Source organism: Phoca vitulina, unplaced genomic scaffold (assembly GCF_004348235.1).
Source record: "Phoca vitulina isolate PV1807 unplaced genomic scaffold, GSC_HSeal_1.0 scaffold35, whole genome shotgun sequence".
Lineage (NCBI taxonomy): Eukaryota > Metazoa > Chordata > Mammalia > Carnivora > Phocidae > Phoca > Phoca vitulina.
Window position 1 is genome coordinate 156,167 of NW_022589738.1, and position 71,780 is coordinate 227,946.

General features: G+C 39.6%; 1 protein-coding gene and 2 non-coding genes across 3 annotated transcripts; 2 read left to right on the top strand and 1 right to left on the bottom strand.

The window, feature by feature from the left end:
* Positions 1–15,157: 15,157 nt before the first annotated feature.
* TRNAK-CUU lies at positions 15,158–15,230 on the top strand. The gene has a single exon. It is a non-coding gene; the product is annotated as a tRNA-Lys (tRNA).
* A 31,649-nt stretch (positions 15,231–46,879) lies between these two features.
* LOC116646171 (melanoma-associated antigen B18-like) lies at positions 46,880–47,896 on the top strand. Its single transcript, XM_032426795.1, has one exon. The coding sequence runs from the start codon at positions 46,880–46,882 to the stop codon at positions 47,894–47,896; it is 1,017 nt and encodes a 338-aa protein (XP_032282686.1).
* Positions 47,897–53,419: 5,523 nt separating this feature from the next.
* LOC116646210 lies at positions 53,420–53,556 on the bottom strand. Its single transcript, XR_004302102.1, has one exon. It is a non-coding gene; the product is annotated as a U8 small nucleolar RNA (small nucleolar RNA).
* Positions 53,557–71,780: the final 18,224 nt, after the last annotated feature.

Genomic DNA, 71,780 nt, shown 5'->3' on the forward strand with positions numbered 1-71,780 from the left:
GAGTTGATGGCTATAAACTTTGAAAGAAAGGACAAAAACAGGTAACTGAGCTTTTTATAAAAAGAAGGAGTAATTCTCTAGTTTCTACTGTTTCCTTTTGAAGTTCTAGAAATCAAGAACCCTATTCAGAGAATATAGGTAAGAATGTTTTAGTTCAAATCTACTGGGCTCTGAACACTTAATTTCAAAGTTAGATATATGCAATATAAACCATTAAAAAGTCTACATTTCATACTACCTGGGGAAAAAAGTGACAGAATGGCCAGCTATGAAGTTGGTTTAGTTTGCCTTTAGCATGACACCTTCTTTCTGAGCTTAACCCCCACTTCAATCTTTTGCTCTTCTCTCCCTCACAATCCTTGCCCCACCCAGTGCTTTCAAGCTTTATCCAGTTGTTCTCATGAAGGAAGGAATGGTATGATAAATGGATTCATACTAAGAGAGAAATTGGCATCACCACGTTTACTGAGTAAGAATCTGCATTTTCATAGGGTCCCCATGTGTTCTGTATACATTGTAATAAGATAACCAGGAGATTCATATGCACGTTCAACTTTGAGAACACTGGCAGGAATGTGGCTATTTTCCAGTGTGATCCCCGGGGGAGCAACATCAGCATCAGCATGGAATCTCTTCGAAATGTAAATTTTCAGGCCCCAATCCGGACCTTCCACATCAGGAGCTCTGGCATTGGGGCCCAGCCATCAGCATTTTAAGAAGCCCTCCAGGGGATTCTGCTGCTTAAAGAAAAAATGTGAAGACCACTGTTGCAGAGCATCTACATATAAGGAATTGCTCATTTCAGAATTGTAGAGCTCAATGCAACATGAAACGTGGAAAGGGCGAGTAGTTTTATCTCATAGAACCTCCTGGCCTTCCTTCAATTTACCTAATCTTGAAATTTGAGACTTTTGCAAAAATGCCCTAGGTATGCTTTTCAGGTTAGCCTATTAACTTGTCTCATACTTTCTGAGAGTGAATCCCTTGATACCACTTGGTTTAATTCAAGAATTCTCCATTCCTTGAGCCATACCAGCCTGTGAAATTTCATACTAGCAGGACATCGGGCTGTACCCATCTTAATTAGCTGCCGATGACATGGAGATCACGGACTTACTGGAATTACTTCAGCAACTTAAAAACCTCTGCAAAATTGAACTCTCTATCTTTTCTTTTTCTCCCTTAGCTCATTGCCCAGATGCCCCTTGTTTAAATTTCTTAGCATTGCTTTTTAATCTAAACTGGTGTCTGTGCGTTTCTGTGTTTGTAAGTCGATTAACTAATGTTTCAGATCAGAGGCCGTTGCTAGTAAATATTACTGCAAGGAGCCATTCTTCACTGGTTTTAATGTGCTTTTCAACTGAAGGAGTGGTGATTAATGCTGCTTAAACTCCAAAGTAAACAAGAAGTATATGAAAGTATGAATGATTGCCCTTAATAGTGATCACACTGTAGAATAGGGCACTTTCCTACAGTGAAAGTAGTTACAATACTTTTATTATTTTAAGATAGCCTCTAGTGTTCTTCCAAGACTAGACAATGGATTAGTGGAATGGCTAGGCAAAAATATTCTGTACTATTCAAATAACTTGTCTGCTGTTATTTAAAGCCTTTTTCCTGATGTTAAGCAAAGCAAAATTGCTCTCTGCGGAAAGCCTTTTCCAGTGGTATGGCTCTTAGTTCATTTCACCATTATGGCATTGAATGAGTTGCTTTTACTTTCAATAATGCTTACTTTGTTACAAACTATGAAATACTTGTTCTACCTTACATGGAGGTGTAAAGAAGTTAGTCTTCACGCCCAAGATAATTGAAGTGATCCCTCCTTTGGCATATTCATGAAAGTGTTAAGCAGATTCAGTGTCACTAGCCCACAACAAGCGTCTATTAGTTATGACATACTTGATGTCTTTAACAGGGGAGCACATTAGTGTAAGTGCTACAGACTTAGAGCTTTATATGTGCCCTGGAGATGTGTTGAGACTTTCCTGTAAATTGTTCAAACTAAGTGAGAATCATAGATAACAAAACCATCTCTCAGGGAACTTCTCTGTGTCACATTAAAAATTCTTTTTGGCGCTTTCTCAGAGTCCAACAAAAATACATTCGTACTGAGGTTGGAATTAATAGATAGAAAGAGATAAGCGCTATTAATTAATATCCTTTCACAACATTCAAGTGAAGAGAATCATTAAGCCAGCCAAGATTTTACCTTTTAAGAAACTTGTGCAGAGTGGGAATATTGACGGGGTGGAGGAGTTTACTGGAAATGAAAGGAGGGGCGCCATTCCCTTCTAACGGAGCTGGGAAATGAAATCAGTCTACCTGTCAGGCACGTGGTAATGATTGTCATCAACTGAGAAACATTCACTTTGTATAGAAATGAAGTATACACATAACTCTAATGAATGATTAGCTTAGTCACTATTTTAAAAGTTTGATTTTTTGGTATCAAATTGGCAAATATAAATTTTAACTTCATACATACATGCTTCTGCCTCCATCATCTGTCAATCAAACTGTGCTGGATTCCAGTCTTATTTCATTGACAGAGTGAAGTCTTGTGTTTTAAAAAGTAGTAAAGATAATGAGATTGGCACTTATGCTTTCCTTTTATATATTCTAACTTTTTACTTAAGTGTGGTTTACATACGGTAAAGGCGCGAGTGATAAGTGTATATAATTTAATTTTTACTACCTGAATGCGATCATGGAATGAGCACTTAGATCAAAAAACAGTACCTTGCTACCCTAGAAGCCTCTTTTTGCCCCCTTGGGGTTTCTGCTCACCTCCTGCTCAAGAGTAATCACTACTTGTCTTCTAATAGCTAATAGTTTTACTTTTATAGAAGATTAATAGAAGATCAAAGCAGATAATCAACTAACCTTTCCTTGAACACCTTACTCCTTTCCACCAGTGGCAATATCTTTGTTTTGGAGTCTGGCATGGCTACTAAAAGGTATCTCACGTAAATATCTAGATTTCTTCTATTCTAGTGGTTCTCAAAGTGTGATCCAGGGACCCTGGGGACATACCTGAGAAACTTTCGGGGGGGGGGGCAGCCTCAAGGTCAAAACTATTATCATAATAGGGATGCCTGGGTGGCTCAGTCAGATGGGCGTCTGCCTTTGGCTTGGGTCATGATCCCAGGGTCCTGGGATCGAGTCCTGCATCGGGCTCCCTGCTCTGTGGGGAGCCTGCTTCTCCCTCTGCCTCTCTCTCTCTCTGTCTCTCATGAATAAATAAATAAAATCTTAAAAAAAAAAAACTATTATCATAATAATACTAAAACACTGTTCACCTTTTTCACTCACTCTATCATAAATGTATACTAGAGTTTTCCAGAGGCCTCAAGATGTGATGTCACAGCAGACTGAGTGCAGAAACAAATAGAGGAGAATCCATTTACATTCTATTAAGCCAGGTATTAAAGAGATTTACAACAATGTAAAATGGTGCCACTCTTTCCCCTTTTTTTTTTGTTTTGGAAAATCATGTTTTCTGTAGTATGTTATTTAGCAGTGAGTTTATTGTTACTTCAAAATGAATTAATTAATAAGTAAATACGTGTTTTAAACATTAGTGTTAATTTCTATTACCTAAATATCAATAGATATATCCAACATTTACAAAGGTTCTTGGGAGTCCTCAATAATTTATGAGTTTAAGAGTCCTGAGACCAACATGACTGAGAACCACTGTCCTAGTTATCCCAAAGTTTACTTCCATTCCTCTGAACTGGCTTCCATTCAGATCCTAAATAACTTAATTTTCAAGTTCACTTATCATTTTCAGTCTTTGTTTACTTGAACTTCAGAAATTTGGGGGATTACCTTCTCTTCTGTTTTTTTTTTTTTCCTTTATACCTCCCATATCCTTTATTTCCATAAAATCACTCTTATATTTTATCCCTTCTCAGGTTTACATATAGGCTCAACTTTAATTTCTTACCTGTGGTAGTCAAACTTTTACGAACTACATCATGATCCATTATCAGGTGCGAAATTTGATTTCACTTTACATAAAAGCTAATAAATTATTAAGCTAGCCTTGCGACTCTTTTATGGATGCTCACAGAAGACGTAAGACTCCTGAATCAAAGACAAAGGACTTTATTATTCATAGCACAACAGGCCCTATGAGCATCAGGGTGTTTGTTTTGGTTCCCTTTTTCCCCAGAGTCCCATGGGGCCCGGAATGTTCCACATGTAGTGGGTTTGCATTGCAGCTGAAGAATACTGGGCTTGGTATATCTTCCTTTTTATAGCAAGCAGTATATAAGCCTACCCATTTCTCAGGATTGCTCCTGCTAACCCAACCCTAACAAATGGCTTGAGTAAAGAGCCATTGTGGCCTTGCATTCTTGGCACACCCAGCAAGAACATGCAGAAACACTCAGGTTCATGGGTTGTTTCTCTCAATACCCATTTGAGAAACTTATTAATCTGGGAACACTATTTACAAAATGGCAGACAATCCCCCTCACACATACAAATGTTAAAAACTTCAAGGGGTTTCAACATCCTTCAAAGTACATTCATGGACTTCTGCCTTAAATACTCATGTTTGTCAGGGTACTGCTATGACCATCTTCTTATCTCAATTTACATACACTCTGTGTGTGATCAGTTACCACCCTTATAAGGGCTTAGACCTTTGTTACCTGCTTTAGATACTTTTACCCAATTTCATGGTAGATGTCTTTACTTGATTATCAAATGGGCACTTCAAATTCAACACAAACAGGGGCGCCTGGGTGGCTCAGTTGGTTAAGCATCTGACTCTTGATTTTGGCTCAGGTCATGATCTCAGGGTCGTGAAATCCAGCCCCAAGTCGGGCTCCACGATCAGCTCGGAGTCTGCTTGAGATTCTCTCTCTCTCCCTCTCCCTCTGCCCCTCCCTTTCACATGCGCTCTCTAAAATAAATAAATAATTCTTTCTTAAAAATTTAATTTTATTTATTTATTTGACAGAGAGAGAGACAGCGAAAGAGGGAGCACAAGCAGGGGGAGTGGGAGAGGGAGAAGCAGGGAGCCCGATGTGGGGCTCGATCCCAGGACCCTGGGATCATGACCTGAGCTGAAAGCAGACATTTAATGACTAAGCCACCCAGGCGCCCCAATAAATAATCCTTAAAAGAAAATTCAACACAAACAACATTAATCAAGTCATTATTTCCCCCTCCTAAAGCGGGGGGGTGGGGGTGGGGAGGAGAGGGAGGAGCATTTTTCTGCATTGTTTAAAATCTTGATAAAAATCACCTGTCATTCCATCACCCCAAAGCTGAAATATAATGCCATTTTTTTCTTTTCTCTCTGTTCTCCAATGTGTCTGGTATTTTTCTCTAAGATATTATTTGGATCTGTTCTCTCCTCTCATTCTCTCCTCTATAGCCTATGTTCAAGAGCTCAGCATCCCCTGCTATCATCTATAGAAACAGTCCTGGAATAATTCTGTATTCTCTATGTATTATTCTCTGTATGTTTAGTTTCATTCCCATCCCCTACATCCTCCCCACCAATCCCAAATGACAGGGAGGGAAAGGGGATAGATTTTGGTATCAGACCACTCTGACTCTGGGTGTACTATGTGGGGCAATGTATTGTTTCTAATACCACTCCTTATTTGTAACATCAGGGCAATGCCTTCTCCATTTTGAAGTAAATTGTTAGGATTACATAGTATGATATATGTATATTACAAGTACAATTTAGGGTTGATTCTTAGGAATACTACTCCTTTTCTGGTCTTTCTCTAAAAACAATTCCAAGGCTTTCAGTCCCCGTAAAAATAAATTTGTACTCTTACCATCAAATACAACCCATTTCTTGACCTGCCAGGCACCCAGTTTCATTTTCCCACAGCTTTTGACAGTTTTTCCACATTGATATATATCTTAAGTGAAATACCGATCCTTACTGCAGGAGTATAGTATTAAAATTTGCTTCTACTAGAAAAAAATTGCTTCTAGTACTGCATTGTAAAACATACAGGAAACACATCTTTTAATACTAAATTAATAATAACAAATACATACGGACTTAGTATTTTTACTGAAATGACCAGTAAGTAATTGATAATTGAAGTTCTGCCTCGAACATCACACAGGCCACAAAGAAATATGTGTAGAGATTGTTAACCTTAACCAAATAAAAACTGCCTGTTATTTTACCAGCAAAAGATGGGTTTGTTCAGGAATAAAAGAGAATTTCAATGTGGAACCGACAAGCTGTGGCAAAACCATAGGCAAGTCTGGGGAACAAGGGAGAGGTACAGTTTTTAAAGAGAAAGGGCGTAAGTTGGGAGGACTGTTATGAACTAAATGTCCATTGGAGTAAACTGGGAGTTTGAAGTATGGTGGCTTTTCATTAACTGAGGTTTTGGGGGGTTGGGTAAGCGTCTCTGCCTTGGGCTGGAATACTAAAGTAGTATCCAAGTACAAGGTCAGTCTCTTTCTTTTGGGTCTGCAATTGACGATGAGTGGTAGGGTGTGAGAATCCCCCCCTGTTAAAGCCTCCTGACTCCATTTTAGTGAGGTTTCTTACTACCAATTTTCACAAGATTGTAGGCAAGAAAAAATAATTTTCCCTCTACCCTTCTAGATGCTTAGTTGAGACGACCCCTGCCCCCAGTAATAAAAAAGACAGATGAACATGAAAAAAAACAAACAGAAGTTTAATAACATGTATACTTCTTCCTGTATATGTGAGGGACACCTCCTGTAGACATGTGGGACACCCAGGAAAAACTGAGTAACTCTTTAAAATGGCCCAAGCCATCACCTTAAATATCATCTTCAGCTAAAGACAAAACATGTTTGATGGCGGTGGGGAGGGGACAGCCAGTTTTCAGGAAAGGTACAGTATACAAGGGTAAGGTTGTTACAGAGATTTAAGTCCATGCTTTATCAACTGATAAGAGTTTCTAGATATTTAGTCATTCTCCTCTTTCTGGTACAGGGAGTAAGATATCTGTACAAATGGAGATTTCTCTTATAAATGTAAATATCTCTTAAAGAAGGGTAACTCCTACTTGGTTTTCAGAGCTTCTCCTATGTCTGCTGTTTTTTAAAAATCATCAGCCTTTATGCCAAAGAGGCATATTTTGGGGTGGCATATTCTACTCCCCTTCATGATCTTTCATTTATATAAGAAATATAGTGATGGGGTCCAAATTAGAAGAAAAGAGTAAAAAACCCAAAAAACAAAAAACAAAACACCCAATTTTCAAACTAACAACCGATTACGTCCTTGCTGTAGAAGATTACAGGAGAAGAGAAAGTTGGAACCTGAAATAGTTCCTGCATTAGTGAAGAGTACTGGAGTAGATGACCCCAGCTTCTCTTTGGCCCATTACTGCTCTATACAGGACTGCCTGTATTCTCTATGAGTATTTATTATTTTAACCATCCTTTAATAAAAGCTTTCAGCTTTACACAATGCAATTATCCAATTATTTCTCATATGGCAAAGGATTGTTTTAAGGAAGCAAATAGAAGAGTACTGTTTTGTTTTAAAAGAATAATTTTTATATGATACATAGAGACAAATACCTACATATATGTAAGAGTAACCTGTTTCAAAATATACTTTGGGTTTGTGATCATCAAAAGTTAATATCCACTTAGTGTGTTAACAGTTTTTATGCATTTTATTGTCACAACCGGAAGCAAAAATAGCATTTCTTCTGTCCAGTAAGGTCCATAGTCAACAAACATTTACTAATGTGTATCTCAGGGGATCTTTTGAAAGAATAATGTTAAGGCTGACTAATGATTGTGTTGGGTTGTTGTCTTTACTTTTTCATGGTGCTCCATCTGACACAGTTCTGTAAGAGGATTATTAGAATCCTGCTTCAGTAAAGATATTAAGGTAACGAAAGGGGAACTTCTAGGCCCTTGAGATTTCCTTTAAATCTTAGAGGACCAGCTCTAATTCCTAATTCTGATGAATAATTTTCTCTCTGCCTTTAGTGCCCTTTAAGGCACTGCTTCTGTGGACCCAGAGTACTTTCTCCTCCTACTTTTCTATTCCGTGCACATAATTGAGCCAAGTGATTCTTAGGTCATATCATTTTGGGAGCCATAAAATAAGGCATTACAGAACCTGCCCAAAGGACTAATGAACTTAAATGCAGCTAGAAATAAACGCAAAATCATGTGTAGTTAATGGACAGTATATTCACAGTGGTAAATTTATTTCTTTGATTGGTTTTACAAATAGCTGTATCTCTATCAGCAGTAAGAGTGAGTACGATATCAATTACCAGTGACAATTTATCAGATCTTGATAATTTAGTTCTAGGTTGTTTGATAGGGGATGACTGGGAGCTTCCCCCTTCATCACTAGTTATTACGCTGTTACTGTAATATTGATTCGGAGAGAGATTATGTATTACCAGTATATCAACCTTCAAACTGGTAGAGTTAATGAAGCTTTTATTTTTTTTAAACCTTTTTTTAAAAGATTTTATTTATTTATTTGAGAGAGAGAGAGAGACAGAGAGAGCATAATCTGAGGGAGAGGCAGAAGCAGACTCCCCACTGAGCAGGGAGCCTGATGCGGGGCTCGATCCCAGGGCCCTGGGATCATGACCTGAGCCGAAGGCAGACGCTTAAGCGACTGAGCCACCCAGTGCCCATTAGTGAAGCTTTTAATGAGTGTTTCAAGTCAGAGGCATCAGAAATGCTGCACATGGTTGTGCATTTTGCTCTGCATACAGTCACCTGGCTATGGGGGTGAGTTGGGGTACAAATTCAGCCCATGCTTGCCTAGCTAAGCCCTGCACCCTTGAGTGGAATTGAGGCTTACAGAAGATGGGGTACTTTTTTCCTAACAAAAAAAGTACTGTTTGTACCCAAGCCATAGGGAACTGCCCAGAGGGAGGCTTTAAAAATTTCTAAAAGGGTGCAGAGTAGAGTGGAGGTGGCTCTAAGAGTAGCTTCTCCTCACAATCATACTCGCATGTGAATTGTTATGCCTTTAATATAAAATCAAGGTTTCATAAAATCTGCTTTTTTTGCATTTTAAGTCTTAATGTAGTAAAAAGGATGCTGGGTATCAGAAACCAGTTTTCATTAATGCCGTTATCAGAATTACATTGAATTTTCTAACATTCCAAATGAATAGGTGACTAATTTTATTCACAGAACACACATTTTTATGATTAAAAATGACATTACAGGGGTGCCTGGGTGGCTCAGTTGGTTAAGCATCCGACTCTTGATTTTGGCTCAGGTCATGATCTCAGGGTCATGAGATCGAGCCCCATGTCCAGCTCCTTGCTCAGCATGGAGTCTGCTTGTCCTTATGCCTCTCTCTCTGCTCCTCCCCCCACTCATGCATTCTTTCTCTTTCTCTCTCTCTAATAAATAAAATCCTTAACAAAAAAGTGACATTACACGTGCATACATCAGAGCTCTTAATTTTGTTATTCTGAGAGCGTAAATGTGTGTGTTTAAGAGAGAGAGAGACAGAGAACTATTACCCATGTATCACTGGAAAATAATTGTGCCCATGGGCAAATTTTTGCTTGGGCTTTGTGATTATTTTTCTCTCAGTATGCACTCCCTCTCTCACTCTCTTGCTCTTTCCATTTCTTAGTATGTTTATCCTTGGATATTGATAATAATAATAGAAATTTAAAATGTAGCTACCCTGATAATCAGGGTTAATGGAAGGGAACAACGTTTCAGATGATCTGATATGACAGTAGATTTGCCTAAATTTTTAAATATATAATTCTATTGAAATTAGATGGAATTTATGGCATATATGGGAGTTTACATACATATAATGAAACCACCTTCCTTTATATCCTATACAAAAATAAAATCCATATCAATTAATATAGTAACTGTCTTAAAATATCTATAAAGTTATTAAAATAGCATATACCTTAAGAAATATCATCTTAAGTGAAACATTAGAACCCATAAAGTAAAATTAATCTTAGTAAATTTTATTATATAAAGATTACCATGGTCAAAGTGTTTTTAAAAAGCACTCTAAAGTTAATATTCAAGTATAAGACTGAGAGAAAATATTGAAGTGCATATGACATATAAAGAGTTAACTTCTAGAATATAGGACAAATCACACAAATCAACAAGAAACACAGATCCTAATAGAAAAATGTGCAAAGGATATGACCTGACAGTTGACAGAAGGAAAAATGCAGATGGCCAATAAACTCTTAAATCTTTTTTTATTTATTCATTCATTTATTTATTTATTTTTAAGTAAGCTCTGTGCCCAACCTGGGGCTTAAACTCATGACCCTGAGATAAAGAGTCATGTGCTCTACTGACTGAGCCAGACAGGCACCCCCAGATGGCCAATAAACTTTTAAAAGAATGCATTATTGTAGTGGTAATCAGAGATATTTGAGTTTTAAAAACTAAGGGGCATCATTTTTTATCTATCTCCTAGGCAAGACTAAAAACAGTTGTTAACAATCCACTATGAGAGAGGACATAGGAAAATGAATATTCTAATTCATATTAGTGTATTATTTGGTAGAAAAATTTGATTGTGCCAGTCATAATTTAAAATGTAACTATCTTTTTATCCCTTAATTCCATTTCTAAGTCTCTGATCCAGAAGAAATAATGAATATTCCCAGAAATATTCAAGTACAAGAATATTTGTCACCTTTTTCTAACATAGCAAATATCATATGCTATAATCTGTCCAAAGTGTGTAGCCCATGCTTGCTCACCTACCTCTTGCAAGGAACTTACAAGTTGGTATGGATATTATCCCCAATTTATGTTTGAAAAACATCTTTCAAGGATAGTAAGGAGACACAATGACTAAATACAGCATGGGATCCTGAATTGGACCCTGGAACAGAAAAGGCATTAATGGAAAAACTGGCAAAAAAATGAATAAAGTCGGGGCACCTGGGTGGATCAGTCATTAAGCATCTGCCTTCGGCTCAGGTCATGGTCCCAGGATCCTGGGATCGAGCCCCACATCGGGCTCCCTGCTCGGCGGGAGGCCTGCTTCTCCCTCTCCCACTCCCCCTGCTTGTGTTCCCTCTTTCTCTGAGTCTCTCTCAGTCAAATAAATAAATAAAATCTTTAAAAAAAATGAATAAAGTCTAGAGTGAATAATATTGTACCACTGTAAATTTCTTAGTTTTAATAAATGTACCATAGTTATGTAAGATAAGATTAGAGGAAGCTGGGTGAAGGGTATATAGGAACTGTCTGTACTGTCTTTTCAACTTTTCTGTAAATCCACATTCTTTTTTTTAATTTCTTTTTTTTTTTTTAAGATTATTTGAGAGAGAGAGAGAGAGTGCACACACAAGTGGGGGGGGCAGAGGGAGAGAGAGAATCTCAAGCAGACTCTCTGCTGAGCAGGACCCTGAGTTCATGACTTGAGCAGAAATCAAGAGTTAGACATTCAATCAGCTGAGCCAGCCAGGCGCCCCTACATTCATTTGTTTAATAACAAGTTTTTAAAGATATTCTCAATATCCCACAGTTAGCAAGTGGCAGAGCTTGTTGGGACAGAGGGAGAGAAAAGCCATGAAGAGTAAAGACACTTTACTATAGGCAGGCAAATGGACCCATATAGAGACAGAATTTGAGAATACCAATTCTGTTATTTGCATTTGACCAACCTATCTGACTGCAGTCTGCAAACACTACATGATAATTTTCTCCTTCAGGTAAAAGAAGCTGTGAAGGCAATAAAACCAAATGAGGCAATACTTATACTCAGGTAAATCAGTAGGCTAGACAGACATGTAAACAACTATGACATAAAGAAATGTTCCTTGAAGTTCATAGACACTACTGTGGAGATGTTACCAGGAACATCATAACAAGGGTTTATGAGATTCTGAGTTTTGAACATGTGTCTTGACTAGAAAATCAAAATTCAAAACAGTAATGCTAGAATTTAACATTTTAAAGTGTTCTCTCTCTGTATAGATGTACCCCTATTTCCCTGCCTATCTTTGTCTCTGTCTATAAAGAACTCTTCTGATAATTTTTCCAAAGTCAAGAATTCACTTTGTTTACTAGGTGTTGGAAATAATCTTCTTAAAGTTTCTTCTATGGAGCACATACTTCAGTCTACTTGTAATATGCAGTGCCAGAGTCTGTGGCTTTAACAACTGCTATCTTTATGTAATAATTCAAAATTCAACACTGAAATCCCCATCAACACGAAATTGATTAAATAGACTTTATTACACGTAGAATATGAAATATTATATGCCAGTTAAAATGGGAATATCGCTAAGGTATTTTGTGAGTGGGGAAAAAATGGCACTTGGAGAATGGTGTATATTGTGAGCCAATGAGCCTGTGATAAGCAGAATTTCTAATATACTTGCAAAGCTATTCTCTAATCTGCAGATCCTGTGAAGATGATGAAATTGTACTTCTGCAGTTGTGTTGTGTTATATGGCACAGTTACGCTTGAGTAAGATAAAGAGATGATCTAGATGCATCTGCTAATCACTTGAGAACTTTGGCTGGCTGATGGCAGATGTGAAAGATATCTGAATCATGAGAAGGACTTAAAGTACCACTGCTGATTTGCAGTTGAAGTGACTATATGAGATGGAATGCAGGCAGCCTTGAAGAGCTGAGAATGGTCCACAGTCTACAGCCAGCAGGTAAACAGGGATCTCAGTCCTACAATCACAAGGAACTAAATTCTGCTAATGACAGAAATGAGCTTGGAAGAAGACTCTAAGCTCCAGGTGAGAACGCAGCCAGCCAAAACCTTGACTTTGGACTTGGGAAGCCCTAAGTAGAGAATCTATGCATGCAGAAATGTGAGCTAATACATGGGTATTGTTTTAAGCCACTAAGTTTGTAGTAATTTATTATGGCAGCAATATAAAACTAATACAGAGCCAATCCAGGTATAATGCACACAAAGCTGCTTTTTTACACATAAGGCTGATACAGGTGGTTACTCTGAACTGGAGAAGTATTGAGGAGGAGGAGAGGAGGGTTTTTTTTTTCTTTATTTATTTGTATATTATTTTGTTGTACAATGGGGATGAATTCTTTTTTTTTTTTTTTTTTTAAGATTTTACTTATTTGATAGAGCACACACAAGTAGGCAGAGTGGCAGGCAGAGGGAGAGGGAGAAGCAGGCTCCCCTATGAGCAGAGAACTCGACATGGGGCTCGATCCCAGGACCCTGGGATCATGACCTGAGTCGAAGGCAAGATGCTTAACTGACTGAGCCACCCAGGCACCCCAGGGGATGAATTCTTATATCAGCTTAATATTTAACAAAGCAATTTTAAAGTATAAAGCTATTTATGAAGATCTGATTATAAAGAAGCTTGGAATCTTCCCATTCCGATTTTCCATATATTTGATGAATGCTTATATTGGGCCAGGTGGGGTTAGGCACTGGGTATAGAGTAGTCAGTGAGAGATATCTCCAGCCTGGTGGAGGTCAGAGTCTGGGGGAGGAGATAAGATAAAGCCAAGTCTGTGAAGTTCTTTTTGTTAAAGGGTGATGCGCAAGGTGCGAGGCATATGGCAAGGTCCCTTCAGAGACAGAACAAGAGAAGTTGACCAGAGCAGGATTCAAGAAGTGCATCAAAAGGAGCGTTACAGAGTTTGAATTTTATTCTGAGCCCAAATGGGAAGCTTTTGAAACATTAAAATAGGCAGTGGCATAATGTTACTCCTAGTATAGAGATACTCCTGTGGTCACCTCATGGAGAATACACTGCAGGAGGGAATGGGAGATGGGTATTTGCTTCCTAAGAAAGTCCTATGTTGCCCATGTATTTATACGCTCTCCTCTGTGTATTAATTATATTTTACATTTTATTTTTATTTTATTTTATTTTTTTAAAGATTTTATTTATTTATTTGAGAGAGAGAGAGAATGAGAGACAGAGAGCATGAGAAGGAGGAGGGTCAGAGGGAGAAGCAGACTCCCTGCCAAGCAGGGAGCCCGATGCGGGACTCGATCCCGGGACTCCAGGATCATGACCTGAGCCGAAGGCAGTCGCTTAACCAACTAAGCCACCCAGGCGCCCATATTTTACATTTTAAAAAATACAATGAAATATTCCAAAATAAGATAGCAGAAGTAGGGCTGAGGAGACAAATGTCAAGGATATTTTGGAGGCAGTATCAACAGTCCTTACTGAACTTGATGTGGGAGTGAGAAAGCAGGAGTGAGCCAGCAAGAAAACCACCAAAGTTTCTGTGCCATGCATTAATGAGAGGAGACCAGAGGAAAGGCAGTTTCGCAGGGAGAACGTGATGATACCATTCTGGGCTTGCGTGGGTGTGAGGCATTCCGAGATATCCAAAGGCACGTGCTGGGTAGACAGCTCAGTTCTGGAGTTCAGGGCAGTGATTTGGATTTTGTATCTTTCCTCCATTGCTTTATTGAGGTGTAATTGGTATATAAAAACCGCACCTAATTAAAACATACAATTTTGTGAGTCTGGACATGTGTATACATTCGTGTTACCTTCACCACAGTCAAGGTAATATCTTGTATCTAAAATATCTACTATCTTTATATCTTATGAAGGTTTTTAACACCACAGAGCAGAAAATATGACTAATAGTGGCTTGTAAAACACGGGTTTATTTTTCTTATATAAAAATAATTTGAAGCAGGCAGTTTTAGGCGTTTTTTTTTTTTTGCTCAAAAATGCCATAAAAATCTTGCCACTTTTTAGATTTCTGTTCTTCTATAACCTAGAGTGTTCTGGGTTTTTGTTTGATTGTTTTTGTTTTTGTTTAATGTCTCCTCTTAACGGTATTTTGCTGCCCCAGATCCAGGCATCATGTCTGAGTTCAAAGGATGAGAAGAGAAGGGATGAACCCAACGAGTTCTCCTCTCCTTTGATCAGAAAGTTCCCTGGCAGACAGCCCTCATAGTTTGTTGTCTGAAAGTGGGAGATGGCAAGAAATAAAGGAAATTGATAGTAGTACCCGTGTTAGTGAAACAATACAATCAGGCCCCCAAATGTAGATGGTAATTCAGTCTATGGCACTAGGTCCAGGGCAAGTGTGTAGAGTTAAAAAAAAATATTTGCAAAAGAGACATTTGATAAAGGACTGTTATCCAAAACGTCCAAAGAACTTGCAAAACTCAGGAAAAAGAAAACATACAACACGATTAATAAATGGACCATAGACGGGTGCCTGGCTGGCTCAGTCGGTAGAGCGTGCGACTCTTAATCTCAGGGTCTTGAGTTCAAATCCCATGTTGGGCGTGGAGCCTACATAAAAATAAAAAAAAAAATAGGCCATAGATTTGAACAGACACCTCACCAAAGAAGATATACAGATGGCAAATAAGCATATGAAAAGATGCTTTACATCATGAATGCCAATTAAAATAATGAGATACCACCACACACCTATTAGAATGGCCAGAGTCCTGAACACTAACAGCACCAAATGCTGGTGAAGATTTGGAGCAAGAGGAACTCGCATGGCTGGTGGGAATGCAAAATGGTACAGCCACTTTGGAAGACACTCTGGCAATTTCTTACGAAACTAAACATATTCTTTCCATACAGTCGAGCACTTGCACTCCTTGGTATTACCCTAAGGAGTTGAAAACTTATGTCCACAGAAAAACTTGCCAATGCATATTTATAGCAGCTTTATTCATAATTGCCAAAACTTGGAAACGCTCATAATGTCCTTCAGCAGGTGAATGGATAAACTGTGGTACATCCTGACAATGGAATATTATTCTGTGCTAAAAAGAAACGAGCTATCAAGCCATGAAAAGATATGGAAGAGGCTTAAATGCATATTACTAAGTGAAAGAAGCTAATCTAAAAAGGCTACATACTGTATGATTTCAACTGTATAACAGTCTGGCAAAAGCAAAACTCTGGAGACAGGAAAAAGATCAGTGGTTGCCAGAGGTGGGGGCAGAAAGGATGAATGGGCAGAGCCCAGTAAATTTTTAGGGCATTGAAAATACTCTATACAATACTATTTATGATAGATACATGCCATTATACATTTGACTAAACCCATAGAATGTATAACACTAAGAGTTCCTTAATGTGAGATCCTGGCTTTGGGTGATTATGATGTGTCAACGTCAGTACATCATTTGTAACAAATGTACCACCCTGGTGAAGATGTTGATAACAGAAGATGCTATGTATGTGTGGGGCCAGAGGGTATATGAGAAATATCTGTATCTTCCTCTCACTTTTGATATGAACCTAATACTTTTACTATATCAAGTCTTTTGAAAGATTCAAATCATAATAACTTATTTGGGAAAAATGAAGTCACTAAAAGGGAATTCATTAGTTCATTCATGGGGATAACAATGCGCACATTTGTTCCAGGCACTGTACTAATCATTGAAGAGCCAGCCTGCATTATAATGCAAGGTGACAGGAACCCAAACAAATGCCTAGATGTGTCCTGCAGTGCTCATAACAGACATGACCAACTAATTCCAGACTTCTTTCCCACTCATGTCAAGCATGACTTCAGAATCATTATGAACACAACCCAACAGGTAACCACTGGCCATTGATCAGAATTTGGCATGCAGGATATAAACTTTTTATCATCCCTTATCTAGTACATTGTATATATGCTAGAATTGAACCTTAATATAAGTGTGAAGAATAATAACAGAATTTTCTTAAAATAAGTCAGAGCTCTACTTTAAATTTAGAAATATGTTTTAATTGAAGCACAGTAATCACGTGTTACTGTATTCTCGTACTCCTTAGTCTCCTGATTTATAGGTTTATGCTAAATGTGTACATATTTTTCTTTCCTTTACATCCATCTCATATATTTACGAAAATGCAGACTGCAAAGTTATCAACATGATTAATGCAGAGTTTAAAAATTTCCCAGAATATATGCTCTCTCTTTTATATATTCGAATAGATAAAAATCTAGGAATATATTAAGCTTTGAAAATTACTGGAAAATATTTCTCAAATGCGACTGTCTTTACTATCTATGAAATATACTGATGGCTGGCACATTTGGTTCTGCATCTAGTAACTAATGTGTGAGTTAGTTTTTTTGCACTGGTCTGAGGGATTTAATCCCCAACCTTCCACTAAACCTAGCAAGCCAAAAAGAACAAGTTTTGTCATGCTACACAGTTGATTTTGCATAGGAATGGTCTTAAAATAAGGACATCTGGTAAACATTTTAAAAGATGATAATGAAATGTGACCATCTACAAATAATAGCTACCATTTTTGAGCACAGAATCTATGAGAAGCAACTTATATTCATTATCACACGTAATTGTCACAATAAATTATCTTGTTTAATTATCACAGTTGTCACAAAGCAGTCTTGAAAGGTGTCAGTGTACCTGTTTAAGGATGAAAAACAACTGAAGTTCAGATTCAAGGTCAACACAATTAGTATGTTGTAGAGCTAGGAAGTGAATTCAAATATAGCCTCATAGAAAAGTGAGTAATCAATACACTTGATTGATTTTCAGATGTTATAGACAAATGCATAGCTGTGTGTTCCTACATGTCTCTTGAGAATCTACAGAATGTAAGCTGGGCATAATGCCTCTGCAGCACAGCCTACATTCCCTAGACCCCCTTTCCACTAACTAGGCTCAAGACACGGCAGGAAACCACTCATGTCATCTTCTTAGAGGCAAAGCTGCTGGTCCTAGATGTTCTCTTTCCTCTGTCTGTAAGCTAGAATTTGGTTGTGGCAGTGGCCAAACTCTACCATGCAGAGGAGGAAACCAGCCCAGCAGGTGGTGGAACAAGATGGAAGGAACCTGGTCCCAGCTTGTGGCAATTCCATCCTCCCAGCCTGGAAAACTCACTACTGGACACATGTCTACATGTGACAGAGAAATCATTTCCCATCCTATTTAATTCAGTGTAAACTACTGTCATGCTGTTAGAAAATTTAGCCTTAACAAACACAATTTAGTTATCTGATTTTCTTTACTGTCACTCCACCCGCACCCTCTACTTTGACCTTAACCCTGACCTCAACCCTACACCCTTTCTTTCAGCTCTTAATTTCAAAAAACCTAAGAAACAAGCTAATTAACAGATAGAATGGGAGACAAAAATCACATCATAATAGCATGGGACTACAGGACACAGGTGTGTATTCTATATGTTTATACAGTATTTGACTCTTCTTGTTCTTGCTCGTTCATGCTTTCATTCAGGTTTACTTCATTAGTATTTCTCAACAGAATTTCATTAGCACCTGCTATAGACTAAATGTCTGTGTTCTCCCCAAATTCATATGTTAAAATTCTGTCCCACAAGGTGATGGTATTAAGAGATGAGGCCTTTGAGAAGTGATCATCAGGCTGTAAGGGCAGAGCCTCATGAATGGGATTAGTGCTCATATCAAAGAGGCCCCAGAGAGAACCCTAGGCTCTTTTGCCATGTGAAGTTATAGCAAAAAGACAGCCTTCCAGGAAGTGGGCTCTCATGACACACCAAATCTGCCGGTGCCTGATCTTGGACTTCCCAGCCTCCACAGCTATGAGAAATAAATTTCTGTTATTTATAAGCCACCCAGTTTGTGGTGTTTTGTTACAGCAGCCTGAACAGACTAAGACAGTAGCTACACATTCCAGGCATGCCATATCGTGGGGGGAGAGGAAGATAAGTAGAATCCTCTGTTATTCGCAACCCAGTGGGATATCAGACGTGTAAGGAAATGAATACCATCTCACTGTATTCAGTAGTAAAGAATCCAAATCTTATGGGAGAATAAAGAAAAAGTCACTTATTTATGCTAGGGATTTCAGGAGGGTTTCCCAGACTGTGTTTGTTCAGGCTGCCCTAACAAAATACCATAGACTGGGTGGCATAAACTGCAGATATTTATTTCTCACGGTTCTGGAGGCTGGGAGTCCAAAATCAAGGTGATGGCAGCTTTGGTTCCCTAGTGAGGGCCCTTTCCCTGGCTTGCAGATGGCTGGCTTCTTGCTGTGTCCTCACTTGGCAGAGAGAGAAACAGAGAGGGGCGGCAAAAGCATGAGCAAGCTTTGGTCTCTCTTCCTCTTTTTATAAGGATGCTAACCCTATCATGGGAGCTCCACCCTCATGACCTCATCTAAACCTAAGTACCTCCCCTGGGCCCTACCTCCAAATACCATTGGTTAGCATTTCAATGTATAAATTTTGAGGTACACAAACATTCAGTCCGAACACAGATGATGTAAAAAGTGCACTGAATATTGGATGTTCACTGACTTCTAGTCTTCGAGTCCAGTTTGTTTTTAAGGCATGCAAGGTACAGGAAAACTGAAGACCTCAGTGCTTTCTCTTCATTCTGCAGATACTGTCGTATTTGGTTTACTTACTGCCTCTGACTGTGTAGAAAAACTATCCCTTCGCATTTATAAAGCTGGAAATAACTTACTCCAAATACCGTCTTTTATTGGAAAGGGCTTTGTGTTAGTTTTGTGTTTGTTTGTTTTTTTTGTTTCGAAATAATTATAGGATCCTAGGAAGTTGCAAAAATAGTACAGAGAGATCGCCTGTACCTTACGTCCAGCTGCCTCCAACAATAAAACCATGGAGAATTATAGTACAGTATCAAAACCAGGACTACAGAGATTACTCAGATGTCACCACTTTTTACAAGCACTTTGTGTGTGTGTATGTGTGTGTGTGTATGTGTGTAGTTCTGTGAATCTTACCACACATGTAGGTTCATGTAACTACAGCCACAATCAATATACCAAACTGTTCCATTGTGAGAAAGGAACGCCCACGTGCTTCCCTTCTATAGTAGCATACTTCCCAGCCCTGAACCGTGATAACAACTAATATGCTTTCCATCTCTGTAATTTTGTTATTTTAAGAATGCTGTGTAAATGGAGTACTACAATATAAAACCCCCCTCTTTTTTTTGAACGGCAAGGATACAGTACAATGCATGTGACCAATCTCAAGCAGATACTTGAGGGCTAATTGTGGAGGCTTTCCCTGGATCTTCCCTTGTAATATCTGCTCTTGCTACCTCTCCTCTGTTTATGTCTGGGAACAGAAGCCAGACTGTAGCTGGCCACCTAGTCCTGATTAAGAGGCATGTAGGACCACATTCCTAACCAGAAATATTCTGAAAGGGCTTGACAGGGCTCAGTCACCTAGTTTATATGTGAAGGGACACTTTTTCCATAGTGTATTTAGAGGGATGATGCAACGTGCTCACTAGAAGGTTGGGGCAGCAGTTGGGGTTATTTTTCCACAGAAGGCCAACAATATCCATTGACATCAGTGACCACTGTTGCATCTTTGGATGAAATAAGAGTGAGGGAAAGAAAGCCAACCAGCAACAGATACCAAGCATCAACAGCATGGTCCTTCACTGGCTGGACCATTGCAAGAGGTCAGAATAGAACACAGAGACTGGGTTGCCAGTGAGCATTGTTGTACCAGGGCACGCAGTGAGTTGGCAACAGGTGTTTGTCTTACCTTTGGTGCACAAAACAAGCCGGCTTCTTTGCTACTAATAGTCTGCATGCTCCTCAGGGCCAAGGCACAGGTGTGCTCTTGCTGTGGAAAGGAAAAAGACAAAGGGTGAGTTTTTTTGACTAACTCTAAACCCTCTTCACATCTTAGAACAGTAGCAGATGGGTTTTATTAAATGTAAAAGGTCAAATTGTACCATTACTAGAAAAAACGTAGACACATATGTATATAATTTGGGGTTGGAGAAAACTTTCAAAGCATCATAATAATATAAAAGAGTGACATTTTCAAAAAGTTTATATAAAATAATTTTGGCACAATCCTAATATATAAGTTGAAAGGCAAGTGACAAATAGAAAAACATTACATATTTTGTAGTATAACAGGTATATAGTAGAGTTGGCATATATTTTATATGTGTGTGTGTGTGTGTATATATATATATATGTATATATATATATATATACACACACACACAAAGGAAAGGGTTACTATATTTAGTATATATTTATATAATATTATATATATCTCATTTATTAATGCCTCTTGATAATTAAAGAAAAAAACTATAAATTCTCCAATAGAATAAAAATGACCTAAACAAGCATTTTTTTGAGGATAATTGACACACAATGTTCCATTAGTTTCAGGTGTACAACATAGTGACTCAACAAGTTTATATATTATGCTGTGCTCACCAAGAGTGTAGCTACCATCTGTCATCATACAACACTGTTTCAATACCATTAACTATATTCCCTGTGCTGTTCCCTGTATTCCCGTGACTTATTCAGTCCATAACTGGAAGTCTGTATCTCCCACTTCCCTTCACCCATTTTGTCCATCCCCCACCCCCCTCCCCTCTGGCAACTATCAGTCTGTTCTCTGTATTTATAGGTCTGATTCTGCTTTTTGTTTCCCTAAACAAACATTTTAGAAAACAAATATAAGTATCTATTGATTGCTACTTTGTGCTTGGTGTAGTGCTATGTAATGGGAAAAGAGCAGAATGTCAGAAATTTCACAATTTATTGGAAGCTTACAGGAAATTTATAGTTTAATAGGAATAATATTAATGGTCAATAAATACAAAAAATAAATACAGCCTTACACTTAGCCAAAGAAGTGCAATACAAACAACCATAAAATGTAATTTTCAGGTGATTAAATTGCCAATGATTAAAAAAGGAGAATAGTCAGTGTTGATTTGAATGTTGGGAAATAGGCATTCTGCAGTCTACTAACTTTTTGGATGTAACTATCAAATATATTAAAATTATTTATTATATGTATATGTGTGTGTATGTATATATATACATACACACACAAAGTTTATACAATTGCTTAAAAGTGTGAAAAATTTGAAAACGTAAATATTGCACAAAGGGGGATGGGGCAAGAACATTATGTTACACTTCTATAATGGAGTACTATGCACCATTACAAATCATGATGTAAAACTATGTTATCTATGTACAAGTTTTCAGACAAATGTGCATAGCATTTTTGTGTGTGTGTAAAACTAAATACACAAATGCCATGAAACCTGGTGTTTTTCTCTAGGTGGTGAGTTTTCATTAGAAAGAAATTACTTTTACTCCTACTCCGTATTTTCTTCTCTTTTTTTTAAACGTAGAATTAGCACTTACTACCTATAAAAACAAAGCAATGAAGAAAAAGAGGCAGATTAAAACATAGGCATTATAACACATTTAATGTCAGTACATTAGCATTTTCTTGAACTCTATTTTGTGTTTTTAAGGCTGTTCAGGAATAGTAGCTAGTTTGACCCTCAAAACAACTCTGTGAGTTAAGTGTTATTTCAGCTGAGCAAAAAGACCCTCTAGAACACACTCACAGTAGGAGCATCAAATCAAAGATTTATCACCAGTGAATTAAAAGAAAATTGTACACATTAATCAGTGTTGGAAGCACAAGATGAGCCAGACATTGTAGAGATACCCTCCCACTTTGTTCTCTTTTCCCCGGGAGATGCACTGGAGGCTTGTGTGCTCACTTCTTAAACCCAGTGGGGTAACTGTGAGCAGGTGGAAACTGCCAAAATCAGGTTCTGCACACAAAGCATACTAAACAGGCCACATGGGGAAAACTGTTTCTTCCATAATAAAAGTTGGACTAATATTATGTGGCCACATGATTTCTTCCACCTGCAGTTTGCTATATAATGCTTCCAGTGAGGCTCCTTGCAGACTGAAATATCTTCCTCCAAATTTCAGAACAATCCCTGCCATCTATAACAGGCATTGCCTGGGTGCATATGCACATACACATACAAACAAAATACATTTATTTTAATTTTTTAAGATTTTATTTATTTGACAGAGAGCACAAGTAGGCATAGCGACAGGCAAAGGGAGAGGGAGAAGCAGGCTCCCCACTGAGCAGGGAGCCTGATGTCGGGACTCGATCCCAGGACCCCGGGATCATGACCTGAGCCGAAGGCAGCCACTTAACCAACTGGGCCACCCAGGTGCCCCAAACAAAATACATTTTAAAAAGCAATGTTTTTACTTTTTAAAATTTTAATCTCCAGTGACAGCTAATAATATTATTTTATAAATGATAAAATCAAGACCATGTAAATGTGGTTGACTAGATTGACATACTGCTGGTGAGTTGCCCAGCCTGGGCTTAAAACCAAGTTTCTTGGGGCGCCTGGGTGGCTCAGTGGGTTAAGCGTCTGCCTTCGGCTCAGGTCATGATCTCAGGGTCCTGGGATCGAGCCCCGCATCGGGCTCCCTTCTCAGCGGGAAGTCTGCTTCTCCCTCTCCCACTCCCTCTGCTTGTGTTCCCTCTCGCTGTGTCTCTCTCTGTCAAATAAATAAATAAATAAATAAAATCTTTAAATAATAATAAAATAATAATAAAACAAGTTTGTTGGTTGCAAAGACCATACCCTCCCCATTAATGTCCTGCCACCTGAGGAGTCCCCAAAGTATTTTTGGCTCTGAAATTCTAAAACTTTGATTCCTTGTAAGAGGAGAGCTTTAAATTATGTAGCATGTTGCTTTCTTGGAGTGAGGAGTCAAGGCACGGTAAGAAGAAAGTGATTGGTCTGCCACGGTGTAACCACTAAAGATGCCATCAACCTTAAGAAGTTGTAGGATCAAGACCAGTGTCATTACATTATGGGAGCTATGTTTATCTGTTCACCATTGTATCTGCCTTAGCAATCGCATAAGTAAAAAACTTATTTTCCAGCTCCTTAAAACATGGTTAGCATGACTATATATATATATATATATATATATATATATATATATATATATATTCAAATGTGCTCAAATGTCTGTTGTTTTCACTTTTGACAAGTCTCATGTTGCTCCACCAATAGAAACTAACAAAATGACCTAAGTTTAGACTTCGCAAAAAGCACAGTATTCCTACTAGATAAACTTTAAGTTGCAAAGTTCTTTTTTCCATGGCAATTTTCTGTGTTATTCAGGCACTGGAACTTCTGAAAATTCCTTTTCAGTAGAGCACCATAGCAATTCTGTTGCCCCGAAATTCTTGATAAATTACTTAATATAGTACAGAGGTTTTTTTGAGGTAAAGCTTGGTTTCCGAATTCTTGCTATCCCTGTGTTTTCTACTGTGAAGCTCTGAGTGGATATAGAACACTTTGCTGGTGCTGTAGTGCTCTTCTGGGGAGCCAGGGACCTTCTGAAACTCGCAGGTTTCATCATAAAGAGGATTACAATAGATTTATTGTACATAGGAAGTGAGTTATGAAGTGTTTTCTGTTAGGCATCGTTTTAACAGAGAATCTTTCTTGAAAATTTGGTGTTGGCAGAAAAGAACACTCTCGCCTGAATGAACAAATTATTTTCTTGAGCAGAGATTTTCCCATAAACTCAGTCGTCCTTGAAGAGTTATCGATTTACTTCTTGGCTTATGAATCACTAGTAAGACTAAAGAAATCAAAAGGAAAATTAAAAACATATACTTCCAAGTGAGCAAAGAGTTGAATCTTTTTTTTTTATCCTCTTTGATGTGACCGTGGTTAGAGAAAGCTCAGGAGCAGCTAGGTAGCCGTTTTCCCAGTAGTTCTTGGCGCAATCAGACCCCCACCCAAAAAATAACCATTATCGATTAAAAGACCAAATATGGGCAATATATTATAGACACTGATGCCCGCAATATTTCTGGGATCTTCAACTTCTGTATTTAAATGTTAGTCATAATCAAATCAGGTAAGAGATATGTTTAGTCGCAAGGTCATGGTAAGTGTGCCGCCCAGAACGGTTTTCACCAACTTGAAGAACTGAAGAAGATGACACATTCTCACATCTCCTATCTAGAAAGCTTCAGTAATGGGTTTTATTTTTTTTATTTATTTATTTTTATTATGTTAATCACCATACATTACATCATTAGTTTTTGATGTAGTGTTCCATGATTCATTGTTTGCATATAACACCTAGTGCTCCATGCAGAACATGCCCTCTTTAATACCCATCACCAGGCTAACCCATCCCCCCACCCCCCTCCCCTCTAGAACCCTCAGTTTGTTTGTCAGAGTCCATAGTCTCTCATGGTTCATCTCCCCCTCCGATTTCCCCCCCTTCATTCTTCCCCTCCTGCTATCTTCTTCTTCTTCTTTTTTTTTTAACACATAATGTATTATTTGCTTCAGAGGTACAGATCTATGATTCAACAGTCTTGTACAATTCACAGTGCTCACCATAGCACATACCCTCCCCAATGTCTATCACTCAGCCACCCCATCCCTCCCAACCCACACCACTCCAGCAACCCTCAGTTTGTTTTCTGAGATTAAGAATTCCTCATATCAGTGAGGTCATATGATACATGTCTTTCTCTGAAAGAACAAGAACCATATGATCCTCTCAATAGATGCAGAAAAAGCATTTGACAAAGTACAGCATCCTTTCTTGATCAAAACTCTTCAGAGTATAGGCATAGAGGGTACATACCTCAATATCATAAAAGCCATCTATGAAAAACCCACAGCGAATATCATTCTCAATGGGGAAAAACTGAGAGCTTTCCCCCTAAGGTCAGGAACACAGCAGGGATGTCCACTATCACCACTGCTATTCAACATAGTATTAGAAGTCCTAGTCACAGCAATCAGACAACAAAAAGAAACAAAAGGCATTCAAATTGGCAAAGAAGAAGTCAAACTCTCACTGTTTGCAGATGATATGATACTTTATGTGGAAAACCCAAAAGACTCCACCCCAAAACTGCTAGAACTCATACAGGAATTCAGTAAAGTGGCAGGATATAAAATCAATGCACAGAAATCAGTGGCATTCCTATACACCAACAACAAGACAGAAGAAAGAGAAATTAAGGAGTCGATCCCATTTACAATTGCACCCAAAACCATAAGATACCTAGGAATAAATCTAACCAAACAGGCAAAGAATCTGTACTCAGAAAACTATAAAATACTCATGAAAGAAATTGAGGAAGACACAAAGAAATGGAAAAATGTTCCATGCTCATGGATTGGAAGAACAAATATTGTGAAGATGTCAATGCTACCTAGAGCAATCTACACATTCAATGCAATCCCCATCAAACTACCATCAACTTTTTTCAAAGAAATGGAACAAATAATCCTAAAATTTGTATGGAACCAGAAAAGACCTCGAATAGCCAGAGGAATGTTGAAAAAGAAAAGCAAAACTGGTGGCATCACAATGCCGGGCTTCCAGCTCTATTACAAAGCTGTCATCATCAAGACAGTATGGTACTGGCACAAAAACAGACATATAGACCAATGGAACAGAATAGAGAGCCCAGAAATGGATCCTCAACTCTATGGTCAACTAATCTTCGACAAAGCAGGAAAGAATGTCCAGTGGAAAAAAGACAGTCTCTTCAACAAATGGTGTTGGGAAAATTGGACAGCCACATGCAGAAGAATGAAACTGGACCATTTCCTTACACCACACACAAAAATAGACTCCAAATGGTTGAAAGACCTCAATGTGAGACAGGAGTCCATCAAAATCCTAAAAGAGAACACAGGCAGCAACCTCTTCGACCTCAGCTGCAGCAATTCTTCCTAGAAACATCACCAAAGGCAAGGGAAGCAAGGGCAAAAATGAACTATTGGGACCTCATCAAGATAAAAAGCTTTTGCACAGCAAAAGAAACAGTCAACAAAACCAAAAGACAACCGACAGAATGGGAGAAGATATTTGCAAATGACATATCAGATAAAGGGCTAGTATCCAAAATCTTTAAAGAACTTCTTAAACTCAACACCCAAAGAACAAATGATCCAATTAAGAAATGGGCAGAAGACATGAACAGACATTTTTCCAAAGAAGACATCCAAATGGCCAACAGACACATGAAAAAGTGTTCAACATCGCTCGGCATCAGGGAAATCCAAATCAAAACCTCAATGAGATATCACCTCACACCAGTCAGAATGGCTAAAATTAACAAGTCAGGAAACGACAGATGTTGGTGGGCATGCGGGGAAAGGGGAACCCTCCTACACTGTTGGTGGGAATGCAAGTTTGTGCAGCCACTCTGGAAAACAGTATGGAGGTTCTTCAAAAAGTTGAAAATAGAGCTACCATACGATCCAGCAATTGCACTACTGGGTATTTACCCCAAAGATACAAATGTAGGGATACGAAGGGGTACATGCACCCCGATGTTTATAGCAGCAATGTCCACAATAGCCAAACTATGGAAAGAGCCAAGATGTCCATCGACAGATGAATGGATAAAGAAGGTGTGGTATATATATACAATGGAATATTAGGCAGCCATCAAAAGGAATGAAATCTTGCCATTTGCAACGACGTGGATGGAACTGGAGGGTATTATGCTGAGCGAAATAAGTCAATCAGAGTAATGGATTTTATTTTTTAAACAGAACGGGAAACATACTGGTTGTTCTGTTTCTTGAATACCGCATGCCACTTCCAGCTTCAGGATGTTTCCGTACCTCCTTGTTCTTTGCCAGGAATGTTTTTACCCACCTCTTTCTTGTCCTCATTTCTTGACTTAAATGGTATTTAGAGAGGGAGGCTTCCTCTGATTCACTTTTGTCACACCCCCGCATTGTTCTCATAGTATTCATACTTGCCCTTATATTCTAATATTTGTATGTATTCTACTTATTTGTGTACTTGTTAAATTTTGTGGTTCCCTTTGGGATGTAAGGTCTTCTAAAGTTATTGCATCTCAAGTGTAGGCTGACTGACCATGAAGTCAGTGAAATGTAAGCTTCAGAGGTACTTATATTAGTAAATTTATATTATTTTCTTCAAGAGGGCTGCCAAATTTAATGAGTACTGGCCCCCCAAAATCTGCATTTGCCTTGACCACTGTAGCAGACACACTTTAAGAACTCAAAAATAATTTTAAAAGGATGATATTCAGGCTCCTCTGGGCCCATTATTGGATTTTAGGGTTCATTTAAAGAAGGGATCTACTGCATTGAAGCAACTTAACTTAAAAACTTTTCCTTAATTACATTATCTTGTTTCATTTTGTCTCATTCAACTAAAAATGTCCTGAATTTGGCTTTTTATTCATCTAGAAGACTTCAGTCCATTCATATCTATCACAATACTCGTAGTTTTGGGTTTTTGGTTTTTTTTTCCTCTTTTTTCTGTTACCCGGCTGTCCCTTATCAATGTTACTTTTGATTTCTGAACTACATCCTGCTTACGTCTTTTGCGTGGTTTGGAAGCTAGAAGAGCAGAGTCCCACCAAGATGGCAAAAGGACTAGGATAGGCAGGTCATCAATACCTGATCTAGGGAAAAATCTGAAATCGTTGAGTTAAAATACAGTGAGACCCTGAGCTGCAGGAAATACCATTTTTGCTCAGGTTGTTCCCTCGTCCCAAAATGACCTCACCTAGCTTCTCTGCTTGGCTGATTTTTCTGTTTTCTCACAATAGCAAAGGGTGTCCCAAGGGTTACATCTGCCCCCCTCTTCCCACTGCATGAGTTAGGTATTTCTAATACGTACTGCCCTAGCTCTCTGTAAAACACTTCCTCAGAACACTCTCCCCAACCATTCTTCCTTTTGTTTACTTACTTGTCCCCATGGAGAGATGGTCAGCAACCTGAGAGATGGAAGAGTATGTCCCATTTCTCTAGCTTCAGCACTATGCCGAATGTCTGGCAGCTTGGATGGCTCAGTATGTACTTGATGACTGCATGGCGAAGTACATGAACTAGGACTAGACTCCAGTGGAGGATGCAGTGGGCAGGGAAGGCTGCAGGGAATGTAAGGCTTGATCTGAAACCACCCAGTAAGTTGACATTGACTTAGTGGAGGGGCAGCACGGCGTGCAGAGGAAACAGTGGGAGAACAGGCACAGAGGTGGGAGTTAAGCACGTGGCAGGGGTATTTGGACCGCTGAGATTATGTTGGCCAGTAGGAGACTGTATAGCAGGGTTGATATTTCAGGTCTTAAATAGCAAATAGAACTGTTTGTTTTGGGTGCACTAGGCAAAAGGGGAGCTATTGCTGTTGGAATCCAAAGGCCAGAGGAGGTTGTAATTGTTTTCACTGAATTTGCTGAGTCTTGCTATTCTTGTTGTTTATTTATTTTTCCTGAGAATGTTAGGCTGTAATTTCTTTCTGGTCTTGTTCTGTATTACATAACTAATATGGCTCATTTGGACAGAATTGTTGGGAACATTAATTAAAATTATTATGTTATACAAGCATTTAAAGCCAGAGTAAAATTTTGGTAATTGGAAAAACTTGGAAGACATAAGCTTCAAACCATTCTTTATGCTTTAGCATCACATGAAGATACGAAGTGAGAAAACCAAGAATTGATGTGATTAATGTCCAATAATATCTATTTCAGTTTAGGGGCAACTATTATTTGCATGACAAAATGTGATGTTTTGCAGGAAAAAAAAGTCTCACTTTCAAAGAAATTTATTTTTTTCCCTTTAAGATACTAATGCAAACTTTAGTTGTCAACTAAAATATATGAGAGGAAAGGTTCTTTAAAACTCCTTTTAAATGCTTTCTAGCATTAGAGAGTGTATTTAGTGGGGGGAAGAAAAAGAAAGAGAAATCTTGTACTTAGCTGTCAGTCTTCTTAAAACCACGACTTAGAAACCTGAGGCTTCCAACTATATCTTCAGAATGAAGTTCTCAACTTGATACAACAGGAAAAGCTGATTGCATCTACTGAAAATAGTTGGATTTTTATTTAATCAAGTGTGCCTGCCTTCATCACAGAATTTCCCATTAAGTGAAATTAATATTAAAAACATTTTTCAAGAGGCACCTGGGTGGCTCAATCGTTAAGCATCTGCCTTCGGCTCAGGTCATGATCCCAGGGTCCTGGGACTGAGCTCCGCATCGGGCTGCCTGCTTGGCGGGAAGCCTGCTTCTCCCTGTCCCACTCCCCCTGCTTGTGTTCCCTCTCTTCCTGTGTCTCTCTCTGTCAAATAAATAGATAAAATCTTTAAAAAAATTTTTTTCAAGATGATTTTATTGTACCTTTTATGTCAAAGTTTGGGGCCATATTAAAATTATCAAGTACTCATCCCCAAGTGCTCTGTGGTAGAGGCCAGTATATGATCAGAGGACTATCAAGCAAGTAAACTTAGAAATTTGAAAAAGCCATGCATAGGCCTGAATTTCAGAAGTATCCTCCATGGAAAGTTTATTTTTTATACAAAGTATCTTAAATTGTTTTCTTCTCACAAGAGCAGAAACCATGACTCAGAGAGCAGAATACCAGACATATCATGACTCTGACATCTTGGGAAGGAAACAGCAATGTTGGATTTAGCCATAAGGCAGGCAAGATATTCTTCCTTAAGTATTTCATTCCTCTAACAATTAAGGATATTCATGGCTTGTTCTGATGGGAAGGTAAAGTCACATCAAAACTTCTACAGATAGGTTTTATCCCAAAGGAGACCTAAGCAACTATACTGGAACTCCCATGGAGTCTCAGAACACGTCTTTGCCCAAACATGCGTGTATTCGAGATAGTCAGCCAGGGCTTCGTACCTGCTGAAATCGCCAGCTTTGCTAAAACGTAATAGTCCCAGGTTTCCCTGTGTTTGAGTATCTGCTGCTACGAAACAAATCACTTAGTTGCTTAAAACAACAGCAATGTATTGTTTCTTAGAATTCTCTAGGTCATGAATCGGCGCAGGGCTTGGCTGGGCATTTCGTCTGCTCCAAGTTACACTGGCGGTAGTCACACTCAGCTGCATTTGGCTGGTGGCTGAGCTAGTCTGGGAGATACAAAGCTTAACTCCTATGTCTGGTGCCTCAGTGCTCTTCCACAAGGCCTCTCTCTCCTCACGTGATGGTTCATCCTCCAGTTGTATGGCCTAAGCTTCCTTTATATTATGGAGGCCAGCTTCCTGTCCAGAGAAAGCGAAAGATGCCTCTTCCGTGTTAAGCCTGGGACTCACACTGTGTCAAATCTGCTCTATCCTGTGGTCAGAGTAAATCACACAGCTGGCTCAGATTCAAGAGGAGAGGAAATTGACTCCATCTCTTCATGATGTGCATTCAAAAAGGGAAAGAATTGATGTGGTCACCTTTGGAGATGAAGCACTGTATCTCTATGTGGGTGACTTAGAGTCCCAGACTGGCCTTTGTCCTGTTCCCAGAGTAGCTCTGGGCTCATCTTCTGGCAATGTGTACAAGCAAATATAGGGTAATGTGGGAATTTATAGTTGAATCATGGTTCTACCTCTTCTCAATTAGATAATGCAATATAATAAAAGCCCACCTGAGCAATGTCTTCTATATCTGTGAAATTGGGATAATATTACCACCTGGGTAGTTATGAGAATTAGAGACTTATATAAAGAGATTGGCATATATCAGGTGGTTAAGAATGTCTGTTGTTTTCATCATTATTATTTTTATTATTAGATGAATGTTGGGGAATGGCTTCCTAGCATACTTCTTCCTAGAATCCTTTCTATTCAGAAGGCAAATTGAAAGACTAGAAGAAAATTGTGATGCTCTTCTGAGCCATTCCTGTGAGATGCTCTAGCCTTCTCATGTCAGGAGCCTCTTAAATGAAAGGAAATCTTAGAGAATTAAGGCTAAACCACCCATTCAGAATTTTAGGCTGATCGTGAAAGAGGTGAAGATTGCTGATTTTCACCCCAACATACAAATGGAATAAGATCCTCAGAGGAAAGGTATATGACAATATACCACAGTTGCTTTGGTTACATAATTCAAATGTATAATAGTAATATAATTATATGAAGTAGACTCTCCATGTTGAAATATTATATGTGATATAAATATATAACACATAAATGTATATATTTTTGTCTAATTTCTTATATATATTTGCATATACATATGCTAAAAGAGATTCATTCTGTTAATCTTCCCAAAGACGGTAATTTATTATTTTTGTTGCATGAAGAAAGAGCATTCTACACATGTAGCACATACTTCGGTCAGGACTAGCTTCATGGGCACACGACCTGTGCAGATGAACAGGGGCCCATGCTTAGAAGTCCTCATGTTTGTCAACATCTTGAAATCCTTAGTAATTTTTGAAGAAGGGGCCCTGCATTTTCATTTTTCACTGGGCCTGCCAAATTACTTAGCTGACCCTGACTTCAATATACTGTTAATTATGAAATCATCTAATTTTGATTAAAAACTTAAAAAAAATTTTTTTAATGTTTATTTGTATGTGCATATCAGTAAGTAGATACATGTATAAAATATTCATAGATAAAATGTCCATCATTCAGCAAATAACTACTGAGGGCAGACTTTTATGTATGTGAAGAATATACTACTTTATCATTTATCACTATATTATTTGATATATTTTTATCAGAAAGACAGAAAGATCAAGAAGTTTTACAATTCCTGAGACAGATGTTCCAAAGAATGTTACCTGAAAGCTCTTTATTAACTATTCAGAGGACACCAGTTACAGGTACATCCCTTCTCCCTAAGTGTCAACCCAGAGGTGTCTCATGTGGCCACTCAGTTTCCATGTGCTCACTCAGCCAAGAGCAGTGACTTTACTGCCACAAAAATCATTTTCATTGTGCAGAATAAAGTGACTCAACTGCCGAAAGCAATGTTCATGACAAAAAACAACAGTTATTTTTTTTCTTTTTACAAATAAAATTAAGTATGATAATGGCATGTTGAGCTTGAGGAACAATGGAGCGCGCTCTCTCTTTTTTCTGTATGTGGTTTTAGAATTCCTTTGGCTATGAATTGGTCATTCCTTGATGTAGAAACAGTCTGATATAAAACATCAGACAATTTCCAGAAACTCTGATATTTTGAAACTTAAAGAGATAAAAAATAAGCAAATGTTCAAATTAAGTAAGTCAATAAAAGCTGTGAGAGGGAGAGAGGTCTCCTGGCTTCTAATGGCTTTGAAAATATGAAGTAGTAAATCAAATTTCATTTTGTCCTCACAGAAGGCATCATGAGAGCTCAGTCTCCATCACAGAACTGGGATTACCAAATGTTTGCTTCTTAGTAATGATAGCCCTGGTAAGAAAATTGCCAATCTTCAGCTTATTCAAAAATCCCAAGTCTTTATTAAGCCCAATCAACAAATGTGCAGTTTGAAATTTGATTTTTGCATCTCCCTGACAAATCTCTAATTAAAAACACAATGATTTTAAGTATCACACTAAGGCAGTGGATTACAGTTTATGCCTTCTTACTTCTATATGTTAATATGAAATTCCGGTATGTAGAGAGTCTTCCCCACGTTTTATAAATGTTAATAAAGAATTTTGGAAAAACTAAGACTATAAGCAAAATCTCTGTATATATGTGAGAGCTTTGGTGACAAAGGCCTGTGGTATACACATACACTCAAGTTTTTGCATTATTTATGAACAAAAGAAGTCTTAACTGCTGCCCTTAAAACACTTTTAGCTACCTTACTATTTTCTTAGCGTAACAAGTAGAAAATAGTTTGTGTCTTGGGGAATCCATAATAAAGCCTCAAAGGCACACTGCATTTTGGTTAAGGTATGGATGGTAGATTAGATTACTGTTGAGCAAATATTCACTCCCAACCTCCCCCGCCCCCACCTAGGTGGGAAGGGTGTACATCCATGATCCGCTGATGTTGGGTTTGGCCATGTAACTTGCCTCTGCCAAATGGATGTTAGTGGGCATGACGTAACCTGAGACTCGAAATGTGCTTGTGTGATTCTGGGCTTGGGCTCATTCTGTTCCCACTGTATCACTGTCATGAGAAGACGGTACAGGTAGCCCCTGGTGCAAAGAGGATGAGAGATACATAGAGCGGACTTGGATCCTAGCTTCAGCTTGGAGCCACGCCCAGACAAAGTCAGCCAAGATCATAAAACCTCAGCCAACCTGCAGAAACATGAGCGAGAAGTAAATTCTTGCTGTATGCGCTGAATTTGAGTTTCTTCCTTTTTACACAACACAACTGTGACAACAGCAAACTGATTCAACCCAGTATTCAAAGAACTACACAGGCATTTTTTTTTTTTTTAAGATTTTATTTATTTATTTGACAGAGAGAGACAGCCAGAGAGAGAACACAAGCAGGATAAATGGGAGAGAGAGAAGCAGGCTTCCCGCTGAGCAGGGAGCCCGATGCGGGGCTCGATCCCAGGACCCTGGGATCATGACCTGAGCCGAAGGCAGACACCTAATGACTGAGCCACCCAGGCGCCCCTACATAGGCATTTTTAAGCTCTTCCAGGGCAAACTCTGGTTCGATACGTACCCAGGCAAGGTACATTAGATTCATTGCTAGAATTGTTAAACTGAGACACCAAACAATATGAGATTAATTGAAAATAATATTCTCTACAAAAACTGTTTATGCAAAATTGCTAAGCGTTTATATTAAAATACACGTACATTTCAGTTATCTTATACTTCAACAATATGTTCATCCTGACAATTCACCAAATATCTTTTAATGTCTATTATGCATTATCAGGCACCCGTGAGGATCATTTAGATTCCTAACCAGGGGTGCACAAGGAGTGGCCCAGAGTTTAATAAGCACAGGAAATAAGATCCATCTAGCAACTTTCTGACATGTTCTCCTCATCACCTTCATCCCATGTTGTCTCAGTTGCTGTCTAACCTCTTTCCTGCTGACTTGGCTATTTTCGCAAGTTTTACTACTATTACTGTTTGGTGCATTTCTCTACCTCTTTTTTTCGACTTTCTGTTTTTACAGCATTTTAAATAAAATGTCACCAAGAAGAAAATGCTCCTAGAAAACCTACCTTCCTAGTTTAGAGCAATTTGGTTCTTGGGAATAGGAGAGAAGAATGGTAAACTACTCAAATTTTTACCACGATGCTCTGTGAAATGTATGTTCTATCGACTTAAAGCAAATCACTTAGCTGTCCCGTGCCTCAGTTTCCTTTCTCATCTATCAAATGTGGAAAAGAATAATATATACCCATGCTCCTCAGCATTGGCATGATCACATGGTGTATCTGAAAACACTAAACTAATGTAAGTCATTTGTTTCTCTTTATTTAGAGGCAGTTTTCAGCCATATCAAGTTTTCTTCTTATAAAAAAAAAACAACCTGCCTTTCACTATTGCAGTAATATATCTCTTGTACAGCATCTACCACTAAATGAAAATGCATTTCCTTTTTATAAAAGCAAAGAAACAATTTCATACGGAAAAACTTTTTTTCTAAATCTTACTTCGAGCATCACTATTATGGATGTGCTTGTTTGTGAGTTTACTGCTACACAGTGGTCCAAATGGCCCAAAATAGATCTTGTCAATGAACAGTTTGCTATTATGATTGATATGTTCACACCACAGTTGTGTTTCATAAAATATGTATGTTGTTTTGTTTTATTTGGTTTCATTCTTTCTTATTTATCCATGATGTTTTTGTTTGAAGTTGATGTGTCTGATTCAGCTATAGCTTGGTCATTGCCATATGACCTTTCTTGGTGTTTGTCTTTGGGCTCCTTATCTAGTCATCAGTCCAAGAACCAGAAAAAGGAAACAAAACCTGGTTTCATTCAAATAGTAAATGGTTTGGCTCAGTATAAGTATAAAAGGGAACTGTTGGTTAAAACCACTATTGAGGGGTGCCTGGGTGGCTCAGTTGGTCAAGTGGCTGTCTTTAGCTCTGGTCATGATCCCAGAGTCCTGGGATCGAGTCCCTCATTGGGCTCCCTGCTCAGTGGGGAGTCTGCTTCTCCCTCTCCCTCTGCTCCTAACCCCCCCAACTTGTGCTCTCTTGCTCACTCTCGCAAATAAATAAAATCTTTTAAAAAACCATTATTGAAATGTTCAAATATAATTTCTATATTATATACTTCTCTCTCTCTGTTTTATTATCTATATATCCTATACCTCATTGCTATGGATATTTCAGAGCTTTCTTACTCTTTAAATTCCTCTACAGTTTTAAAAATGTCAAATCATGAAAACAGAGTTTAAAAAAAAAAACTATCCGGGTGCTAAGATAAAACTCATATTGAAAGACCTAGATTAAAACTAAAGTTTAATAAGAAATACTTGATTTAGAAGTCGTGTTCTTTTATGAATAATTTTCTTAAAATGACAAAAAATGTACACATGTCATAATAGTTACCACAACATTAAGTGTAGGTGCAGTAGAACCTGAAATTTAATAATTCTGGAGAGAGATTCTTCAATTTTGGAAAGGCATGACTCTAAGCAGTGAAGAAGTTAATTACTTCATAGCATGTTGATTCATTCTAAGAAAATAAATTTTTAAATGTCATACTCATCCTAAGGCTCAGCTCAGTGTCTTACATTATACATAATATGGTTGCGACAGAACCCATAAACCATGTACCACTGAAAATAGGAAAGGACCTCCCTTATGCAAATACCAAATATTACACATTAATCACAATATGCTTTTCCATCAATTTCACATTTACATATAACTGCAATGCACACAGCCATTTTCTTTTGAATGAATTTTAGGTGCATTTAAAAAACGCATTGTACTTATAGACACTGACATTTTTAAAAGCTGTTGAAGTTGAAATAAAATTAGAACAAACCAGTTAATATTTGTTTTAATAGGAACACAAATGACTCCGTGCAGGAAAAGCCAATAATGAGTTGTTCTACTTTGCCATCATAATGCACATTTAATGTGTTGTCCCCCACACAGCAACACGATGCCACCATTAACAGAACATCTGCTTTCTGCTGTTTTTCAAATGTGACAGTGAGTTTTTTCTGAAGCAACTACACTATAGAACTTAATTTCACCAAATTCTCTGGATGCCTTAACTAGAGGTACTGAGTATATAAGTTTAACTCTTTACAGAATGTATTTATTTATTCATTACTTTATTATGCTTGTAGTTTAACAATATTCTGAGTGGATTAATCTATTCATTGACACTGAATGAGAACTTACTATCTCTGCTAATTAAGAGTAAAAATATTTTGGGTATTCATAGGAATTGTAAGCTCTGGTACCAAAATGTTAACAATTTTTATGTATATTCAAGAGAATTATGGGTACTTAAATTATTTTCTGTATATTCTAAGTTTTCTGTAATGGGTAAGCTTCTCTACCCATTCTTGAAATGCTGGCTTGCCTTCATATTTATCTTACTCTGTACTCTTTTTCTTGCCAATCTCATTCATGTTCATTGCTTCCATTTTCAAATACCTGCTTATGACTTCAGATGTGCATCTTAACGTCAGACCTCTCTGAACGTTCAGCTTCATATATATTTCTGCTTGCCTGATACCTTCCCTTGAGTATTTATCAAAGGTGCTTCACATGCAACCTTTTTTTAAATTGAACTCACAACCATACCCCCAAGTTACATCCATTCTGATGCCCAATGTTGGTAAACTGTACACTTGCAGATTCCCCAATCTCAGCAGGTGATGCAAGTGTGCGTGCACGCACCCACGCCACGGATATAAGCAGGCATTTGGGACACTGTTTTCTCCTACACCGTCCATATGCAAACTAGCTTGTGAGTCGCGCAGATTCTGTTCATATGTGGCTTTCTCATCTATGCAGGTTTCTCCATCTCCAGCGTCATAATCCTGCAATACTGTGCAAGTATCCAGAATTCTTTTTCCTACATTTTTGTTTTGTTTTCTTTGTTTCTCTTAATCTGTTTTCTACATTGCAGCCACAGAGATCTTTAGAAAATACATACCTGATCAGGTCATGCCCCTGCTTCAATACCTTCAGTGGTTTTATTTTGCAAACTCCTTACTGCTCTTCCCATTGATTTTCGCACTCAAACCAAAGTGGTCTTCTTCCAGTCTGTTGAGTGCACCAAACTTATTCTTCTATTGGACCCTTGCACAGGCAGGTCCCTTAGTGAACAGTCTTCAAACCCTACCTCACCTTTGTTATTCTAACTCGCATCTATCCTTTTCCTAGGTTAAAATACTAATTCTTCAGGACAGCCTTCCCAAACTTACTGAATCAAATAGTATCTTACTATTTTATCTCCCTGTCCTTTACCTTCATAACCTTGAACAGATTGTAATAAATACGTGTGTGTGTCTACTGGATTTATACCTGTCTCTCCCACTAGATGATAAGCTCCATGAAGGCAGGGTCTGCTCATAGTTTGTTCACCATTTTATCCTCAGTTCCCAGCACAGCACATGGCCAAACTCTTTACCAGTAAATAACTACTGAATGGAGGATTGTGATATTTTGTATTCAGGAAAATATTAAAGTGGGGGATAAAATGTATGAAGTCTGGTTGGTATTCAAAGTGCACAGAATCAGATCATTTTCACTTGCTATGAGAATGCATGAATCTTACTTTGAGATTCCACTTCTGACTTGGGTAAAAAAGACAACTAACTGTCCATCAGATGAAAACAACATAGTTTCTCCTAAATAAGAGTGCTAAGCTAAGAGCGTATTTCCAAAGGGTCTTCTCAACTGAATGCTCAGGGTGATTCTATCATGAGCAATGTCCTTGCAATAAATATCACATTAATTTTTTTCCTTATAATGGCTTTAATGCTAGTTTATAGCTGAGACCACTCATTTTGATTATCAAAATTTTGAATAATATGAAAGAGAAAGTATTGACCATGGCTGATTACACTACACAATACCAAAGAAGGTTGCTTATCCACTGTCAAGGAGTCTTTGCCTCTTCCGAGCAGAAAAAGAACTCTTCCGACACCCCTCTCTGTCTCTTGTTCAGTCTAGGCCGTTGCTATTTTTATAACTTTGGTCAAGTTCCTGGCTATAGTAAATAGAAACTAAATACATAAATGAAAGCTTTTTAATCTCACGAGCCTCCCTCTCTTTGCCTATGTAATCCAGTGACTAAAAGCGACACCAGAGGCTGCATACGATGAGGCACAGAGCACAGGTGTAATGTTGGGGGTCCTCAGTAAATAGGTAGTTCTGATGATTCTCATTTTACAGTATTTGTTCTGCCTCCTTCCTTTTCCCCCTCCTATCCCCATGACTCCACAGCAGACAGGTATTTTAGAGAATGGGGTGGGAAAACCTGTGCGCCCCATCCCACAACTCAGTCACACCTTAGATGTAAAAAGCGGTCTGGGGAGCTAAGCTAATGACATTTTCAAGTCACAACCACTTCTTTCTTAGGACACATCTGACTTGTCTGTAGTGGTTGAGAATTGGCTTTTCCGTCCTGTCCCTTCTTACCTGCCCCATGAGTGCACATGCATGCACTGAGATGCTTAGTTTGACCATGCCACTAAGAGTGAGCGTATAAAGAAAACAAATGAACAACAAACCCAAACCCCTCTTAACCCATCAGAGTTTAAATGTTAGAAATACCCCAGTATCCCTTCATAACTTCCAATCAGTGTTTTCTTTGCAGGTAAAAATATACTCTCTTGATATATAACTTAAATGACTGCTAATGTCTAAAATATCCAAACTTTTCTCCTTGCTTGGCAGGCATCCTTTACTTCTTTCCCTTCATTTCGAAAAGAGATTCCCAACAATCCTTCTTTTAAAGATAAAATATACAGGCCCCTAGTCTTTAGGTTGACTAAACTTGTGTCTTTGTAGGCATCTTCCCCCCCGCCTTAAATCCTTGTACTTTTCCCGTTTTCAGCCAAGGAGAATCTTATCAACTACCTGGTCAGAACTTACATGATTATTATTATGTGTATGTTGTTATTATATTTGTTTGGCAGTTTACTCCCTTCCAAGTAAATTAATGGCATTTCATTTGAAACTTATATTACCTACACGTTTTCTGTAGAATCTAAAATTCTTTTCCGTTTGTAGTAAGCACCAGTAACAAACAGTAAATACTTGCGATAGGCTAGTCCACCAACCTCTCAGAATAGAATCTGAAGCCTAGACAGGCAAAGGTATGGTCAGGTTGAGAGGCATGCTGGCGGCGAGCCGTCACAGAAGCCCAGGTGTCCATGTTCCAGTTGAGTGGTCCATGCATCACTCCTCATTTTGTTATATGACCATTGCTACACCTTTGAAAATAGTAGGATGTAAGAGTAATTTATTGCTGCTTACACTTAAAGTTACTCTGATGGAAAGAAGAATGAATGAATTGTAAACCTTGTGGATTTCCATTTAGTACCATGAAGACACACAGGAGTGCTCATTCATTACTGCATACTCCACTCTTGGCATGGTGCTTAGCCGTATATGTATTTGTTAAATAAATGACAAGCGGAAAGAGAGTAGCTGCTGAGTTGATAAAACATGAAGACATTAACGATGAAACAGCAGACCCTTTAAAGTTCACCGTGTGAATGCACCCTTTCAGTTTGGGAATTAGAAGCCTCAATTTTGCGTCTTGTGGCACATATCCCATTTAAGCAGTTGCCTGATGGATGCTAACAACTGTTGAAGCACAGTTGTTTCAAAGAAGGTAAAAAAAAACAAAAACAAAAAACACCAAAACAAACCACAGCATTAGAGACTTAAAACCTTTTGTTCTAAATTTAGTACAGTATATGCAACTTGGGAGTTCCAGCTACAGTTATGGTCAGAAATTCTGTAATCATTTATTTTTTCTAGGTGTGATAGTCGGAATTTTAATATTACCCTCAGTAGTTCACAGCCACATATAATCACCTCCTGTTGAATGTGGGAGGGACCTGTGAATATGATGGGATATCACTCCCATGATTAATTTATGTTATATAGCACAGCTGACTTTAAGGAAGGGAGATTATCTTTAGTGGACTGGACCTAATTAGGTGAGCCCTCAAAAGGGGCAAGTTTCCTTCTTCCTGGAGAAAGGGATTCAGGTACTGGGGATTCTACATAAGGGAGATTCTCCACTGATGGCTCTGAAATTGGAGAGGGCTAAATGGCAAGGAATACAGTCAATTTCTAGGAGCCAAGAATGGCCCCTGCCTGACAGCTAGCAAAGAAATGGAGACCCCAGGCCTACAGTGACAGGTTAACTCGATTCTGCCAACAACCTGAATCTTGCAGGGAGATCCTTCCTAAGAGCCTCCTGATAAGAATGCAGCCCAGCCACAAGACACCTTGAGAGTGAGGACCCGAGCAGAGAACACAAATGAGTTGCATCTAAACTACTCACCAACAGAAATGTGAGATAATAGATGGGTGTTCTTTTAAGCCACTGAGTTTGACATAATTTGTTATGCAGCGATGAAAAACTAAGGTACTGGGTATCTCAAAGGATGGATCAAGACTGATTTTTAGGACTTTCTCAAAGTTTCAATCCAAGAAATATTTCTAAACAACTAGTAATTTGTAAAACTTACAGAGTGTTTTCTCATATATACTTTTATTTCATCATCCCACCAATTCAGTAAAAAGAATATCCTTATTCTCCACTGTAAATTTTTTTAACATAATCTCATATAGGGTAATTTTATTGCTCAAGATCACAAAGGCAGACAGTGGAATGATGCCTAGAATTTAAAACAAGGCCAGGTATACTTAAGTATTACTGCTCTTAGTGTGTGAGGACAGGATCAATATTAAACACTGAAGACTCACCAGGACTGGAGCTAGGGTGAGGCAAGTGAGGCACTGACTTTGAGCTCAAAATTTAAGGTCAGGGGTAGATCAAACAATCTCAGTAATCAAAATAAATTATGCTTTCATTCAATATTAAATAAAATAAAGTTAATGCCAAAAGTCCATGATGAGAAAATATCACACTTTTAAATAAAGACACCATCCCTGGGCTGAAAATAGGGTTAAACAAGTGAGGCACAGACTGTTGGGGTCATGCAAGTGCAGGGTCAGATCCCATCTCTTTAAAACTTTAAAATTTTTTTCCCACTCCCCTCACCTTAATCCTGATCCTGACTCAATAACATGTACCCTTGACACTTCCTTGTCTTCCAGTTACTAGGAGGTATTAACATACTCTCTTATTTCTGAAGTTTATTCAGAAACTTTCTTTTTATTTAATTTATTCATTTATTTCCTTGAGAGAGGGGGAGATCACGAGCAGGGAGGAAGGGTAGAGGAAGAAGCAAACTCCCTGCTGAACAGGGAGCCCAACGTGGGACTTGATCCCCAAAACCTGGGATCTGACCTGAGCTGAAGGCAGCTGCCCGACCAAGTGAACCACCCAGGCGCCTCTATTCAGAAACTTTCTACTCAGTTATTTTGGTTGCTTGGCAAGTGGGAAAGTTATGTGTTCAAAAATAGTTCTCCTTATCAAACTCAACACTCAAAAAACAAATAATCCAGTTAAGAAATGGACAGAAGACATGAAAAGACACTTTTCCAAAGAAGACATCCAGATGGCTAACAGACACATGAAAAGATGCTCAATATCACTCATCGTCAGGGAAATACAAATCAAAACTATGATGAGATACCACCTCATACCTGTCAGAATGGCTAAAATCAACAACACAAGAAACAACAGGTGTTGGCGAGGATGTGGAGAAATGGGAACCCTCTTGTGCTCTTGGTGGGAAGGCAAACTGGTACAGCCACTCTGGAAAACAGTATGGAGGTTCCTCAGAAAGTTAAAAAGAGAACTACCCTATGATCCAGCAATTGACTACTAGGTATTTGCCCAAAGGATACAAAAATACAGATTCAAAGGGGTACATGCACCCTGATGTTTATAGCAGCATAATCAACGATAGCCAAACTGTGGAAAGAGCCCAAATGTTCATCAACTGATGAATGGATAAAGTAGATGTGGAATATTACTCAGCCATCAAAAAGAATGAAATCTCGCCATTTGCAATGATGTGGATGGAGCTAGAGTGTATTATGCTAGAGTGAAATAAGTCAGTCAGAGGAAGACTAGTACCATATGATCTCACTCATATGTGGAATTTAAGAAAGAAAACAGGTGAACATATGGGAAAGGGGAAAAGAAAAAAAGGAGAGAGCAAAAGAAACCATAAGAGATGCTTAACGATAGAGAACAAACTAAGGGTTGATGGAGGGAGGCCAGTGGGGGATGGGCTAGATGGGTGATGGGTATTAAAGAGGGGCCTGTTGTGATGAGTGCTGGGTGTTGTATATAAGTGATGAATCACTGAATTCTACTCCAGAAACCAGTATAGCACTGTATGTTAACTAACTAAAACTTAAATTAAAAACCAAAAAAAAAAAAAAAAACCACCCAAAATAGAGTTTTCTTGATCTGCCAAATTGGCTCCTGGCTATGTTAATCTGAGCATGGTGTCACAGGTATTGTGCTCATTCAAAGAGACAGTGCATCCACTCCTCTGAATTAGCCTGGATCATTAACAGATATGTCCTGTGTCCCCTAAATATCGTTATCTTGGCTGGAATTGATGTCCAAGAGAATGAGGCATGGGGATGAGGAAGCCTTCAGAAATTCAGTCCTTCACTGGCAGTGTAGCCATTGAAATGGCTGAAATGGTATTGGAGGCAGCAGGTTTAAGAGTGGACAGTTTGTCTAAGTTGGACTGGAGCAGAAGGTAAAGGTGAAAAAGGTCTTCAGCCACTGAAAGGCTAAAATTGTTGTTAGGGGCCAAATCATTCTAGGTAACTTCTGCTTGAGAACGTGTTATTACATCACTCACAGAGGAGCAGGATGGGTGAAGGCACAGGGGAATACAGTTCTAACAGCTGAATGGTGACAACTGGTTTTATAACCTGACTCTGTATCCATAGTTTCAGTGTCTTTGCTCGACAACATTTTGTATTGCCAGGCTTATTAACCTAGAAACGTGTCTAAAAAGTGACCTACTCAAGAAGTAAATAGTCATTCAAAAATCTAAGTATTTAATTTACTAACAAGTAAAATGAGAAGTTGGAAAATCTTTTTTAATAAATTGAGAGTACATATTAGCATATTTATTCAAACAAGTCAGATATTTTTGCATTGGCTACATTAATGGATAGAGTCCTGAGTCTATTAGGACAGCCCTATATTGAATAAATTTGTGAACCCAGAGGAGGGAGTCCACAATTTTATCTTTTATGTACATGCATACAAGCTAAGATAGTAATAACATTAAAACTAGCTGCCATGTCCACATTAGAATTTATAAAGAAAAAAATAAAACTCAACTTGCATACTGACTGGTTAGCTATATAGAAAGAACATAGAAAATATATTCCTTCAAAGAAAACTAGCTTTGAATAAATTATAGTAAAATTTTCTATTTTCCAAAATTATAACTATCTGTAGGCACAAATAATGTCATGTGACAAAGACTAGGGCCTGAACATGGATTATTCCAGTGCTGCTCATTAATAATTATTATTAATGGATGAATTATTCATCCAGTTACTAACTGATTTAGTTCTCAAGCAAGATTTGTTATTTAAAATTACAAAAAATACAATTTTGAGCTAAAGAGTTTACTGATACTGATTAGACAAAAAAATCTAGCTTTCTTTATCTATATATCTAGCTCTCTAGGCAGTAAAATGGGGCAACTGTAAGGCTTGCCTCAAGAAAACAGAATGGAAGATAACAGATGGCTCTACCCATAGTTATATTTCAGCTAATAATCTCAGAAGAAATGACAGAACTCCAGAATTAGAATTCAGCAGCCCCTAATGGATTAATGGATGACACTGATGATCCTCAATGACCGCCAACATTACCACAAAGGAAACAACAGATGTTTTGTGCCTCCTAATGGAATTAATACAATGTCACTTCAGGAGTGATTTTGCCAACAAAGAGACAAATATATAAATAAACCTTAATCTGAACAAGCTTCCTATAACTATTGAAGATAAATGATACTGAGCATCAGGTATATTGAGTTACTTTATCCTTTGTAATGTTATATGTGATGGAGAATTTTCTATAATAAAATGAGTTTATTATAAATATGTCTTTAAGTTTGAAAACCCAAGTAAAACGGAAGTATTTGTAGCAAAATATAAATCACTGAATAGGTCCATGAAGAAATATAAAACTTTCATTGACCAATAGAACCTGAAACTCAATCCTGATATATTTTCAGGGCACATTTTGCCCTCAAACTGTACCAGGGTCAGCCAGGTTGAAAGGTCGTTAAACCAAATGATGAAGGAAAAGCTAATCAGCACTTTAAGTAAGCTCTTACAAGCTGTACAAGAAGATGGGAAATTACTCGACCACTTTAACAGGCTAACTGTCCTTGATACAAAAACCAGATGAGTATGCCCCAAGAAAAAAATATTTGAGTCAAGCTTACTCATATACATATTCTAAATAAATTCATAGCGTATCCAGTACAGCAGCGAATTAAATGAAGAAAGAGGCTGTGTCCAAGGAATGCAAAGATCATGTGACATTAGAAAAAACTGAATTGGTTAACAGAGAGAGAAAAGAAAGCATTTTATCATGTTCTGAGAGTAGAGAAAAAGATCTTTGATAAAAATTCAACACCAGTTCATGCCAGTAACTGTTAACAAACATATTAGAATAGAATTTCCATATTCTAAAATCAACAGCACACATATGTAAGTGTGAAATGTTAAAACATTCCCACTAAAGTCAAAACAGGACATGGAGGTGTGGTACCATTTCTACCTTTCAAACCTGGACTGGTTTGCATAGCCAGCATATAGCCATACATAGGAATACCAAAATAAAAGTTACGGATTATGAAAAGAGATAATAAGATCCCCTAATTAAAAACTCCGAAGAAACTGGCTGTCAAATATTCAAATGTATAAGGAACTTCAGGAAACTGATGTAGAACACTACAGCAAAATCAGAAGTCTAGCCACACAAAATAAATAAAAGAATATATCATGGAAAATATACCATTCAAAACAGTAGCAATATCCAAAATATACCTAAAAAAAGAACTAAGAAATATGTACATGATCTTTATGGAAGCAAATATTTAAAAAAGTTACTAATAGACTTAGGTAAAAGAAGTCTCAAATAGAGCAATACACCACGCTCATTTACAGTAAGCAGAATATTGTACAGATGTCAATTCTCCTAAAATTATTTACAGATTTCTGCCTTACCTGATGGATTTGGCTTCGGGTCAGCAGAAGAGACATAGCCCAGCACCAAGGCGTCAAGGTATGACCCTGAATAAGGACTGAGGTGAGAACCCACCCGAAAAGAAGGGGCAACAGAGAGGTCGTTCCCGCCCCCCCCCCCCCCCCCCCCCCCCCCCCCCCCCCCCCCCCCCCCCCCCGCGCCGGTCAGTTTTGGAAGGTCTCAGTCATGGCTGCTCGGCTCTGCTCCCGCTTTACTCCCTACTGGGGGTTCTGAGGGAAATGAAAGCCATGGTCTGATGTGAGCTAACTTCACCAGAGGAAGAAGTCCCAGGCCCTGCCTGACAGAAGTCAGGAAGGACCCCATTTGACTTCCACATAATTCCTCCGCCGCCATTACTGAGGGGAGTCCTCCAGAAACCCACGCGAGCTTTCATGCTGGGAAGCCCGGTGGGCGTGGCCGGAAGTGCTCACCTTGATTTCTGCTATACGCGCAGCGGAGCCTGAGTCCTCGCTGTGAGAGGTGTAGAGGTGTGGTCTCATGCCAGCAAAGGGAGGAGTGCCAGGACTGGAGAGGTGTCAAGGTGAGTAACTTGCTAGAACTGAAGAGATGCTCTCCTTTCAGAACTGAGGTGGCTCGAAGAGCCCCGTGCTATTCTGGCATGCCCCGCCCCCACTGCCCCGACCTCATCGCCGAAGCGTGGCTGTTAGGCTTAATGCCCCCTCACTTCCGCGTTGGGCCTTTGTGGGATGGGAGGTCTTTTTCTGAAGGGGCAGCCTCAAGTCAGTGGGGGGAGGTTTCAAAAGACCGATCGGGAGTCAGGTTTAGTATTCTGAGTTAGAACTGAGGTGACAAGCCCCCACAGAAGAGAGGAGGTGCATGAAGTCCTGTTCACCCCTGTTTTATGGGTTCCTAAAACAGTACCCTTAAGGGAATAAGCAGAGGCACCTTTTCTTGGAGCCCAAGTAGAATATCCTTATCGAGGCTATGCCCACCATCTCTTCTTCCATATTCTAGGGTGACCTCTTCATCAGCCTAACTGCTTGCACCTAACTCCTGCCTGCTATCCCCGACCAGAGTCACCATGCCTAGAGGTCAGAAGAGTAAGCTCCGTGCCCGTGAGAAACGCCGCCAGGCCCGTGGTGAGACCCAGGCTCTGAAGGATGCTGAGGCTACTGGAGCAGCGGCAGGAGAGTCCCCCTCCGCCGCCTGTCCTCTCTCTGGGGGTAGACGTGCTGCTGCGACTCCTAGCCATCCTCGGGGAACCGCATCTTCCACCAGTGCTGATGCAGCTCTTTCATGCAGCGATGATTCAGATGAAGGTGCCGGAAGCCAAGATGAGGGAAGCCCCAGATCATCTAATGGTGCTGAGGTCTCATTCAGAGACCCATTAAACAAGAAGGTAGTTTTGTTGGTGCATTTCCTGCTGCAGAAGTATCAAAAGAAAGAGCCAGTTAGGAAGGCAGACATGCTGAAGCTTGTCATCAAAAAGTACAAGAATCATTTCAATGAGATCCTCAAGAGAGCCTCTGAGCACATGGAGCTGGCCTTCGGGATTGATGTGAAGGAAGTGGATCCCATCCGGCACTGCTACGCCCTCGTCAGCAAACTCGACCTCACCGTCGATGGCACGATGCATGAAGAAAACGTACCCAAGACCGGCATCCTGATGATTGTGCTGGGTGTGATCTTCATGAAAGGCAACTGCGCCCCTGAGGAGCAAGTCTGGGAAGTCCTGAATATGATGGGCGTCTATGCTGACAGGAAGCACTTCATCTATGGGGAGCCCAGGAAGGTCATCACCCAAGATTTGGTGCAGCTAAAGTACCTGGAGTACCGCCAGGTGGCCAACAGTGATCCTCCACGCTACGAGTTCCTGTGGGGCCCGAGGGCCTATGCCGAGACCAGCAAGATGAGAGTCCTGGAGTTCTTAGCCAAGGTTCATGATACCGTCCCCAGTGCCTTCCCGTCGTGGTACGAAGAGGCTTTGAAAGATGAGGAAGAGCGAGCCCGAGCCCGAGCCACAGCCAGGGCTCGGACCGCTGCCATGGCCAGTGCACGCTCCAGGGCCTTGACCAGCAGCTTCTCCCACCCTAAGTGACGTGGGCGGCTGGTTGAACAGGTGCGTCACCGTTCTAACAGCGGCGGGCCAGGGCGGGGCTGGAGAAGTGTGTATCATCCCTGCCTTCCTCCTGTATGTCAGTAACGTGGAGTTTCACTTTTTTTTTTTTTTTTTAGGTTTTATATCAAATGTTGAAGCTTGAAGCAGATTGTTTTCTTTGTGGAAGGAAAAAGCAGTCAACATTCTCTAAGGAGTAGATGCCCAGGGTGTGTCTGGGAGGAACACAGTGAATATCGTCTTTGTGGTCCTGCTATATCTCGTAAACTTAAAGGTTTTGTTCCTTTTCTTTTTTCTTTCTCTCTTTTTTTCTTTCTCTCTTCCTTTCACTTTCTTTTTCTTTTTGTTATATTTCAAATGTTATTTCTTTAACAGAAAGTTTATATAATTTTTGAATCTAAATTTATTAATGATTTTGGTTTTTTCTTTCTGTTTAATAGATTTAAGATTAGGAGTTTTATTATTTAGTAAAACAAATTGGGAAACCTTTCATATTTACCAAAACAGAACAATAAAACATGGCGTTGTAACAGGCATTCCCTTGGAAATGTGAAAAAATTTAGCAGTAAAATTACTGGGATCAAAAAATGGAGGGGAGAGAAGTAAAAGAGGTTCTGTTCTTGGTTTCCCCTATACTTTTTAATCTGTTGTTCTGTAAGGATAGAAGATGCATACATGGATTTGTTTGGCTTATTAAAGAATGGAGGAGAAATAAAATGTTTAAATACTAGAATTCATGCTTGCTGGGTCATTTATTTTCCAGATACTAATTGAGCTTCTGCTCTGTAAAAGTTAGTGTTAGAAATGGAGAAGCTAGGATATAAAACACTCCTGGCCTTAGATTGTGCAGTCAGGAACAGTAATCATATAAAGAAGATGGAGAAGGACCCTCTAAGACCTAAAGGACCAGTAAGAAGGAGTAAAGAGGTAAGGAGGCAGGGAGAGGGTTGGGAGAAGTGGGACGGGGAGGGGGTCTGGCTGAGCAAGAAGGTATAAATTCCCTGAAGAAAGGCGGTTTGGGGTTTTTAGGCCACTATGAGCCCCTCGGTGGGATAGACTGTTAATTTAAGCTGCATGGCGGGCCACATGGGGCTGTGGGACTGGTGAGCCGAGGCCAGACAGACTGATGGTTTCTCAGTGTTGGAGGACGTGAAATGCACGCCTGCTTCTATGTTTCTTTGGTATCCTCGGTAAACCAGAGGAAAATCTCCTCCACAGGCAGAAATGGAAGGTATCCTGTGTCCTTGTTCACGGGCAGTTGGACAAAGAGCACAATCTCATTGTTTTAGGCATAGCATCTTCAGGGAATATCTAATAAGGGTGCTACTCCTTTGAGGTGGGATGTTGAGAAGTTACTGTGTTGGCTCTCCTTGCTCTGAATTGGGTGGAGAACCGGGTCCCAATGCATTTATAGGGCATTTTAATTAGATTATCGGGAGTGTAATTTTGCAAATTCTAAGGGAGGATTAGATTTTTGGTGGTGGTGAAATGAGTGAAAACAGGGGTGGTTTGGCTGGAAAGGCACCTGGGAGTGAAGGTCTTGGTCCTTGACACATTCTGGGACATCTGAGTTGCCTCTGGCTGGGGGAGACTCTTCTACACCCAAGTTAAGTAATTTATCCTGAACTGGGAAAACCTTCTTTTGTTTTACTTGCTAAGCAGCATTATGGGTTAATTTGGTATTATTTGTCCTAGAAAGCTGCATATTCTGTGATCTCTCCTGAAGTAAAAAATAAATTTCAAAAAATTAAAATAGTAAATCTCCCCAGAGGGGAGGATGGTATCGTCTGCAGGTTAAAAAAACAAAACAAAACAAAACAAAAAACCCTATGATAACTACCATTCATTGAAGACCTACTATTTTCCAATTACTCTGCCAAGGGCCTCATACCCATTACATTTATTCCCAATAGTCCCACAGGATGGGGCTTATCAGACATACTTCGCAGCTGAAGAACTTGTAATTTTTCAAGTTCACATGGCTGATAAGTAGCAGAGCTAGGACTCGATCCCTGGTTATATTTGACTGGGGCCCACACTTTTCCATTCCTCCAGCCTGAGTCTACCTTCTGTCTCTTCATTTTCTATTCTTCTCACTAGTCCAATGTGTGTCACAGGTCATTAAAAACCCAGACGCGCTAGCCACAGTGCTAGAAGTGGTCCTGGTGAAGGAAGGTGAAGGTGAGAAGAAAGCACGATTTGGGGACTGTCTGTGCGCTTTGTTGAGCGAGGCTCCTCTTGTCCCAGCACTTGCCTGCATTACAGCCCTTGTGTCCTGAGTGTTCCCCAGTGTGCCCTCCTGTCTGAAAAGGAACCTCATTTGCTGACCAGCTCTCCGCTGTGTCTGCTCGAGGCTGCACCCAGCTTCCTGTGATGCAGACAGTCCTGAATCACCTGCCCTCCCCTTAGAGCCTTCCACCTCCCTGCAAGTGGACCTCGGAGGTTCCATCCCTTGGTGAAACCATAGACCGTGAAGTTTAGATACTGGATTACCACCCCTCCCATCCCTACAACAGTCTCGAAGTGTATTCCAAATGAGCTGGTGGTTAGAGTCTTACTTACAGAATATACTGGTTCTTGGGGTGTAACTGAGGTTAGATAGAGGGTTCTGTAAACAGCACGCATATGGTCAGTAGGATTTTGCAGGAGTGTGGTGTTTGAGACTGGCCACTGAACACACACACCAGTGACTGAGCTTACATGGACGGTCAGTAATCAAAGGCTCCCTTGTAATTTGTTAAATGTGGAAATCACTGTGCAGCAAACATCTACTGAGGCTGAATTCCTCAGAACCGAGAGTTTTTCTAAGGGGAAAAAAATGGTTTCTTGACAGACATTCTATCTTGGAACAGCAAAGACTAAAATAATTTGCCCTTCTTCTGCCTCTTATCTCAGTACTTGCCCCGGAGGAAAATGCTGGTTTGTCTTTGGGCCTAATGGCATCTGTCAAAGTGTCCTGCACATTCAGTCATGCTAAGGATTGCCCAGTCTCACAAGTTTTGACCATGCTTCCATAGAAGGAGACCATTCTCATCCTATAGAGATTCTAGAATTCATTTAAAAGGTGAGTACAGAAAGGTGACACTGAAATAAGAACAGACACAGTGTTTGTCACCTCCAGGCCAAGATATTTGAGAGCCAGTATGCCTCCTCCAGGCTTTCTGTTTCATTCAGCAGCAAACCCGGAGATCCTTGTTGAGAAGTGGAGCCATTTGATGGGAGCAACCTGGAGCCCTGCGTCATCTGACAGAGGAGGCCCCCGCCAGCCCACATCAGACTATGTGTATGACAAACAAACTTTTGTTGTTTTAAGCCTTGGCAGGTTTGCTGTTGGATCAGCCATCAGTCACTTTATCTGATTAATGCACAGCTACTCCCTTCGTGGTGAGATGCATTTAAATATTTTAATAACAAAGGTAATAGTACATATGTTCTTCTAAAAGCTTCGAACAATACACATAAATTACAATCTCCCCTTTCCTCAAAATTCAGCCCCCTCCTCAGAGATAATCACAATGAACAATCTGATGTGTGTCATTTTTAAGCTGACCTGAGGCTTTTTCTTATGTAGATGAAGCCTGCATTATGTAGATGAAGCCTATATTTTAGAAGGTGAGTAAAATATATTGAATATATTTAATAATATATTAAAAATAATATATTGAATTTTTAAGATTTGTCATTAACAGTGTACATATTGTTCTGCCTCTTAACCTTGACTTAATAAAATGAACCCAAGATATTTCCATGACAGGACATATGGATCCATCACCCTCTATTAACTGATCCCTAGATTTCTTTTTTCTTTTAAAATAGCCTTATTGAGATATACAAAAGCCAGCTCATACTTTATAGTTTGATGAGTTTGGACATATGTATACATCTGTGGAATCATCGTCACGATCAAGGTAACAGACACATCCATCACCTCCAAAAGTTTCCTTGTGTCCCTTTGGTTGTTTTTCTAAAAACACGTCACATGAAATCCCTCAAGAAAATTGTGTGTAATAGATTACTGTTAACTGTAGGCCCAATGTTGTACAGCAGATCTCTAGAATTAATTCATCCTGCATACCTGAAACTTTCTATCAATGGAACAACTCCCCGTGTTCCAGCCCCTGGTAACCACAGTTCTATTTTCTGATTCTACAAGTAGGATGACTTTCGGTGCCCCATGTAAGTAGAACCACGCAGCAGTTGTCCTCCTGTCACTGGCTCATTTCACTTAGCATAGTGTCCTTCAGGCTTACCCATGCTGTCGCAAATGGCAGGATTTCCGCTTTTAAGGCAGAATAATAGTCTTACTGTGTTGACCCAAAATGAACAAATCTTTTTATCTTTTTAATTTTAAAGGGAAAGGAAAAGAGTTTTATTCAAGCCCAAGTTGGGACAGCTGCCCTGGATACACAATCTTCAAAAAGAAGAGAGCACTTCAGGGAAAGAACGTTTGGTGCAGGGTTAGATATGGTTTTTTTTACATAAAGAGTTAGAAATCATCACGACAAAGGACATTACAGAAAGTTATAGACTTTATCTTATGTTTTTAGTATGTGCAAGGCTTGTATGACTTTCATCTTATGGGAGCCAGGGAGGTTTTTTTTCTTTACCTTTATGTTTGGAGTGTTCCTTTCCTCATTGTTTTAGTGAAGCAGATGTACAGTGCGCTCAAGGCAGAAATAGAGCTCATGTTTCAAGGTTTTGCTGAGTCATTTTGACCTTGGTGAATGTTAAAGTAAAGCTTCTGAGGGAGCCTAGGAGCAGGGCCCACAAACAAGACAAGTTGAAAATTTCCTTTATCAACTGTGTGTGTGTGTGAATGTGTATATATTTACTAAAACATATGGGGCACCTGGGTGACTCAGTCGGTAAAGTGTCTGGCTCTTGGTTTTGACTCAGGTCATGATCCTTGGGGTTGTGGGATTGAGCCCTGCATGGGGCTCTGTGCTCAGCGCGGGTCTGCCTGAGATTCTCTCTTCCTTTGCCCCTTCCCCGACTTCCGAACATGCTCTCTCTAAAATAAATAAATCTTAAAGATATATAGAAATATATATATATATATATATATATATATATATATATCACATTTTCTTTATCCATTTCTCTTCAGTGGACATTTAGGTTCTTTCCATAACTTGGCAATTATTGTAAATAGTACTACAAGGAGGGTAAAAATGCAGGTATCTCTTTGAGATCCTGAATTCCATTCTTTTGAGTATTTATACCCAGGAATGAGATTGCTGGATCATATGGTAGTTCTATTTTTAATATTTTGAGGAACTTCCATGCTGTTTTCTGTAGTGGCTGCACCATTTTACATTCCTACTAACAGTGTGCAAGGGTTCAATTTCTCCACATTCTTGCCAATACTTTTTTTTATATAATAACCATCCTAACTGATATGGGGTGATATTTCATTATGGTTTTGATTTGCATTTCCCTCATAATTAATGATGTTGAGCATCTTTTCATAGACCTTTTGGCCTATTGAAGGAGACCTCGTCAGGAAGAAGATAGGAGCAATCAGGGCATTGCAAGTCTTGATTACACAGAGACGTTAAGCATGTATTGTTGGAAACTCCAATCATCTAGTTCCAAGCCCTCCCCCCAAAAGAAAGACCAGGTAAGGATCATCCTACTTATGTTTGTGCAATAATTAATTTAACCATTCTCCTCCTAATGGACATATAAATTGTTTCCCATTTGTTGCTATGATTAACAGGACTGAAATCAACATCTTTGAACATGAAATCTTGGGCAAATGTGCCTGCGCTCTCATAGGAAAGATGTAGCAAAGTGCAAGCCTGATTAAAGCGGGTGAGTGTGAAGATGGAATTTTTACAAGTATTGACCTTCTGTTCCAAAAATGCTATACCACTTCATAGTCTGTCCAGTTAATGTGTGTGAATGCCTTACATCCTCCTAGGCGTTTTATTCATCATACTTCGAAATCATGGTCAAACTTTGGGGTGAAAGATGGTCTCCATATTGTTTTACTTTTTATTTCCTTTTTTCCAAACAGGTTGAATATAAATTCAATGAATCCCTTACCCCTGTAGAGTGGGATTTCTGCATTAATGTCTTGAGTGCCTGGATTTTTCTCGGCATACTTTAATTATTTTGAAAGACATTCCTCCTTTACTTGTAAAAGCAAGGACTTGACAGAAGGATCAGTTGCTGAGCAGTGGAGCCAGGCAGGACACCCTGAGCTAGTGAAGTTTGGAGGTCAGAGCAATTGCCAGAGCCCATGAGCGAGAGACCACATGTAAAACCTCATCTAGAAGAGCCCAGGGCAGGTTGGTGGTCACCTTCTGGATCGAGGGTTGAGCATAAAGCGGACAAAGAACCGTAAGGAGAAGAGCTGGGAATGTGGGTAGAGGGTCCAGGAACTGTTAATAGGCTTGGCAAATCTCCAAATTGCCACCACCAGCTGAAGTTGTGAGGTGGTCTCAGTGGGCAGGTCTACTGGATGAAAGGACTAGAGGTGTGCCAGACACCCCACCCTGCCTCTGAAAGCTCCTTGCCCAAAGTCAGGCAGACCACAGATGGCTTTCCCGCATCAGGTGGCGATGCTGCATGCTGGATCCTGGCAGGGCTATAGCTCTTGGCTGCTGTGGGGCTCACTGCATCCCCACCAGTGTCGCAGGCAGGGCAGGTTTGCTAAGTGATGACAGCTGAGATGGGCCAAGAGTACCAGTGAGCAGTGGGAGGGGCCTACCACTGCAGGGAGGTGGAAATTGAGGGGGGGATATGCTTAGGCCAGTTGCCTCAGTGATTCTACAGATAAAGGGCGGAGTGTGGACATGTCTGGAAAAAATGATCTGGATGGTGTCTGCAACTCGGGCTGTCCTCCATGGTTCCCGAGCTCCTGGCACACCAGAGGCCAGGTGTCCTATGGCTGCATTTGGTGGCCTCTATTGCCACCAGCTATTTCCTAGGGTAAGAGGTTGACTCAGAATGCAGACATTTGTAGGGTGGCTGGAGAATCTGTGACGATGGGACTGTTTATTAAAATAACCACGGATGACAGGGATACATGGAGTCCAGAGCTGTATCTTTATGGTTATAATAAACTAGACTGGATGTACTTGAAAAAAAAAATCTGTACTAGCCATCTCCAGGTTATCACATGAACTGTAGCACAATGTAAATCACTACTCACTGTGTAGTGTGGGGAGGATTTGTGTTTCTAAAAAAGTTGCGTTTATTGCCTAAGTGGCAACTGAGTGAGAGTAATGTACAGTGAAGGGGACAGGAAATAAGGTTTATTTCCCTGTATTAGAAATTTAATAGAAGTTGTATAGTCTCCCTTTAGCAGGTTTTCCCCTTTTATTTGTGACTGCTGCTTTATCTTTTCCACCAATCATAACACAGATTACTCCTTGCCTCTCCTTCCACATTTGCATAAGTAGGTCTCATATCCCACTATCTTTGTATAGCTCTGCATTTTATTTGCAATCACTGCATCTATCAGAAGCGTATTATCATTTGGCTCCGTAAACTGCAGTTAGACCCCAGAAATTGTGTCCTAGGACAGAAAACTGGATAATTGTGCACAAACACTAATAATTGTGCAAGTTACAGCCTCCCTATTTAAAATCTTTCATTTTGAAATAATTGTATACTTACTTACATAGAAATTGTAAAAATAGTGCAGAGAGTTCCCGTGGCTCTTACAACCAGTTCAGCCAAACAAATCTGTTTACATTGTGATAGTTCATTTACCAGAACTCATAGATTGACATTGGTAGAATTGTATTTAACTGCAATCAAATCTGGATTTCACCAGACTCAAGTAGACAGGCAATCAGTGCTTTTTGTTATGTTTTGTTTTCTTTGGTATATAGGTAAAGACATTTTTATCCCATGTATAAATCTGTATGAATTCTACCAGAATACAGACACAGAAATTTCCCCAAACCCCAAAGAAACTCCCTATGTTCCTTCTCGTTTGGGGTTTTTTTTTCATCATAAGTGTACTCTTTAATCCCCATCCCCTATTTCACCCATTCCCCACTCAGCTCCCCTCTGGTAACCATCAGTTTCTTCTCTATAGTTCAGAGTCTGTTTCTTGGTTTGTCTTTTTTCCCCCCTTGCTCATTTGTTTCTAAATTCCCCATGAGTGAGATCATAAGGTATTTGTCTTTCCTTGATTTATTTCATTTAGCATTATACTCTAGCTCCATTCACGTCATTACAAATGGCAAGATTTCATTCCTTTTTGATGACTGAATATTATTCCATTGTATGTATGCATGTATATATATATACATACACCACATCTTCTTTATCCACTCAACAATCAGTGGACACTTGGGCTGCTTCCATAGTGTGGCTGTTGTAAATAATGCTGGCGTGAACATCGGAGTGCATATATCATATTTGAATTACTGTATTATTTGTATATTTTGGTAAATACCCAGTAGCGTGATTACTGGATCATAGGGTAGTTCTATTTTTAGTGTTCCTTCTTTATTACAATCACAGCAAATGTAATCCTTGGCAGCCACGGATCTATTCCCTATTAGTATAATTTTTCTTTTCTGAAAATGTTATACAAATGGCATTAAAAATAATTACATAGTTTTATGAAATGGGCTTTTTCAGTAGGCCTAATACACTTGGGATCCATCCAAGTTGTGAGGATAAATAGTATATCCCTTTTGATTGCTGAATAGTATTCCCAGTACAACAGTTTATCCATTTATCCACTGAAGGAGATTGGTGCTACCTCTGGTTTGGTTTGGGGCTATTACAAATAATACAGTTGTTATGTACATTTGTGTATGGTATTTTGTGTGAACATCTATTTTCATTTCTCTAGGGTAAATTTTCAGAAGGGGCTTGTTCCGTCATATGTTTAATTTTGTAAGAAACGAGCAAGTTGATTTCCAGAGATCCTGGACCATGTTACACTCTCACCATCAATGAATGTCAGATCTACTTGTTCAATACCCACATCAGCACTTGCTATTTTCAGTAATTTCTACTTTACCTATCCTAGTAGGTAAGTGGCAGTATGTTGTTGTGGCTTAAAATTACATTATACTAATGGATAATGACGTGAATATTTTGTCATCTCCTTATTTACTATCCATATGTCCTCTCTGGTGAACTGTGTGCTCAAGCCTTATGCTCATTTTCTAATTAGATGGTTTCTTGCTGTTAAATATAGAGAAGAGAACTCTTTTGGGGTGGTGGGGTGGGGAATGATATGCATGTGATAAAAGTGTCTTTAGCTATATGCCAAAGAAAACAAAACACAAATCTTAGCTCAGATAGGTGATTGGTAAGTATTTTCCCCCCAGCATGTGGTGGAGGTGAGCTGTGTGCCTTAAAGTTGGGGTGGTTGTGTAGCCTGCAATAAATGCATAGGACATCATCAGTGGAGGAAGAATTTTAAAATTCTGCCCCTGTATCTTCCCAGTGTGTCTTGGGACAGTTTCTACTGCTTCATTGTGTGACTCTCAGAGGGCGCCAGAGACCACGGCTATCCGTATCCATGGGTTCGCATAAGGACAGCACATCTGAAACCTCCTCAGAGGTAAGTACGGCCTTTATTATTATTTTAATATAGTGTATGGGTTAGAATTATTAGCAAACATCACAGTAAATCACACTTAGTAAGGCTAGTTTTTTTTTTTCCAGCAAACTTTTGTATATAGATATGCACGCATACTCACAGACACACGTAACTGGTAGATATTCATGCTGAGACTTTGTCATCAAGAAGGTGACTTTGTTGGTACAGTTCTTTTTGCTCAAATATAAAATGAACACTCATTACGAAGGCAGACATGCTGAAAAGAATACAAGGAGCTCTTCCTTGTGACCTTCTGGAATGCCTCTGAACACTTGGGAGCTAGTCTTTTGCCTTAACTTCAAAGAAGTGTACTCTACCGAGCATTTCTATGGCCTTATCAGCAAACTGGACATCACTAGCGATGGCAGCTTGAATGGTGGCAGCAATTGCCCGAGACTGGGCTCCAGATGACTCTCCTGGGTGTGACCTTCATGAAGGGCAACTGCTCCGCTGAGGAGATCTCAGAATTCCTGAATATTAATGGCGATGCAGGCCGGGAGGAAGCATTTCATCTGTGGGAGCCCAGGAAGCTCATGACCAGAGATTTGGTGCAGGAAAAGTACCCCGAGTACCACCAGGTGCCAGACAGAGAGAGAGCCTCCATGCTCTGAGATCCCGTGGGGCCTGAGAGCCCACGGGGAGACCAGAAAGAGTAAAGTCCTGGAGGTTTGAGAAAGGTCACTTACTTAGAATGTCCACAGTTCCTTCCCATACCAATCTGACAAGGCTTTCAGAAGTGAGGAAGAGAGAGCAAAAGGGACTTTTAGCAAGGGTTGGCTGGTTTCTTTAGTTTTTTGAGTTTGTGGTTGAAGACCACAGTCTCAGGATTCCCTTCGCCCACACAGACACCACTACACACTCCTTTCCCTTCTCCCGCCTTCCATTCCCATCCCTTCGGCGTGCATGCACACGCACGCACACACACACACACCACTACAGTATTCCTACCCTTACTTTACCCACGGTACACGCGCCCCTTTCTGCACACACAGCATGCACGCACTGCCCTTTCCCTTCTCGCCACAGACTTCCTCCCCTCCTTCCTTCCTCTACTTACACACATTACACTTTCCTTTTTATTCTCTTCCCATCTCGACACATACACAGTAGAATCTAGTAGAATCCCTTCCTATCTTCTCTTCCTTTTCCTCTTCACCCACACTACCCTGTTCCATCCTCTCTCACACATACACACACACACACACACCACAATCAATCCTTTCCCATTTGTCCCTTCCCTCTTCCACACTGTCCCTTGCCTCTCTTCCCATGTCCACACGGTACATTATCCCCTCCTTTACCTTCCTTTTTTCCTACACACACACACTATCCTCTCGCTCATCTATCTCCACACCCCCCCACACACACATCGCACCATTGCTTCCTTTCCCTTCCATTCTCCAAACACACATGATGCCACACTTTCCCTAGTTTTCCTGTCCCCATATACACATGACACTATGCCAGTCCTTCTCCACACACACACTACACTATTCCTTCCCTCTCGTGTTCTACCTCCTCCTTTTTTTCTCCATGCACACATGCTATACTCTTGCTTGCCTTCCCTTCCCTCTTCCACACGACACTACTCTACTTTCCTATTTTTCCCTTCCGTTCTTTACTCACCTGAACTACAGCATCCCTTCCTCCCTGCCCCCTCCAAACTGTTTGTTTATTCCTTTCTCTCCCCTTTCCTTCTGCACACACACACCACCCTATCCATTCTCTTCTCTACACACAAATTCTACACTATTTCCTCCCTTCTCCACACTGTCCCTTCCCTTCTTTTTCTGCTCACCCACAGTCCACTGTCCGTTCTCCCCCAACAAACTTTCCTTACCTCCCTCCCAATCACACAAACAGTATCTTCTCCCTTCCCTTCTCCACATCCAGATACTACATAATACCGTAGTTTCATGGTGTCCCTCCCCTCCCCACTACAGTGCCCCTTCCCTTCACCACACACACACACACACACACACACACACACACAGAATAGACTACCGTCTTTTCATCTCTCTTGCCATTCTTTTCATGGTCTGTCTTTTGTTGTGCAGAAGCTGTTCAGAAGCCCTTCATTCTGCTTTAGAAGGAATTGTTCTATAAATAGGTGTAGCTTTGGTATCTCCATGGAGGAGGTGAGTTCAGGGTCTTCATACAGCGCCTTCTTGGACCAGAACTATTTTATTGCTGTGTGTCAGGTTTAAGAGTAAGAGATACGTAATTTCAAAAGAAATTTGGCAACTCTTCCCTCTTATTTTATGATCTGGAACAGGCTATCACTGCACTGGGTAGGTGTTTCTTTGGAAAGTTGTTGGGCTTCAGAGATAGTTGACTTGTGGCTTTCCTAATACTTTCAGTCCGTCACTCTGTAAAATTAAAAGATGCATATGTGAATTTGCTTAACGTATCCAAGAATGCAGGGGAAATAATTAAAACTTAAATTAGGTAGCCCTGAGGTTGCTCGGGACTTTGTGTCTCAGGCCGGCTGGAAGCTATGAGGTGTCAGCGTCCTAGAAGACGATGGGAAGTTGCAAGTCCAGGTGAGAGCAGGTAAGTGTCCGTTTGGACACTTGGGAAAGCAGCTTTTCAGTGGAAAGGAAGTTGAGGCTTAGCTATGTGGTGGGTGAGGCAAGGCTGTGGGAGACCCTCAGATGCTGTGTCTGTCTCAGTGTTGAGAGACTAAAGTATAGGATGTAGGAGGGCTCTTCACAGTTACTCTTGAATCCTGGATAAACTAGAAATCAAGTTTCCACTGGGAGAGGCAAGGTAGGTGTTACAAGTACCTGCCTCTGTGCATTTGATCATGGTTAACTCCAAATACAAATGCTATCTTCCATAAAGGAAAAAAAAAAGGAAAGGTGAGGGGCACCTGGCTGGTTCAGTCGGTAGAGTATATGACTCTTGATCCTCGGGGTCATGAGTTAGAGCCCCATGTTGGGGGTAGAGATTACTTAAAAAAATAAAAAAGAAGGATGACTCAGAGGATGGATACAAGAACCCCGAGATGGAGGTGAGAGCCTGGGGAATTATGCTGAGGCTTTGAAATCTAATCAAGGAACTGACAATAGTTGCTCAGTGGTATTTCAGAAGTGCTACTATCCACTCTCTTGTACTTCCCATTTGCCTGTTTCTGAACAACAGTGTCTACAGATGTGATCCTATTCCTATCCTGCCATTGTACATGGGATGTGTGAGGACAGATGACCTAGCTCCTTGCTTCATAGGTCCACAAATAGAGATTTACTCTGCCCAACTGGTATGCTTAATAAACTTCCTCCCAAGAGCCTCGTCATCTGCAGCTAGACTTAGGGATTTAGATGATGAGGCTTGGATTTTGAGCTGATGCTGTAGTGGGATAAGATGTTTTGGGATCTGGGGAGAGGGTGAATGAATTTTACATAAAGTAGGAACATGAGACATTGGGGCCCAGAGGGTGGACTATGGCAGTCAGAGTCTCATGGCATTCCTATGATCCCCATCTCCTGGTAATGGTGCTTTTGTGTACTCCTTTCCTTAAGGTTAGGTAGGACCTGTGACTTGCTTCTAACCAAGACATTCTAGCAAAGGTGAGGAGATGTCACCCCCATTACATGACATTATATGTGTTGGGGAAATAATGAGAAGCAAACTATCGTGCTGACTCAAAAATTCGTCTCCACAAAAAAAAAAAAAAGGAAAATAAAAAACCAATCGAACTTAGTAAGGAGAGACATTCCTTCATAAGGGATAACTGCGAAGGTAGAAAGGGAACTATTATAGTAGGGAGAACCCATGCCCATAAGATCTGCATGGATGTCAAGCATGAGGTGGGCCAAAAGAGTTTTCCGTTTGGAGAGATGATACACAAAGCTGTGTATGTGTGGAAGCAGGATAAAGGATGGTGTGATTGGGCAGAAGATCAGAGAACGTTTTACCCTGAGGCCAGTCAATTCGCAAAAGGGGTTGCATGCTGGCTCAGCTGAGGGTGGGCCTACAGGAGGAAGGTAAGCTTAACCAAAGTTGGGCTAACCATTTATGAGGCCAAGAATGGGATTTCTGAGGATCTAAGAGCAGCTATGTGTCTTACCTAACTCATACGGAGGATGGATCTTTGAGGCAAGCTGTTTCCTGGAACACAGAAGCGGTGGACTGCCTAACCTTCACTGTTGTCCTGGATCACAGGGCTCAGGTAGTATTCGACATTATCATATAGGAAAGAACAAAGTTTTATTACTGAATAAGCATTAAACTGGACTACGATGTACATCCCAGGCAAGCAACTGAAGAAAAAGCAAAGTCAGAAAGAAACCTTACTCTTCTATGTCACCAAGCAGATACAACCCATTCTATACATTTCCTCAAGAGGAAAGATAACTAGTCCACAAGGAAGAGGACTTGATGGGTCCATTTGTCACACCTATTTCTTCCTAAATGCATGTGGTCACTGGGGTGGTCCTCTGTGATAGCCTTTATCCAAAGGAAAACATTCCTGGGATATAAAATTGGTAAGAAGCTTCTTCAGCTTTTCCAAGAGAAAGGTTTTCTATTTACACTTTTTCTAAAGTAAATGCTATTTAAAAAGGCGGGGGGGGAGGGGATGATACTCCCTCCCCGCCTTTTTGTGGCACCAGAAGAATAAAACTTTTTTATTTTTAACTTATTTATCCTTATAATACCATACCTTTGTTACTACAAAGTAGTAACAGTACAGTTTTACAAATTCTCTCCACTGCCACTTCTACCTTTCTCTGGGCAAATTGCAGCCATCTAAATAGCCAATAAGTCCATAGTAAATTATAAGGCAAGGGAATTACAAAAATAAAGTAGGATAAATTCAGTACATTATTTGCCTTGGGGGAAAAAACCTTTAAATATATCATACTAATAGCGGATGGTTAAAGCAGATTCTTGATTAACAACATGCAAAACTTCTCCATCATATATTAATTTTATAAATTGTCATGATGCTTTATTGCCTAAGTTAACTATCTGAGTACTATTTTGTAATTCCTTATAAAATATTACCCAACTCTAGAGCCCGGTAATCTAAATTTTTAACTAAGAGTTGTATTTCTCCTGAGTTTCCCTTAGTCATGTAAGTAAGATCTACATCATGGCTTAGGCCCTTCAGTAACTGCTCCATCTCCCCGAATAATTTTTCCCACGTGTGAACACAGACACCCATGGCCATTATCTAGTATCAAAATCTGATTAGGAGATGCCTGTCAAAGGGTAGAGTTTGAGTTTTTGGTGTTTACTTACTGTACATGACTATTTTTAAGCCTTGAGGATAAGCCTCTAGGAATAAATAGACAGCCTTCATTTATCTCTATATATTGGGGCTGGAGAGAACTTGCATCCCAAAGTGAATGGAGTGACACTTGGTCTGTCCTCTTAAGTAACAGATTTGTTCCAGGCCAGGGCCTGCTGGCTGGGCCATGAGGCCCCACCTCTCAGACCAGGTCCACCTGCTTGGGGGCCGGGTGGTCCACAGGGCACCCAAGGGGCAGGGAAAGATATTACCTCAGCTTGTATCCCAGCTCCCACACTGCTCACAGCCACTAAATGTCTGGTCAATAAACAGGCTGCCCCACCTGAAAAAAAAAAAAAAACAAAAAAAAAAAACAAATGCTGGTGGTCCCAATAGGAAGGGCTGGTTTTTCTCATATTGAAGTAAGAAAAAATATAAGTTATGTGGTCTTTTGGTTAACCTTCCCATACTGACATTTATCAGCTTAACACCTTTTTTTGTTTGCTTGTCCCAAGTGACTAGTTCAACTACTCTTGATCCTGTTGCCTTCATATGAGGGCATCATCTTTTATTCAAGCTCTCAATTATTCTGTAATCATTTTTCTTTATCATACTGCTTTCCTATCTACTGGGTGTGTGGATGACATGGGAATCTTGTAGGTCGAATCTTGGCTAAGACATAAAGTGGACCCAGGCTAGAGCATGACCTACACAAACCTGTGTCCTCAAACAGGGCAGGTAATTCATTAGCAGTTAACAAAGTTATGCCTCAGTCCCTCTGTGCAGGGAAGTCCACTAACGAAGGCAACAATGCAGCTGAAAGATCACTGCCTCCTTCATTCCAGGACTTGATTTAATGTGGGGAAAAATAGAAGCAGGGGAGCAGAGAGCGGGAATAGCTGAGAAAAGGGCCTTTAATTCCTCCTTTTTTTTTTTTTTTTTCAGTTTTTCCTTCTGGCTATTTAAGTCATATTTAACTTTCCTATATGAATGATATGAATCCCATGCATACCAATAACTCATTTGGTTGAGATGAGGCCCTTTTGAGAACCTGTGCGTATACATTAATTTATACAAATTAAAAGAAGTGTCCTCAGGCTACTGCAAGACTAGATTCTTATAGGAATACCATTCCTAATGTGACAGAGAGAGGACATGTTAAAGACAAAGAACTGTAGGTAACATTCCCAGCTTCCCATATTTTTCCATAATCAAAGCTGATGGTGATCCTAATGTGATTTTAGAGCCCATATTCTCATGCTTATTTTATAGAAAAATCTTGAATTCAGAGAGGTTGGTTTTTCCGACAAGTGTTCCAAAAGAGCAGAGAGCTAGAAGGGAGACTTTATGAGTTAAGGTCTCTTACCTGACTATTGGGTGTCCGCAGAACTTCTTATTCACACGATTCAGGAACTTCCAGAAGTCTTATCCTCATTGCCAAATTTGTTGGGGTAGTTAATTGAAAACAAAATCTCCTGCCCACTCAGAAATGCCTCTCCACAAAACATAGGAAGGAGAGAAAAAGGTTTTATTATTTAATAAGCATTGAACCAGAATGTGACACCCATCACATTGCTAAAGAGATTGCTAAGACAGAAAGATAGCTCACCCATTTATATAGCCAAATAGATACAACCCATTACATCCATGATCTTAAGCTAATAGTAACTATTCCTCAAGTAAGAGGACTTGACAGCATCATTTACTACACATAGTTCATCATAAAATCGCCTGATAATTTGGGGCAGGGGAGAGCATCTTTGTTAGCTAATTGCCTTTATCCAAATGGAAAAAAAGAAAAACAACTTCTCATTTCTTTATGACAGGAGACAGTTTTTTACAACTTGGAGACAGGCGCTGAAGTTAAACTTTCATGGAGACTGGAAGATAGGGGTGCTATTTTACTTAATGTTCACATTTCAAGGGCCTGACTCCCAGTTACTTGAGAAAAAACTGCTAGGCTGTAAACTGGCAAGAAGCATAATCAGCTCTTAAGAGTTACAAAGATCTCAGTGAAGCAGAGCAAGTATTTAAAAGTTTTCTAAAATAACTGCTCTAAAAGGAGTCGCATTTCTTGATTTGCATGAGGAAGACTTGAATTTTTTCTTATTTTTTTACTGAGGTATAATTGACATAGTATTTTATTAGTTTCAGGTGTACATGATTCAATATTTGTACTTTTTCCTTATTTTAAATTTTTATTTGCCCTTATGTATGTCAAAGGGGATATGGGACTCCCCTGACTCTCGGTATTATATTAACACTCCATTTTGTTAACAGAAATGCTCTTGCTATGCAGGTGGCCCTGAAGAAAAAGCCTGTCACGCTGTCAAGTGCCTGTGGAGGGGGCAGGTGTGGGATGGGTCACGTGTCAAGGAACTGCAGCCTGGCCTCTAACCAACAGCCAGCGGCAACAACCAGAACAACAAAACCACGAAAACTTCTGAGCACCATTGCCAACAATGTGAGTGAGCTCAGATTCATCTCTAGGTTAGCCTTCAGATGACCACACAGCTCACATGACACCTTGAATGCAGCTAGGTGAGACTCTAAAGCAGAGACCACAGTTGACTTTTACCTGGACATCTTACACCTAGAAACTGTGAGATAATAAATTTGTGTTTATCCTGCTAAATCGGTGCTGATTTGTTATGCAGCAGCAGTAGAAAATGAAGACAAGGGACGCCTGGGTGGCTCAGTCGGTTAAGTGTCTGCCTTCAGCTCGGGTCATGATCTCAGGGTCCTGGGATTGAGTCCCAGGCTCCCTGCTCAGTGGGGAGTCTGCTTCTCCCTCTGCCTGCCACTCCCCCTGCTTGTGCACGTGCACTCTCTTGCTCTCTCTCTGGCAAATAAAAAAGAAAAATCTTAAAAAAAAAAAAAATGAAGACAATAGTCAACCATATTTACCTGGATATTAACTCTTTCTTTCAGTCTTTCTTCATCCCTTGTATACCAAGGTTCTAAGCCTAAAGTAGTTACCTGGACAGGTAAAAATAGGTTCATGAAACATTTGAGTAAGTATGTAGGAACTGTTCACTCTGTCAAAGTTGAGGGTACCTGGAAGGAAGAACGTAAAGCCAAGGTAAAGGCAGGCCGTGTTCTGGGCTGACAGCTGTCCATGATCATGAGTATATCAATGAGATAACCAAGACAGCACCATCTTCCTCCATTTCCCCTCAACTTCAGACCCTATGGACTTATTTTTGGGTGACTCTTTCCACATTTAAGGACAGACTGTCAGAATTTAGTCTTTCTCACTAGAATTCCAGATACCATTTAGACTGTGGAGAGTCCCCATTTACACACCTCCAGGGCATAACCTGCCCTGACTGGTAGGTCACTTGCTAGAGGAGGAGGTGCTCACAATGCACTCAGTCAAAGCTGTCTGCCCACTGTGGAATCTTGGTCACTCCCTGCTTCCTGATCTCCCGCTGCTCAGAGTAGCCCTGATGACAACAAGGAGAAAGAGATCCTCCTTGCTCCCTAAGTACTCTAAACCCCAGTATGGGTCTCTACATGAGACCTGATAAGTGGTAGAATTTGCAGAACAATTCCACATGTGCAAAAAAAGGCTGGAGGCCCAAGAAGACCTGAATAGACATTTTGCCAAAGCAGACATCCAGATGGCCAACAGACACATGAAAAGATGCTCAACATCACTGATCATCAGGGAAACTCAAATCAAAGACACAACGAGGTAAAAAAAAGTATGGAATTCCTCAAAGCATTAAAAATAGAAATACCATAGGGTCCAATAATTCATTGGCTATTTACCCAAAGAAGACAAAAACACTAATTCAGAAAGATCTATGCACCTCTATGTTAATAGCATTATTTACAATAGCCAAGATATGGAAGCAACCTAAGTGTCCATCAATAGACAAATGGATAAGGAAAATATTTTACACACACACACACACACAGGAATATTACTCAGCCATAAAAAAGGATGAGATTGTGTCATTTGCGACAACACAGATGGACCTAGAGAGCATTATGCTAGTGAAATAAGTGAGACTGAGAAAGACAAATACCATAGGATTCCATTCATAAGGAGAGTCTAAAAAAACAAGACAACCAACCAAAAGCAACTTCCCAAATGAACAAACAAAAAGCAGAATCAGACCTATAAATACAGAGAACAAACTGATGGTTGCCAGAGGAGAGGGAGGTGGGGGATAGGCAAAATGAATGAAGGGGAGATACTGGATTCCAGTTGTGGAATCACTAAATCATGGGGAAAAAAAGGCACAGCATAAGAAATACAGTCAGTGACGCTGTAATGGTGATATAATAGGACAGATGGTAGCTACACTTGTGGCAAACATAGAATACGTAAACTTGTCAAATCAGTAAGTTGTACACCTGAATCTAATGTAACATTATGGGACAACTCTACTCAAATTAAAAAAAAAAGGTTAAAAGAAAAAAGGAACTGGAGGGGTGGGGGTAGAGAGTCCCAGGCTCCCAGTTTTCTCACCCCATAGCAGGAGTACTCATTCTGGTGGAGAGGGAGGTGGGACATTGCTCCCATCACATCTGCACAAGCTGGGACCGTCTCTAAGTTGCTCACATCTATCTTCTCGGTTCTCTTCAGTGTGTCTGTAATCAGTGCTATACCCCTGGTCACTACTGTCTATAACACTAGTGTCCCAGTTATGCTTTCTTACAGTCCAGAGATTGACAGGTCAGTCAGGGACTCATGCAGAGGTGGATGGGACGAACAGATCGCTGGCCCAGGGAGTTTTCTCCCAAGCTAGCACTAAGTACACAAGCGCTCCTTTCTGCAAGTGAAGGCCCATAATGGTATCGAGGCCAAATACGCAGGGGACAAGGGGGCTGAAAGAGCTGCCATTTCTTCTCTTCCTCTCCTGCTCACATCATCCCCAGTCCTGTTATGGAGGTGACTGATGTCCCCAAGTTCTTTCATCTCTTTCCCCCCAAATCTCCTACTTGACCCATGCTGGTGTCTTTCTAGTTGATAGACTAAACGTCTTTTTGCTCTTCTCGCCTGTGATGTAAGGTTGAAAATTGTTATAATATATGTAATGGAAGGTGTTTAATCCCTTCTAGAATTGAATTTTGTGTCTAGCATGAGGGAAGTGTTACAGTTGTGTTATTTTTCAGTTTGGATTTCCAGGTGCTCCACTGTCCTATCTTAGTAAAAAAAAAAAAAAAAAAAACCTGTTCTTTCTCTACTTCTCTACAATGACAGTTTTAATAATCAGAAGTTCATGTGTAAGTGGGTGTTGTGGGACACTCTCTTCAGTTCTATTGGTCTCTTTGTTCATATTGGCAAATAGAGCACACATTTTTAATTATGGTTTTTAAAAAATAATTCTTAACATCTAGTAGAATAAGTCCTATTTTTCTTTATCAAGAGCTCTTTGACTGTTCTTGGTAATTTGTAAATAAATTTAAAGTTTAGAATCAGCTTGTCAAATTTCACATACAAAAGCTATGTAGTTTCTTCTGGGGAGACTGGGTATTTATCTACACTGTAGATTACATTTGGGCAGAATTAACATGTTTACAATATTGAGTACTCCTTTCCATGAATAGGATAATCCTCTAGTTACTCAGTAGCTGTATATGTTTCATTTTTATTACGTCTTTTATATCTAAATACATATATTAAATGCCCGGTATTCATTATGGTACTTAGAAGTTATAGTTTCTTAATATCATGGTCAAACTGCTTGTTGCTGCAGAAATAAAGTGTATGTTTTTATACTGATCTCTTAAGAACTTACAAATACTCCTATTGATTTAATAGTTTATCTTTATTATTTGTGATTTTTGTAGGTATCCTTTACTTGTAACATACGTGCTTTTATCATGAATGAGTGATAAATTTCCTAAAACACTATGATTGATTTTTTCCTGTGAAATCCTTTCATTCCTAGGAAAAACTTAGATCTATCACATATGTGTGTGTATACACACACACACTACAAAATTCCAGGAGTATAATGGAGAGACTTATTCGACTTTAAAAAATTTTCAAGCACTACACAGAAAGGTCTACAGTATTACCTGTGGGAAACAGCCCAAGTGCTACTCGGATATGATAGCACTAAACAGATTTATCAGAAAAATATTTAAATCATCCCAATGATTCAAGAGTTACCGAAACAGCAGCGTATTACACCCAGATAATTAGAAGGCAGAAATAATGAAGACAAATGCAGAAATGATGAATTAGATGACAGCAGAGCCAACTAATGAAAGTCAGTTCTTTACAAATATTTCTGTAACACCTTCTGTAGGTCTTACCAGTTACAAGATAAAGAAGCAGAAACAAGTGATACTAAATAAAATTCTACAAAGTGTACATGTAGAAGAGATTTACAGGCTGTAATTAACACTATAAATACTTTCACCATTCTGTCGGTAACAAATGGTAGATAAAGAAAAGGGTCTACCTAGAGAATTATTTTAGCTAATAGAAACAAAGGAATGAAAGAATTACCATTCGGCAGCCTCTAATGGATTAATGGATGAGGGTGATGATCCTTAGTGATTGCTAACATCACCACAAAGGGGATCCCAAACATTATGTATCTGCTAATGTAAGTGCACAGTGGCCCCTCTGGAGTAGTGTTACCAATAAACAAACAAAGTGTGATCCGATTAAGCTTCTTCCTGTTACTGCTGAGTATTGTTGATGCTGAGTGCCAGGGACACGGGGTTCAATATTCTGTTCTCTGTACAGTGTTGTACATATTCGAGAATTTCAATGATAATGTGATTTTATTTTAAATAGCATACCTTTAAATTTAAAAATCCAAGAGAAATGGACTATTTTTCAGCAAAATAGAAATGATTAAATAGGTTTATACAGAAATAGAAAACTTATTTTAACCATAAAAACTAAAATTGTAGGTAAAACACAAGGTGCCCTCAAAATGTTCCCAGACCAGGCAAATTTGGTCTCCTTACACCAAATGGTGAAGGAGAAACGAATAAAACTTCTACATAAACTCTTTCGAACCATACAAAAAGAAGGGAAATGACTCACCCATTCTAATGCCTTAGCTCTCCTTGATACAAAGACCAAATAAAGATACCCTGAAAAAAGAGCACTTCACCTGGGCTCACTCCTACTCAGACAAATAACATAAACAACTTCATAGCATATGCAATACAGGGGCCAATAAAGACATAAGTTGCATCAGAGGAATGCAAAGATGGTATCATGTTAGAAAATATGAATCAGAATTCACTACACTAAGGGGAGGAAAAGCATCTGACAACATGTAGGGGTAAAGAAAAAGCTTTTGATAGACATTCCACACCATTTCATGGTAATAACTTTTAGTAAACTTCTAAGAATGGAATTTCCATATCGTAAACTCATCAGCAAATACACATAAATGTGAAATATTAGAAGCATTCCCAATAAAGTTTGGAAAAACACAGAATTACGGTCCCACAAACTTGGATGTGAATGTACAGCAGGGCACAGCCATGCACAAGAATAAGAAGAGAAGAGGTATGGATAATACAGAGAAACATAATAACAGGACTAATCTCATAACTAAAATATCTCAAGTAATAAGCAAACACAACATTCAAATATATAAGGAACGTCAAATTGCTAGTATATAGAAAGTCCCCGTAGTAAAATCAGATGCCTGGTCACACAAAATCAATACCGAATTAGAACACGTATGGATGATGTACCATTTACAACAGCAACAGTATCTAAAATGTACCTAAAATGAAACCTCACACAACTGCAGATCTTTATTGAGGCAACTAAAAAAATTTACTGACAGAGAAAGAAAATGTCCCAGATGGAGCTGTAAAATATATTTATTCAGGGGAAGAGAATATTGTAAAGATATAAACTGTTAAATTATTTAAAGTTTCAGAGCCTTACTTGTAGCTTCCAAGATGAACACTGATCACAGGCTGCTGTTTCCTGTGCCCAGAATCAACGCTTGGAAGAACTAAAGATAAAACAGTATCAACAACAACGATACTGCGAAACACCTGAGGGGCACTAAGTGTGCACTGAACTAGGACTTGTGTGCGGGCAGGCCCTGAAGTTGAGACAGGTCTGTAGAAGACAGCATTGGTGGTTGGAAAGGTTTTAGGTTTAGCCTTGATTTTTCCAGCATGCCATGGTATTCTATTTCTGCTACTTCACTGAAGGCAGCTCCTCAGGGCTCATGTGCCAGGACTACAGGGTAATATCAGGGTGGGACCAAAGTCTGGGTTGCTTGAGGTGGGTCTGAGTCAATGAGTCCAGATATGGTCCTAATAACTAGCTGAAATTTTTTTCGTTGGTGAGGACTGGGCTGTTATTTTTTATAGTCATCTTAATAGATTGTAAGGCATGAATGAAAACAGAAAGAACACATAAGATCTAGTCTCTTAGCAAATTTCAGGTAAATATATTATTATTAACTATAGTCAATGTGCTGTACAGGTTTCCAGAACTTACTCATACCTGAAAGACTGTACCCTTTCATCAGTATCTCCCCCTCTTCTGTCACCCCCCAGCCTCTGGTAACCACCATTTATATGTCAAAAACATAAATATTGAAATAGAATAGCACGTATCATAGTAGTTATGCATAGGACAGAAAACTTACCCAGAAACTTTCAGAAATGACAGTGATGTCAGCCAGGAGAGGCTATAGGGTAAGCAATCAGAATAAGAAGTACCCCGTTTCTCCATAGGGTTCTTGAGGACCATGGTGGGGCGGGGGGGGGAGGGGGTTGGAGAGGCTGCATTTACAAAAGGGAGGAACTCTAGGACTGTAAAGAACTCAGTGCAAGATCCCTACCCCAGAACACCGGACCCCAGAGGATTCTCATTTTCCTGCAGCCATCTCTGGAAGACCTTAGGCAGCAGTAGCCCAAAAAAGAATACCTTCAGGTCACATCGGGAGTCACAGGGAGCTGATGGCATTTATCTGAGGTGTTGACCTCAAATCAGCAGAGTGACTTTGCCCAGCACCCACACGGGATCAAAGAAAGACACTGAGAGACAATTGAGGGAGTTGAGTCCCCACCAAAGTGCACAGGTCCCCCCAAAAGCT

Bases quoted from the DNA above. Each gene is read 5' to 3' on its own strand.
- LOC116646171 (XM_032426795.1), top strand. From the start codon at position 46,880: ATGCCTAGAGGTCAGAAGAGTAAGCTCCGTGCCCGTGAGAAACGCCGC.